The sequence below is a fragment of the Urocitellus parryii genome, chromosome Y (assembly GCF_045843805.1).
Source record: "Urocitellus parryii isolate mUroPar1 chromosome Y, mUroPar1.hap1, whole genome shotgun sequence".
Lineage (NCBI taxonomy): Eukaryota > Metazoa > Chordata > Mammalia > Rodentia > Sciuridae > Urocitellus > Urocitellus parryii.
The window spans coordinates 60,368,675-60,440,763 of NC_135548.1; positions in this window are offsets into that span (position 1 = coordinate 60,368,675).

Genomic DNA, 72,089 nt, shown 5'->3' on the forward strand with positions numbered 1-72,089 from the left:
GGAAATATCCCCAAATCCAAAGAGTGGATCTCCATTGTGATGCTACAAGTGGAAAATTCCACAGCTGACCTCATGGGATGGTTCACAGTCAAAAGACAGCTGCATGAAAAATATTACATGACCTTCCTGCTATGTGAAAAGTGGCATGTGAAGTACACATGCATGTCTTCCTCAGACATGGGTTCATTTGCAAGACACCTTGTGCAATTGAAAATACTCCAAAAGGGGAGAAATCAGAACCATGTCTCCAAAGTATTTCAGCAGAGACCAACTCCATCTGTCTATCTATCTCTCAGTGAGTGTGTGTGCTCTTGTGTGTGTTTGTGTGTCTTTGTTTGTGTTTGTACCATCATAGCTGATACTTCATTGCCCCCATTGGAAAACTGACTCAGATAATGCCATCTGCCAAACTCCTAAAAACCAAAGTTCTTGCTGATAGAATGAAACATTCCTTCCTGTTGGTTTGGATGTGTCCTTTAGGAATCACTGCTACATTTAGTATACTCAAATCATCACAGTAGATCAGGTAACAAAAACATATATATTTTAAAATAATAATATATTAATGGAAACAACAAATACAGGATAGAGTAACAACTGTGTTACTAAACAAGGTCAAGGACAATGGCAAACTATAGATTCAAACTTTGAAGAAAATAGTAATCAATGTAAATATTCCTGGGCTGCCTCAGCCCCGCCCAGGCACACAGCCCCAGAATGGTTTTGCAAGCATCCTCAGGAGGGCTGGAGCCTTCTTTCCAGGACGAGAGGAAGGTTGAGGCTGGATCCACCCATCATTCTTTTGGGAGAGGCTCCTTTTCCCCAGCACAAAGTTGGATTTTTTGTGAGGATTCTTGGCATAAAATACGTTGGCCTCTGCTGGAATCCTCAGCTCTGGGGAGAGAGGGGTGTACAAAAAGAAGGTGGCACTCAGGAGGTGCTCCCTAGGACACGCCAACATCTGAGAGCCTGTGCCAGAAAAGGCCAGAGCCACACACCTGAGAGCTCTCCAATTCAGCACCAATACCAACAAAGACAGCCTCCACAGTCCTCCCTGAGGAAGAACTAGGCAGAGCACTTCAACAGACCTAATGTCTGTTCCTACCGAAGGCTTTGGACTCCAGAATATCTCAGGTCCTCTTGCATCTGCCAAAGCACACCACTAGGGTTTGCATCTGAAATCTCCCACAAAAGGTTCCTGTGCCGAAGATTCAGTCCCCACATGAGCCATCTTCATAGGTGGGTTTGGAGGGAAGCACTGGATGGTGAGTGCTCTGATGTCAACATGAAATTCTCATTCAAGATGAATACACTACTGGGGGGTGGGAGGGACTGGAAGAAAGGTTGAGCATGGTTGGAGTAAGACCTAAACAGGGTTGTGCCCTGGGCAACAGTACCTTGTTCCTGTTGGCTCCACTGAATCCTCATTCTCCAAGGAGAGGTCCTCCCTCTCCATCTTTCTCTCTCTCCCTCTCTGCCAGCCTCGTTCTCTCTCTCCCAGTCTATGCCTTTGTGGCAAGGGCTGAGGAGCTCTCCACTGCCACACACTAGAGCTTTATGGACAGCCTCAGTGCACAACCATAGAGAAAGCTATGAAACCCAGAGAAAAAAGGCCTAGGATTCCTCCTCTGAGTTATTTTCCTCAAGTATGGCCACAGTGAGGACAGGCTGACCAGCACGGATACCACGTTAGAGCCATGCTTCTGCGTTGGTGGAGCCCGCCTCCATGTGAACCAGGCTTCTGAGAATGGAGGCCACATTCCAAATACTGCCCTACTGAGAACAATGGTTCCAAAGACCAGCAAAGGGACTGCTTACCTCCAACATGGCGTATGGCCCAGTGGTGCCATGACCCCGAGTGGGGGAATACAACAGCCGCTTCTCCTTCCTCTGAACATGTGTTTCCTGTCGCCCTCCTCTAACCTAGAGCCTGTTCTCCATCCCTTCTGGGTTGGATGTGGAGATCTCTGCTATGAATTTCTTAGGCTACCAAGGCCCCAGACAGACTTCCTCTTCCATAGACTCTACTAACCTAACAGTAGGTTAAGATAGGAGACAAGTGATCCTAGAACTCATAGGGATGGTGGTCTTCAGGGTACATAGGCTGGGATAATGGCTGCTGTGGTGTTTGGCTCACAAAAACCAACCAACCAACCAACGAAAAAGCGCTGGCATTATTATCAGATGAGCTCTGTGGCTACGTGCTCAGGAAGCCCTCATCTGACTTTAGTTAGGGATCACAACCTGGCTATTGTGATCACTCCTTGCCTAGTGGACTCAGGTGCGTAAGACCATGGAATTTATGCAAAAACAGATGATTCAGGCTGTCTCCCAGGCTGTGTTTTCTTCCCAATTTCATCCTGTTACTGCTTGCTAGAATCCTGGCAATGCTCTGCCCAGGCAGTGGTTTTTTGGTCACACAGAAGGCTTTCAATAGTACTGCTTCAGTCCACAAAATGCCAGTTCCCTCTTTAGCCCATGCATTCCCATGTTCCTTTGAAACCACTCCTATCCCAGACCATGAAAACATACTGCTCCTGGAGAGAGGCTTTCCTCCTCACTCCTCAAAGATGTCAGCTTTGGATGCCTGTTCATGTCCAGGGGAGGGCACCTGGTGGGGAGCCGCAATATCCACCGGGGTATACCATTGGACCTCAAGACCTTCCACCAGCAGAAGTGCAGTTGGCTTTGTGCACGAACCCAACACACCTGTTGGAGTGTTCTTGGGGGTCAGAGACTACTCTTTGTTGCTAAGAGTTGACCTGAGTCCACATCCTGACCCTTGCTCTCTGCTATCTGATTGTCTCACTTACTCTGACGGCGAGAGATGATTTGGCCCAGCTCATAATCCTCTGGATTCTCCTCAGTAAGGAAGTGTAGGTCGAGGGCGCTGCGGATGACGACAGGAGCCCTATCGTGGCAGGTCACCTGGAGCAGCATGGGAGACAGGCCTTCAGGAAATGGGCCTTGAAGTGACTACTCAAGGACAGTGGGCAGGGGCATTCTGGAGGCACCTCCACTCTAAATACAAGGGCAACATCCATGACCCTACTACCCGAGGCTGACCTCCTGCTCATCGTGTGGGCTCTTCCCACAGGCTACTAGCCCAATCCTTGTACATAGGACTTCCTGGGCCTGCCATTGCTCTTTGTGGAGCTGCACTCCTCTCGGAGTGAAAGGACCCCACTACCTGCATACAGATGCAATCTCATCCCACAAGTTGGGAGGAATGGGACAATAGCCTCCAAGATCCCAGGTCTGCCCGAGGATGCAGGCGGCATTGGGAATGGCCTAGGCACAAAACCTAGAGGCTTTGGTCTGGATTGCCAGGGCCAAAAACAGACCCAGGAACATGACCACACACAGGAGAGCTGAAAGATAGCCACGAGAGCTCCTGGCCTCCAGAGGCTCAGTGCTGGCTGGGATGTAGGAGGGCACCTCATCCGGCAAGGGTGGTCATTGGGTTACCTGGACATTTAGTGTGCTTGCTCCACATCCATATCGACTCTGCAGAGAGACTCTCTCAGCTCCTTGTTCAAGGAACATGGAGAACCTCACACTGCTGTCCTCCTCCATAGACGTCAGCATCCCATACAAGGGAACCTGCAACCTAGTTCCTGTCCTATTCTCATCTGTCACCCATACCTGTCCCTGCCCTTCTGGACTGCATGCTGCCACCTGACACACAGACTCCCTCAGACATGGCAGTGGACAAGCTGCTGCACTCGCTCATCTCAGCTCCAGCCCTTCACACTGACCTCTCCCTTCTTGATTCCCATCTATCCTCCTGATCATCCAGAAGCTCCAAATTCAAGAGGGCATGAGTAGTCCATGGTATTGGACCAGTGTCTGCTCCCCACCCAGGTGTAAGCACCACGGGACACCCGTGCTCCCAGGCTTACCAGAACACTCTTGGCCATCTCTGGACTTTGTGTTTCTAAGTGGACACGAATTAAGCAGGTGTCTCCCACCTACTTGTGGGAAAGCGGCCTGGAGGACTTGCAGGTTGATTCTGAGAACTGTGGGGGATGGAACATCAGCAAACCCAGAAACAGAAAGCCACCCCAGACTGTCAGTTGGCTCTATGGGCTTCCAGCAAATATGTCCAGGTGCTGAGGCTTCTTATTTCCTCAGGTCGGAGTGGAATGGCAGCACATGCACAGCTTGAATAAGGTAGGTGTTTACCTCCTTTCCCTTGACCTGGGGGCGTTTCCTCACCATGAAATATTGTATTCCCAGATTCATGGACAGACACACGAGTGAGTGGTCAGAGACCTTGATTTCTGCAGAGCGAAGTGGAGAGAATTGTTAGGTGGCACTCAAGGATTATACCACAAAACACCCACAACCCCTGAGAGTCTCCGCCAGGCCCATCACACTTTGGTATTTTGGGGCCAAGGCCCACTTTCTCTTGGCTGTCAGTTATCCTGAGCCCACTGTGGATCATGTCTCCCCACTGTCTGATTGTCCTACTTACTCTCATCCTCAGACATCATATACAGCAGCTCAAAGTTGTCCACATCCTCATGCTGCAACAAATTTTGGTCCAAGGCCCTGCGGATGAGGCTTGTCACCGTCTCCTGAAAGGTCACCTGGATCAGGGTGGGACAAATGTCATCAGAGAATGGCTTTTAGAAGAGCTACCCAGAAGACTGTGGTCAAACATTCAGGAGAAATCTCAGCTACATATACAAGGGCACAATCTTGTTATCCTGCTACCTGAGTGTGTCCTCCATATACCACCTGGGTTCTTGCAATGTGCTACTAGAACAATCCTGGTACAAATATCTGCCTGTACCTGCCATCTCCCCTCCCCCTGGGGAGCCACATTCCACTCATGTCAAAGGACCAAACTGCCTATGCACAGACACACTCTCATCTCACTGAGATGAGAGCAATGGGCCAGGGATCTGCGCACCAAGTGTGATCTGGGATGCAGGCTGCCTTTGTGGGTGGAAGAGGCAGATGCACTGAAAATTTGGGTCCTGACTGCCACGACACAAAACAGACTCAGATACAAGAGTGTGCACTTGAGTGCTTCATGATAGCTTTGAGAGGCCCTGGCCTCTGGAAGCTCGGTGCGGGTCTGGTTGTCATGATGTACTTGACTCAGCACTGGCAGTCACTGAACATGTCTCCTCTGCAGCTGGACACCTGCAGCATTAGCGTGTCTACTGCACATCCATAGAAATTCTGCCAAGAACCCCTTTAGCTCCGTATTTACATACATGCAAAGCCTAACATTCCGAAGCTTTGGCATGACCCCCCAGGTGATCCCGACCCCAAATTCCTACACCTAGTCATGCTAAGGAGGTTCTCTTCCCTGCCACCAGGAACACATCCCCTCCTACACATGTGACAAGTCACTGCCACCTCCTCTGCTCCAACTTCACTCATTGAGAATACCAAGTTCTAGGCACTGCAGCCTGCACCCTGGACATATCTCTGCCTTCATCTGTCCACAGCACTTCCGTCTGCACTTCTGGCCTGCAAAACCCACAATACACAGGCCCACTCACCACTGAAGCTGGGCATGCTGATGCTCTCCCTCCTCAGGTCAAGCCCTTAAGACGGACCTCTCTCTTCTTTATTTCCCACCATAGCCCTGGGGTTGGCTGTGTCTCCTGCCTTCCACTGTGTGGACACCCAGGAGGCAGCCCTGCTGTCGGGCTTACCGGGATGCGCTTTGTCTCCCTCAGGCTCTGTCCCTCTAGGAGGACGTGAACAACGCGGCTGTCTTCCACCTGCTCGCTGGAGTGAAGCAGTGAGGAGCTGCTACTCACAGCTGCTGGGGTCCTGGATGCCACTGCCACAGAAGGTTCCAAGAACTGTGGGGGATGACAACATCAGCAAAGCCCAGCAACTGCACCCCACCCAGCCTGGCAGTTGGCTCTGTGGGCATTCTACAACATCCATCCAGAACCTGAGGTTCTTGTCCCCTTGGAGGATGTGGAGTGGCACCAGGAGTAAAGACTGAAGAAGGTGGCTGTTTTGGGAACAAGAGATCCAGCACCTGCTGGGTGGGGATGAAATCCCAGGAGATTAACCCCATGTTGCTGCTGAAATGTAGGTTCCTCCCACAAATGACAGGCAGGAGCTCATTCCTAAGCTGGTCCTGCCTGTAAGGTTCAAGGCTCTGAACCCTGAAGGGCTCCTCCGTGTTCTGATCATTTTCACCCTGGGTTGGGACCAAGAATGGTGGGTTCAAAATGGAAATGGTGACAAACAGAAAAATGACTTGTGCCAATACACTAGAGTCAAAGCACAATGGGACAGTTCCCATCAGTACAAACACACACACACACACACACACACACACACACACACACACACAGAGTCAGAATAGGAGTCCTGGGCCATTCATCAGGGATCAGACTAGAGGGCCTGCTGGGCTCACCTGCCCTGTGCTACTCACTGTTACTCTTGAGCTCCTCTGTGACAATCGCCAGAGGCTCTGGCGTCTAAGATGAAGCCTCACCCAGTGTATCCACAAAAGGGCTAGTTGGCCCCCCTGAGATTCCTGGGAGCCTGAGGCTCGGCATTGTCTGCAACCACAGGAGAACATCCTTCTCCCTCCAGTGGCTCCAACCAAGTGAGCTCGGATGGCTTGGTCAGTGAAGTGGGTGCCTGGATACCAGGGTTCCATGTTCTGTTTGATCCATTGTCAAGGCAATGATGTCATTTCCTGTGCCCATACCTGAGCCTCTTTTCACATAAGACCACTTTCAACAGCCCTATGGGCTGCCGATTTCTCCTCCATGCCTACCCATCTCAGGTGCGCAGGTGTTCACCAACAACTACCCAAACATCCCCACCAGCATCTGCCCTGCTTGGTGCCACTAGAGTTCCAGCTTGGAGCCTTCAAAAATGCATTCACAACCAGTCCTTCCCTCTCAGCAGCTTTTGGACCCTGGTCCCATCATTGTGCAACTCATGGTGTGCCCAGTCTTTTCTGGAAAGTAGGGTAGCATCTAATCTCTAGGGTTTATTGTGTCTATTGGCCCATAACACCCTCTGTTCTCTCTGAAACCAGAGATGGGACTCACAGGTGGCTAAAGCACAAATGTAGAGATGGGATAATCACAAGAAAGGGAGAGACAAAGAATGCACCCTAACTCAATCAGGCCTGTGTCCCACACAGGGACATGGCCAATGTCCGTCCCATCGTGGCTGCAGTTCCCTCTCTACACCATGGCAAGTTGGAGGGGACTGAGATGCAGAGGCTGCTCCCCTCTGCCATACAACTTCCCAAGGCTTCTCCTAAGATTTCAAAAGGGCCAAGTGTGTCTAGTGTTGGGGTCTCACAGAGACTCCGAGGTACCACAGCATCCTGCTGCCCAGAACCGGTTCACCCCTCACCTCAAGGGGGCTCAGCCTCTGGATTCATGGGAATTGAAGTGGGTACAGGTGATGGGATATCACCTCCAAGACTGAGTTATGCCAAGTCCATGACCCCTGTCTGCATCCCTGTCTCCAGCACCACTCCCCCCTCTCTCTTTCCTCCTCAGAGCAAACAAATCCATTTAGCAAGTGTGTCCTGTGATAAAGACATGACGGTCACCCATCCTCTCATTACAAAAACACTGAGGCTCAGCCAACATGGATCCTACAGGGAACACAGGCATAAACTCAGACTCCGATCCTCCCAGCCGAGCCTCAGTGGAGCCTGGACTCCCAGCCTCCTGAGTCAAGGAAACAGAGGTTCCTAGCCGAGCCACCTTGGATGCAGCCGCACACAAACTGAACTCATCAATGCCCCTTGCTCTCAGTTGTGAGTAAGAGGGGAAGTGGTGTTTCACAACCCTGGACATCAAGTGCAGTCTCCAGGCGTTGGGGTGTGCCCTGGCCTCTGTCTATCTGCCCAGGCTCTCCAACCCACACTGGCCTCTTACCCAACCTCCTCCTAGGGCCAAACTCAATCCTGCCTCTCAATTTCTGCTGCCTTCCCCAACACACTGCTCCCCAAAATGAGCAGGGCTGGCTCTCGGTTATCATGCTGGTGCCAGCAGCAATGCCACCCCACTGACATAATTCTGAGTCCCAACCTAGGCACTCCAGCTGTCTTTGCCACACCTGGCCTGTTTGGGCTCTGGCTCTTGCTCTTTTCTTTCATGTGCATGTGTTTTGAGGTTTTGAGTTTCTCCCACTGCAGAACTGCAGCTGTGGCAGGGTAGAGCTCATGAGGGTGACATTCTGAGCCACATCCAATCCCATCAGGACTGTTCACTGGGGTGACTGCTGGAACACAGTGATGAGTGAACACATGGGAGGTGGTTGGACCCACCTTGCCTCTGAGTGGCTTCCTTTCAGGACAGGAATGTAGGCATGGGAGCCCCTGGCGTGGGATGCTTTGCACAAGGCGTGACCATGGGCTCTCTTTCCTGGCAAAAATGGCTCCACTCAGCATGGAGAGCACTGTCATTCCTGGTGGCTAACAACAGCCCTGGACCCCAGAAAGGAACCCACACTCAAGATTAACGTCTGAGTGTGCGTGTCCTCGAGGAAATGAGGTCTCCTGATCCCAGGTGCAAAGGGGTAAGTCCTCTAACTCCAGGGGCCATGAAGGGACATCTGAGTTTCCCTTGTCCTTCTTTCCCTCTCTAACTAACCACAGTTAGGACCCTGGCCTCATTCCCCAGTGAGGATCATTAGGCTCCATAAAGGACAGTCTCTAAGATGCTCAGTGGACCAACACCCTCTGCACAACCCATAACCCTATTCACCCAAGAGGCAAGAGGATTTCTATTCAGGAAAACCAGGAAAGGGAGAGCCTTTCTCAAGGACACAAGGACATTAGTGAGTGAGGGAGTGATTAATGGATGGAGAACTATTTCCAACACCAACTTCCAGGAGCATATATGGCCCCCTGGAGAATTCTGCAGTGTGTTGGTGATTAAGGAGAACGTGTGAATTCAGGGGTCACTAGGTCCTCTCAGCCATAAGGAGGGAAACTGCCATAAAGGAACTAGGACAAGGGTGCGAGGAATGCTCACTGGTGGGAGATCGGAAGGAAGGAAAGTGTACTCATTAGAAAAGTGTCACCTGAAAATTCTTAGTCAGCCAAAAGTCGTGCGAACTTGTGTGGGAAAAGAGTCTTTGCACAGTGATGAAGCTAAGAGCTCACATGATGGAACACAGCATCAACTGGGACCAAATCCAATATCTGATATTCTTGTAGGAAGAGGAGAGTCTGGACCCAGATACCAGGGAGACTGGGGGATACCGGATATGTGAGGTTGGAGCCAGGGCGGGATGCCCATATGGGAACCACAGATCGTGGGCAGCAATAGGAGAGTGGGCAAGGGCTGGGAGAGTTGGGGAGACAGTCCCCTTGAAACCTGGGAGGGGTTATGGCACTGGGACAGCCCAACACCTACTGTGTTGAGCCTCTGGAGCTCAACGGAAGACACTTCCTCTGTTGTCGGCCACCCAGTTAACAGAGTTTGGTTGCAGCAGCCTAGGACCCAGCTGAAGGTCTGAGCATGTTGGCCATGCAGGTTGGATCTGGACCACAGACACCCTCATCAGAGATTGTAGGGTCTCAGCCCTGAGGCAAGACAGGCACTAAGTCAGGCCAGGTGGGGAAACGGATAGGCACACACTCTGGGGGCTGGTGCCTGTGTTACTGGGAGCACTTCTGATCGCAATTCCCTGATCTGCTGCCAACACAGGCTACAGAGGAGGGTACAGAAACACAGACCACGGATCTGCCCCACTCAGTGGGCCCAGGCCAACACCACACCCAGCAGCCTCGTGCCATACCCAATGAGTCTCGAAGCGGCCCCCTCTTCCCATCCTGAGAGCTCTTCCCTTCCTCATGTGCCAATAGCTCCCTACTGTCACTGGCAATATCTACTCTGTGAGATGTCAACATCCGTGGGTACTGTTCTCTCATCCCAGGACAGTGTGGTCCCACACACCCTGGTGAAATGGGCCACCTGGAGGCTGGACCTGGAGGTTGTTGAGGCTGAATGGCAGCGGTGGTCCTCTGGCACTTAATATTATTTAAGTTAATAAAAAACAAAACAAAAACAAAAAACGGGTCTTGGTGCTCAAAAATGTTTGATTTGCATATTCTCATCCCCTAACCCCAATATTTTCATTATTTCCTCACATATGAAATCTTACTAGCATAAAGGTAATTTCGTATTAAACAAAGTGGATTGAAATGACATTGGTAAAAATAATCAATCACCATACTTTCAATTTTTGTTCTGCTTTCCTATTAGAAACCACTTGGATACAAGAGAACAGAGGACAGACTCATGGAAATGCTTGAAATGACAAGAAGCTCCCACTCAAGCTCAGCATTCAGTCCTGGACAAGGTAAGACCAGGCCACTTTGACATCTGTGCCAAAGAGTCTACCAGACAGAATCCTCTGACTGATCCCTGATTGAGCCATAGGAACTGGCTAGAAAAGCCTTCACATCCTCAATACATTCTTCACGTCAGAATACTTGACAACCATTGATATCCATCTCTCGTTAACTTGCTCCCCAGCCAACCATTCTTCAACAAATTCAAAGGAGTAACTCATGCAAGCACACAGAAAGGGGTGTTCACTACACACATCCATGTGCGAAAAAGACAACTGGTATTTCTTGTTTGGGCTATTTCAAATGAAATCCATTCTGCATGACCTCCACAAACCAAAGGAAAATATTTGTGAAATTCCCACGTAGAAGACAAGATACACTTGCCAAGGAGGCAGTGGCAAGAATTTTGACACTCCAAATGTAGAGTGTGTGTTTAGGAAGCAGTCACAGTTTCCATGAGAGAGTCCCATGAAATCAATTAGGAAGATCCATGCTCTAGCCCTACCATGCAAGTGATGTGACTTGAAAGAGTCACTTAGTCTTAGTAACCATCATCACTAACAACTAAGTCAATGAATAAAGGTCCTCAGGTGCCAAGCTACAAAATGTGGGATGAGCATGGATGAGGATGGGTGGGAGAAGTCTCCAACTCTAACACAATTAGGGAAGGATGTGCTGACCTCAAGTGGCTGGGGGGCTGGGATCCTGCCACAGAGGGGGATTCCAAACCTCACATCCCCTGACCCAGGCCAGAAGACCAGGTAGAGTCCAAGGACCCTGGGGTGGCCCAGTGGCAATAAAGGTCAAAAGGAATTAGGGATCTGCCTGGTCCCTCAATCCCCTACTCTGAGCAGGGCTGCATGACGAGGCCAGAGGCCATCCACAGCAATCTGCCTTTACAGGAAAACAGGGACTGCAGGCTGCCTCTGGCTCACTGAATCAGGGTGGTGTTTTCATAAAGCAAGACCACTTCCTCACATTTGACCAGCAGCTCATGTGTTGACAGCACAATGACTGACTTGACTCAGGCCCTGATGAATGAAATAGAAAATTCATAGCAAACCCATCTTTAGCTCTTCCACATCATCAGGGGCTCTGATTCAATTCCGTCCAGAAAGGTGTCTGAAATGATTTCTAAACATGCTGGGGACTCACCTCTGTGTGGAACTTTTCAGGAAAAAGGGGATCAAATCTCATGAAGCAACTCTTCTCTCTTCTAGCCCATGGGCAATGCAAGGAACCTGCATGATACCAGAGGCTCACTTCTCTCTTCTCATGTCTTCTGGAAAGGATTCGTTAATGCTTCCTGCAAGGTGAAGCAGAAGCCTGCATCCCCAGCTGCACAGAAGTGTTTTAGGGCAGTGTCTCCCTTAAAACCCAAAAATAAAAAAACAGGTCATTCAACAGGCACATGGATTCGAGTACATGTTCAATGATCCCTCCTCCCTGGAGCCTTCCACATGCCCATCTTCCACATTCACAGAGCAATGCTTGGCCATTCTCAAGACCAGGAGACCATGATGCTCATCACCAGGAAGTCAATAAGGAACATGAAGAGAGCAGCATGGATTGCAGAAGGTGGCACATCAAGGATCTTCAGCTCTGCTGCTAGAACACAAGAGCTTAACTTCAGTATTGACTTTTTGCCAGCTACCAAGTACGATAGCAGTGTCAAGCCCAATATGCAGATATGCAAGTAGTAGGTGACACCCCGCATCCATTCACAAAAGTGGGCAACATCTGCATCAGAACAAGGAAGTATCTTACCCTTACTCATAAAAATCATCAGAAACAAAATAAAATGGATGCAAGACTTCTCATTTCACTATTAGGTAGCTGTTGGAATTACCTATTAAATAATACCTCCTCCAAAATAAAAAGTATCTCAGACATGTGTCAACTATTCAATGGATGACATTTTAAAAACTATGGACTTTACTTAATATTTATGTATGCTATATCCCTGCCTAAGGCTCTATGAGAAAGGAGCACATAGAATTGGATCTTTGAAAATCTCACATTTGCTGATAAATATTACTGCTGATCTCAGGCATGGCGAAGTGAAAAGTGGGACTTTGGATATTCCAAGAATGCTATGTTGTGGGATTGGTGTCCCTGATTCATACATAGCATATGGTTTCTATGAAATCCAGTGAGGGAGCAGGAGTAACGAAGCTGATTGCACAGATGACCTCAGGGAATACTGACAGATAGGCCAAATGAAAAATATGTTCCAGCTAACCATTGGTATTTGGGCTTCTGATCCCAGTCCTGTTTTTAAAAAAGCTGCAGACAGGCAGTGTTCATTAAAAAATGTCTACCATGTAAAAGTGGGTAATTTAAATGGCATCTAGTTACACATCTGATAGAATGGTCTGGCAACATATGAATTTCATTCTAACAACAACAACAAAACATAGAAAATGAGACATAAAGATAAAACCTTGTCTTCACCAGGATGCCTAAAAATAGGTTTTATTTGGCTCATGCAAATAAATATCTTTCAATAGAATTTCTGATTTCTGAATGAATCCATTCAACTTCATACTGCACAGATCACAAGGTTTTCTTTACAGAATATTCTCTTCTTCTTCTTAAAGCCTCACATAGAAAATGTCTCACAGGACATAGGAGGGCTAAAGTTTGAAGGCATCTAATTGTACTCTAAAACAATTATGAACCTATTCGATCCATTATTAATAAATATCAACACTTTACCTCTTGAACCAAATCACAGAAAATTGGAAACAGATGATCATTGGCTTTGATACCTTTACTTCTGTTTCATTACTCAGAGTCGATCAACTCTATACTTCAAGTGACACAGATTTATTACAGAATGCCTAAGATCCGAAGGATCTATTTTAGCTCAGCCCATGGTATTGCTTCATTATTTTATTATTTTGTAAGTAATAAAATATAACTTCATGTTGGATGATATATTCAAGCCATGAATATATCATCCAACATTGTTCTTCCCAAAATATTAGCCCAATTTCTGCGCGCGCTCACTTACTGTTCAGGAATTTTACTAATTGTTTGAAGGTTCTAGAGGACCTGTTAGACTCCTAATGGACAAACCATACAACATAGTCCAGAGAACGGACGAGTGCCATAAGAAGAAAATAAGGTCAGCCTACAGCAATGGGCAGCTGCCTGCCCTCGGCTGGGAGGAGCCCTGGCCATGGCACCAGGGCTGCTGGGCAGCAGAAGCCTCCACAGCCCTGCAGGGAGCCTGGAGCACAGCTCTGCCTAACCATGCTCAGCCCTGGACAGATGCACATGAGTTCCCATCACAGGCTCGAGTGTGACAGTCCCAGGTGCATGCCTGTCATGCCAGCCACCAGGGAGGCTGAGGCAAGAGGAACGTTTGAGGTCAGCCTTGGCAACTTAGACCCCGAGGCAAAGGGGAAATACTTTTACAGGGGTCTCTGAGGGTGTAGCTCAGGTAGGTCACTTGCCTCACAGGCTCAAGGCCCTGGGTTCAATCCCCAGAACCCACGTACACACAAAAAGTGAACTTGGAATATTGTTTAAAATGATGGGTCAGGTACACACAAGGACTTCAATATGACCTCTCAGAGGAGCTCAATTTGAGATCAGACTGAACAAAAGACCACCTGGACCATTGAATCAGTGTCTGCAACCCTCTGTGAGTATGGGAAGCATTGCTGGCAAGACACCAGAGGGCCAAAGCACTTGTGCCCCCTGCAGGGGTGTCTCTTGTCTACCGCCAAAGACTGTTCCCCTCCTGGGGCAGCTGAGAGCAAGCTGGGCCTTGGAGCAAGGACTAGTGCTTTAGATATAGACTATGCAAGCAAGGGGCAATGTCTTTAATAAAACTAAAATTAAAAAGTCACATTGAAAAAATTTTAAAAAGAAGAAAATAAGGTCAAGTAGAGGAAGCCCATTTTCACAGGAAAAAATCCCCCAGTGAAAAGCATCAGAATAGATACCAAGAAAAATACCAACAAAAACAGTGTGCTCCCACTATGTATCTACTCAACCTGCAAAAGTTAGAAAGCTAGATAATACAATCCTGGCCACAGGTAGAGCTATGCAGAAGAGCCACCTGGCAGTGCTTAGTCAAAGAAGTAAACATGCACACTTTGACCTAGAAATTCCACCTGTGTGTAAACCAGGCGGTGCTTAAGCAGTTTCACAAGGGGACATGCACAGGGAAATTTATCCTCAGGTTCTTATAGAGTTGTCTGTGCTTACAGGGAGTTGATGGTTGTCAAGATGCCCACAGCTGCGAAAGTCAAAAGCTAAAAAAATAATAGACGCCAACCTGGATATATTAATAATCCCGTATCTATGATCACCTTCATAAGGTAGCTTCCCAACTTCTGTGTGGAAGTGTGTTTCTCCTTGGCCCTTACACTGTTGTGGAGACCACTAGGAGTTCAGCTTTGTGCAGGATCATCTGACCTGGACTTTTGGCAAGACCTGTACAGCCCTCACACATGCTCAGATGCTACAGGACTTTTCAGACCAGTCCAGACAACAGTAGGCATCCATTCATTGTCTGCACTCTACAGATTCCTAGATGCACGACATTCATTACCATCAAATGCAGAATTTTCATCAAAAACTAATATATATATCATTCCAATCTGAATCAAGAAAATCGGAAATATCCCCAAATCCAAAGAGTGGATCCCCATTGTGATGCTACAAGTTGAAAATTCCACAGCTGACCTCATGGGATGGTTCACAGTCAAAAGACAGCTGCATGAAAAATATTACATGACCTTCCTGCTATGTGAAAAGTGGCATGTGAAGTACACATGCATGCCTTCCTCAGACATGGGTTCATTTGCAAGACACCTTGTGCAATTGAAAATACTCCAAAAGGGGAGAAATCAGAACCATGTCTCCAAAGTATTTCAGCAGAGACCAACTCCATCTGTCTATCTATCTCTCAGTGAGTGTGTGTGCTCTTGTGTGTGTTTGTGTGTCTTTGTTTGTGTTTGTACCATCACAGCTGATACTTCATTGCCCCCATTGGAAAACTGACTCAGATAATGCCATCTGCCAAACTCCTAAAAACCAAAGTTCTTGCTGATAGAATGAAACATTCCTTCCTGTTGGTTTGGATGTGTCCTCTAGGAATCACTGCTACATTTAGTATACTCAAATCATCACAGCAGATCAGGTAACAAAAACATATATATTTTAAAATAATAATAATATATTAATGGAAACAACAAATACAGGATAGAGTAACAACTGTGTTACTAAACAAGGTCAAGGACAATGGCAAACTATAGATTCAAACTTTGAAGAAAATAGTAATCAATGTAAATATTCCTGGGCTGCCTCAGCCCCGCCCAGGCACACAGCCCCAGAATGGTTTTGCAAGCATCCTCAGGAGGGCTGGAGCCTTCTTTCCAGGACGAGAGGGAGGTTGAGGCTCGATCCACCCATCATTCTTTTGGGAGAGACTCCTTTTCCTCAGCACAAAGTTGGATTTTTTGTGAGGATTCTTGGCATAAAATACGTTGGCCTCTGCTGGAATCCTCAGCTCTGGGGAGAGAGGGGTGTACAAAAAGAAGGTGGCACTCAGGAGGTGCTCCCTAGGACACGCCAACATCTGAGAGCCTGTGCCAGAAAAGGCCAGAGCCACACACCTGAGAGCTCTCCAATTCAGCACCAATACCAACAAAGACAGCCTCCACAGTCCTCCCTGAGGAAGAACTAGGCAGAGCACTTCAACAGACCTAATGTCTGTTCCTACCGAAGGCTTTGGACTCCAGAATATCTCAGGTCCTCTTGCATCTGCCAAAGCACACCACTAGGGTTTGCATCTGAAATCTCCCACAAAAGGCTCCTGTGCCGAAGATTCAGTCCCCACATGAGCCATCTTCATAGGTGGGTTTGGAGGGAAGCACTGGATGGTGAGTGCTCTGATGTCAACATGAAATTCTCATTCAAGATGAATACACTACTGGGGGGTGGGAGGGACTGGAAGAAAGGTTGAGCATGGTTGGAGTAAGACCTAAACAGGGTTGTGCCATGGGCAACAGTACCTTGTTCCTGTTGGCTCCACTGAATCCTCATTCTCCAAGGAGAGGTCCTCCCTCTCCATCTTTCTCTCTCTCCCTCTCTGCCAGCCTCGTTCTCTCTCTCCCAGTCTATGCCTTTGTGGCAAGGGCTGAGGAGCTCTCCACTGCCACACACTAGAGCTTTATGGACAGCCTCAGTGCACAACCAAAGAGAAAGCTATGAAACCCAGAGAAAAAAGGCCTAGGATTCCTCCTCTGAGTTATTTTCCTCAAGTATGGCCACAGTGAGGACAGGCTGACCAGCACGGATACCACATTAGAGCCATGCTTCTGCGTTGGTGGAGCCCGCCTCCATGTGAACCAGGCTTCTGAGAATGGAGGCCACATTCCAAATACTGCCCTACTGAGAACAATGGTTCCAAAGACCAGCAAAGGGACTGCTTCCCTCCAACATGGTGTATGGCCCAGTGGTGCCATGACCCCGAGTGGGGGAATACAACAGCCGCTTCTCCTTCCTCTGAACATGTGTTTCCTGTCGCCCTCCTCTAACCTAGAGCCTGTTCTCCATCCCTTCTGGGTTGGATGTGGAGATCTCTGCTATGAATTTCTTAGGCTACCAAGGCCCCAGACAGACTTCCTCTTCCATAGACTCTACTAACCTAACAGTAGGTTAAGATAGGAGACAAGTGATCCTAGAACTCATAGGGATGGTGGTCTTCAGGGTACATAGGCTGGGATAATGGCTGCTGTGGTGTTTGGCTCACAAAAACCAACCAACCAACCAACGAAAAAGCGCTGGCATTATTATCAGATGAGCTCTGTGGCTACGTGCTCAGGAAGCCCTCATCTGACTTTAGTTAGGGATCACAACCTGGCTATTGTGATCACTCCTTGCCTAGTGGACTCAGGTGCGTAAGACCATGGAATTTATGCAAAAACAGATGATTCAGGCTGTCTCCCAGGCTGTGTTTTCTTCCCAATTTCATCCTGTTACTGCTTGCTAGAATCCTGGCAATGCTCTGCCCAGGCAGTGGTTTTTTGGTCACACAGAAGGCTTTCAATAGTACTGCTTCAGTCCACAAAATGCCAGTTCCCTCTTTAGCCCATGCATTCCCATGTTCCTTTGAAACCACTCCTATCCCAGACCATGAAAACATACTGCTCCTGGAGAGAGGCTTTCCTCCTCACTCCTCAAAGATGTCAGCTTTGGATGCCTGTTCATGTCCAGGGGAGGGCACCTGGTGGGGAGCCGCAATATCCACCGGGGTATACCATTGGACCTCAAGACCTTCCACCAGCAGAAGTGCAGTTGGCTTTGTGCACGAACCCAACACACCTGTTGGAGTGTTCTTGGGGGTCAGAGACTACTCTTTGTTGCTAAGAGTTGACCTGAGTCCACATCCTGACCCTTGCTCTCTGCTATCTGATTGTCTCACTTACTCTGACGGCGAGAGATGATTTGGCCCAGCTCATAATCCTCTGGATTCTCCTCAGTAAGGAAGTGTAGGTCGAGGGCGCTGCGGATGACGACAGGAGCCCTATCGTGGCAGGTCACCTGGAGCAGCATGGGAGACAGGCCTTCAGGAAATGGGCCTTGAAGTGACTACTCAAGGACAGTGGGCAGGGGCATTCTGGAGGCACCTCCACTCTAAATACAAGGGCAACATCCATGACCATACTACCCGAGGCTGACCTCCTGCTCATCGTGTGGGCTCTTCCCACAGGCTACTAGCCCAATCCTTGTACATAGGACTTCCTGGGCCTGCCATTGCTCTTTGTGGAGCTGCACTCCTCTCGGAGTGAAAGGACCCCACTACCTGCATACAGATGCAATCTCATCCCACAAGTTGGGAGGAATGGGACAATAGCCTCCAAGATCCCAGGTCTGCCCGAGGATGCAGGCGGCATTGGGAATGGCCTAGGCACAAAACCTAGAGGCTTTGGTCTGGATTGCCAGGGCCAAAAACAGACCCAGGAACATGACCACACACAGGAGAGCTGAAAGATAGCCACGAGAGCTCCTGGCCTCCAGAGGCTCAGTGCTGGCTGGGATGTAGGAGGCCACCTCATCCGGCAAGGGTGGTCATTGGGTTACCTGGACATTTAGTGTGCTTGCTCCACATCCATATCGACTCTGCAGAGAGACTCTCTCAGCTCCTTGTTCAAGGAACATGGAGAACCTCACACTGCTGTCCTCCTCCATAGACGTCAGCATCCCATACAAGGGAACCTGCAACCTAGTTCCTGTCCTATTCTCATCTGTCACCCATACCTGTCCCTGCCCTTCTGGACTGCATGCTGCCACCTGACACACAGACTCCCTCAGACATGGCAGTGGACAAGCTGCTGCACTCGCTCATCTCAGCTCCAGCCCTTCACACTGACCTCTCCCTTCTTGATTCCAATCTATCCTCCTGATCATCCAGAAGCTCCAAATTCAAGAGGGCATGAGTAGTCCATGGTATTGGACCAGTGTCTGCTCCCCACCCAGGTGTAAGCACCACGGGACACCCCTGCTCCCAGGCTTACCAGAACACTCTTGGCCATCTCTGGACTTTGTGTTTCTAAGTGGACACGAATTAAGCAGGTGTCTCCCACCTGCTTGTGGGAAAGCGGCCTGGAGGACTTGCAGGTTGATTCTGAGAACTGTGGGGGATGGAACATCAGCAAACCCAGAAACAGAAAGCCACCCGAGACTGTCAGTTGGCTCTATGGGCTTCCAGCAAATATGTCCAGGTGCTGAGGCTTCTTATTTCCTCAGGTCGGAGTGGAATGGCAGCACATGCACAGCTTGAATAAGGTAGGTGTTTACCTCCTTTCCCTTGACCTGGGGGCGTTTCCTCACCATGAAATATTGTATTCCCAGATTCATGGACAGACACACGAGTGAGTGGTCAGAGACCTTGATTTCTGCAGAGCGAAGTGGAGAGAATTGTTAGGTGGCACTCAAGGATTATACCACAAAACACCCACAACCCCTGAGAGTCTCCACCAGGCCCATCACACTTTGGTATTTTGGGGCCAAGGCCCACTTTCTCTTGGCTGTCAGTTATCCTGAGCCCACTGTGGATCATGTCTCCCCACTGTCTGATTGTCCTACTTACTCTCATCCTCAGACATCATATACAGCAGCTCAAAGTTGTCCACATCCTCATGCTGCAACAAATTTTGGTCCAAGGCCCTGCAGATGAGGCTTGTCACCGTCTCCTGAAAGGTCACCTGGATCAGGGTGGGACAAATGTCATCAGAGAATGGCTTTTAGAAGAGCTACCCAGAAGACTGTGGTCAAACATTCAGGAGAAATCTCAGCTACATATACAAGGGCACAATCTTGTTATCCTGCTACCTGAGTGTGTCCTCCATATACCACCTGGGTTCTTGCAATGTGCTACTAGAACAATCCTGGTACAAATATCTGCCTGTACCTGCCATCTCCCCTCCCCCTGGGGAGCCACATTCCACTCATGTCAAAGGACCAAACTGCCTATGCACAGACACACTCTCATCTCACTGAGATGAGAGCAATGGGCCAGGGATCTGCGCACCAAGTGTGATCTGGGATGCAGGCTGCCTTTGTGGGTGCAAGAGGCAGATGCACTGAAAATTTGGGTCCTGACTGCCACGACACAAAACAGACTCAGATACAAGAGTGTGCACTTGAGTGCTTCATGATAGCTTTGAGAGGCCCTGGCCTCTGGAAGCTCGGTGCGGGTCTGGTTGTAATGATGTACTTGACTCAGCACTGGCAGTCACTGAACATGTCTCCTCTGCAGCTGGACACCTGCAGCATTAGCGTGTCTACTGCACATCCATAGAAATTCTGCCAAGAACCCCTTTAGCTCCGTATTTACATACATGCAAAGCCTAACATTCCGAAGCTTTGGCATGACCCCCCAGGTGATCCCGACCCCAAATTCCTACACCTAGTCATGCTAAGGAGGTTCTCTTCCCTGCCACCAGGAACACATCCCCTCCTACACATGTGACAAGTCACTGCCACCTCCTCTGCTCCAACTTCACTCATTGAGAATACCAAGTTCTAGGCACTGCAGCCTGCACCCTGGACATATCTCTGCCTTCATCTGTCCACAGCACTTCCGTCTGCACTTCTGGCCTGCAAAACCCACAATACACAGGCCCACTCACCACTGAAGCTGGGCATGCTGATGCTCTCCCTCCTCAGGTCAAGCCCTTAAGACGGACCTCTCTCTTCTTTATTTCCCACCATAGCCCTGGGGTTGGCTGTGTCTCCTGCCTTCCACTGTGTGGACACCCAGGAGGCAGCCCTGCTGTCGGGCTTACCGGGATGCGCTTTGTCTCCCTCAGGCTCTGTCCCTCTAGGAGGACGTGAACAACGCGGCTGTCTTCCACCTGCTCGCTGGAGTGAAGCAGTGAGGAGCTGCTACTCACAGCTGCTGGGGTCCTGGATGCCACTGCCACAGAAGGTTCCAAGAACTGTGGGGGATGACAACATCAGCAAAGCCCAGCAACTGCACCCCACCCAGCCTGGCAGTTGGCTCTGTGGGCATTCTACAACATCCATCCAGAACCTGAGGTTCTTGTCCCCTTGGAGGATGTGGAGTGGCACCAGGAGTAAAGACTGAAGAAGGTGGCTGTTTTGGGAACAAGAGATCCAGCACCTGCTGGGTGGGGATGAAATCCCAGGAGATTAACCCCATGTTGCTGCTGAAATGTAGGTTCCTCCCACAAATGACAGGCAGGAGCTCATTCCTAAGCTGGTCCTGCCTGTAAGGTTCAAGGCTCTGAACCCTGAAGGGCTCCTCCGTGTTCTGATCATTTTCACCCTGGGTTGGGACCAAGAATGGTGGGTTCAAAATGGAAATGGTGACAAACAGAAAAATGACTTGTGCCAATACACTAGAGTCAAAGCACAATGGGACAGTTCCCATCAGTACAAACACACACACACACACACACACACACACACACACACACAGAGTCAGAATAGGAGTCCTGGGCCATTCATCAGGGATCAGACTAGAGGGCCTGCTGGGCTCACCTGCCCTGTGCTACTCACTGTTACTCTTGAGCTCCTCTGTGACAATCGCCAGAGGCTCTGGCGTCTAAGATGAAGCCTCACCCAGTGTATCCACAAAAGGGCTAGTTGGCCCCCCTGAGATTCCTGGGAGCCTGAGGCTCGGCATTGTCTGCAACCACAGGAGAACATCCTTCTCCCTCCAGTGGCTCCAACCAAGTGAGCTCGGATGGCTTGGTCAGTGAAGTGGGTGCCTTGATACCAGGGTTCCATGTTCTGTTTGATCCATTGTCAAGGCAATGATGTCATTTCCTGTGCCCATACCTGAGCCTCTTTTCACATAAGACCACTTTCAACAGCCCTATGGGCTGCCGATTTCTCCTCCATGCCTACCCATCTCAGGTGCGCAGGTGTTCACCAACAACTACCCAAACATCCCCACCAGCATCTGCCCTGCTTGGTGCCACTAGAGTTCCAGCTTGGAGCCTTCAAAAATGCATTCACAACCAGTCCTTCCCTCTCAGCAGCTTTTGGACCCTGGTCCCATCATTGTGCAACTCATGGTGTGCCCAGTCTTTTCTGGAAAGTAGGGTAGCATCTAATCTCTAGGGTTTATTGTGTCTATTGGCCCATAACACCCTCTGTTCTCTCTGAAACCAGAGATGGGACTCACAGGTGGCTAAAGCACAAATGTAGAGATGGGATAATCACAAGAAAGGGAGAGACAAAGAATGCACCCTAACTCAATCAGGCCTGTGTCCCACACAGGGACATGGCCAATGTCCGTCCCATCGTGGCTGCAGTTCCCTCTCTACACCATGGCAAGTTGGAGGGGACTGAGATGCAGAGGCTGCTCCCCTCTGCCATACAACTTCCCAAGGCTTCTCCTAAGATTTCAAAAGGGCCAAGTGTGTCTAGTGTTGGGGTCTCACAGAGACTCCGAGGTACCACAGCATCCTGCTGCCCAGAACCGGTTCACCCCTCACCTCAAGGGGGCTCAGCCTCTGGATTCATGGGAATTGAAGTGGGTACAGGTGATGGGATATCACCTCCAAGACTGAGTTATGCCAAGTCCATGACCCCTGTCTGCATCCCTGTCTCCAGCACCACTCCCCCCTCTCTCTTTCCTCCTCAGAGCAAACAAATCCATTTAGCAAGTGTGTCCTGTGATAAAGACATGACGGTCACCCATCCTCTCATTACAAAAACACTGAGGCTCAGCCAACATGGATCCTACAGGGAACACAGGCATAAACTCAGACTCCGATCCTCCCAGCCGAGCCTCAGTGGAGCCTGGACTCCCAGCCTCCTGAGTCAAGGAAACAGAGGTTCCTAGCCGAGCCACCTTGGATGCAGCCGCACACAAACTGAACTCATCAATGCCCCTTGCTCTCAGTTGTGAGTAAGAGGGGAAGTGGTGTTTCACAACCCTGGACATCAAGTGCAGTCTCCAGGCTTTGGGGTGTGCCCTGGCCTCTGTCTATCTGCCCAGGCTCTCCAACCCACACTGGCCTCTTACCCAACCTCCTCCTAGGGCCAAACTCAATCCTGCCTCTCAATTTCTGCTGCCTTCCCCAACACACTGCTCCCCAAAATGAGCAGGGCTGGCTCTCGGTTATCATGCCGGTGCCAGCAGCAATGCCACCCCACTGACATAATTCTGAGTCCCAACCTAGGCACTCCAGCTGTCTTTGCCACACCTGGCCTGTTTGGGCTCTGGCTCTTGCTCTTTTCTTTCATGTGCATGTGTTTTGAGGTTTTGAGTTTCTCCCACTGCAGAACTGCAGCTGTGGCAGGGTAGAGCTCATGAGGGTGACATTCTGAGCCACATCCAATCCCATCAGGACTGTTCACTGGGGTGACTGCTGGAACACAGTGATGAGTGAACACATGGGAGGTGGTTGGACCCACCTTGCCTCTGAGTGGCTTCCTTTCAGGACAGGAATCTAGGCATGGGAGCCCCTGGCGTGGGATGCTTGGCACAAGGCGTGACCATGGGCTCTCTTTCCTGGCAAAAATGGCTCCACTCAGCATGGAGAGCACTGTCATTCCTGGTGGCTAACAACAGCCCTGGACCCCAGAAAGGAACCCACACTCAAGATTAACGTCTGAGTGTGCGTGTCCTCGAGGAAATGAGGTCTCCTGATCCCAGGTGCAAAGGGGTAAGTCCTCTAACTCCAGGGGCCATGAAGGGACATCTGAGTTTCCCTCGTCCTTCTTTCCCTCTCTAACTAACCACAGTTAGGACCCTGGCCTCATTCCCCAGTGAGGATCATTAGGCTCCATAAAGGACAGTCTCTAAGATGCTCAGTGGACCAACACCCTCTGCACAACCCATAACCCTATTCACCCAAGAGGCAAGAGGATTTCTATTCAGGAAAACCAGGAAAGGGAGAGCCTTTCTCAAGGACACAAGGACATTAGTGAGTGAGGGAGTGATTAATGGATGGAGAACTATTTCCAACACCAACTTCCAGGAGCATATATGGCCCCCTGGAGAATTCTGCAGTGTGTTGGTGATTAAGGAGAACGTGTGAATTCAGGGGTCACTAGGTCCTCTCAGCCATAAGGAGGGAAACTGCCATAAAGGAACTAGGACAAGGGTGCGAGGAATGCTCACTGGTGGGAGATCGGAAGGAAGGAAAGTGTACTCATTAGAAAAGTGTCGCCTGAAAATTCTTAGCCAGCCAAAAGTCGTGCGAACTTGTGTGGGAAAAGAGTCTTTGCACAGTGATGAAGCTAAGAGCTCACATGATGGAACACAGCATCAACTGGGACCAAATCCAATATCTGATATTCTTGTAGGAAGAGGAGAGTCTGGACCCAGATACCAGGGAGACTGGGGGATACCGGATATGTGAGGTTGGAGCCAGGGCGGGATGCCCATATGGGAACCACAGATCGTGGGCAGCAATAGGAGAGTGGGCAAGGGCTGGGAGAGTTGGGGAGACAGTCCCCTTGAAACCTGGGAGGGGTTATGGCACTGGGACAGCCCAACACCTACTGTGTTGAGCCTCTGGAGCTCAACGGAAGACACTCCCTCTGTTGTCGGCCACCCAGTTAACAGAGTTTGGTTGCAGCAGCCTAGGACCCAGCTGAAGGTCTGAGCATGTTGGCCATGCAGGTTGGATCTGGACCACAGACACCCTCATCAGAGATTGTAGGGTCTCAGCCCTGAGGCAAGACAGGCACTAAGTCAGGCCAGGTGGGGAAACGGATAGGCACACACTCTGGGGGCTGGTGCCTGTGTTACTGGGAGCACTTCTGATCGCAATTCCCTGATCTGCTGCCAACACAGGCTACAGAGGAGGGTACAGAAACACAGACCACGGATCTGCCCCACTCAGTGGGCCCAGGCCAACACCACACCCAGCAGCCTCGTGCCATACCCAATGAGTCTCGAAGCGGCCCCCTCTTGCCATCCTGAGAGCTCTTCCCTTCCTCATGTGCCAATAGCTCCCTACTGTCACTGGCAATATCTACTCTGTGAGATGTCAACATCCGTGGGTACTGTTCTCTCATCCCAGGACAGTGTGGTCCCACACACCCTGGTGAAATGGGCCACCTGGAGGCTGGACCTGGAGGTTGTTGAGGCTGAATGGCAGCGGTGGTCCTCTGGCACTTAATATTATTTAAGTTAAAAAAAAAACAAAAACAAAAACAAAAAACGGGTCTTGGTGCTCAAAAATGTTTGATTTGCATATTCTCATCCCCTAACCCCAATATTTTCATTATTTCCTCACATATGAAATCTTACTAGCATAAAGGTAATTTCGTATTAAACAAAGTGGATTGAAATAACATTGGTAAAAATAATCAATCACCATACTTTCAATTTTTGTTCTGCTTTCCTATTAGAAACCACTTGGATACAAGAGAACAGAGGACAGACTCATGGAAATGCTTGAAATGACAAGAAGCTTCCACTCAAGCTCAGCATTCAGTCCTGGACAGGGTAAGACCAGGCCACTTTGACATCTGTGCCAAAGAGTCTACCAGACAGAATCCTCTGACTGATCCCTGACTGAGCCATAGGAACTGGCTAGAAAAGCCTTCACATCCTCAATACATTCTTCACGTCAGAATACTTGACAACCATTGATATCCATCTCTCGTTAACTTGCTCCCCAGCCAACCATTCTTCAACAAATTCAAAGGAGTAACTCATGCAAGCACACAGAAAGGGGTGTTCACTACACACATCCATGTGCGAAAAAGACAACTGGTATTTCTTGTTTGGGCTATTTCAAATGAAATCCCTTCTGCATGACCTCCACAAACCAAAGGAAAATATTTGTGAAATTCCCACGTAGAAGACAAGATACACTTGCCAAGGAGGCAGTGGCAAGAATTTTGACACTCCAAATGTAGAGTGTGTGTTTAGGAAGCAGTCACAGTTTCCATGAGAGAGTCCCATGAAATCAATTAGGAAGATCCATGCTCTAGCCCTACCATGCAAGTGATGTGACTTGAAAGAGTCACTTAGTCTTAGTAACCATCATCACTAACAAGTAAGTCAATGAATAAAGGTCCTCAGGTGCCAAGCTACAAAATGTGGGATGAGCATGGATGAGGATGGGTGGGAGAAGTCTCCAACTCTAACACAATTAGGGAAGGATGTGCTGACCTCAAGTGGCTGGGGGGCTGGGATCCTGCCACAGAGGGGGATTCCAAACCTCACATCCCCTGACCCAGGCCAGAAGACCAGGTAGAGTCCAAGGACCCTGGGGTGGCCCAATGGCAATAAAGGTCAAAAGGAACTAGGGATCTGCCTGGTCCCTCAATCCCCTACTCTGAGCAGGGCTGCATGACGAGGCCAGAGGCCATCCACAGCAATCTGCCTTTACAGGAAAACAGGGACTGCAGGCTGCCTCTGGCTCACTGAATCAGGGTGGTGTTTTCATAAAGCAAGACCACTTCCTCACATTTGACCAGCAGCTCATGTGTTGACAGCACAATGACTGACTTGACTCAGGCCCTGATGAATGAAATAGAAAATTCATAGCAAACCCATCTTTAGCTCTTCCACATCATCAGGGGCTCTGATTCAATTCCGTCCAGAAAGGTGTCTGAAATGATTTCTAAACATGCTGGGGACTCACCTCTGTGTGGAACTTTTCAGGAAAAAGGGGATCAAATCTCATGAAGCAACTCTTCTCTCTTCTAGCCCATGGGCAATGCAAGGAACCTGCATGATACCAGAGGCTCACTTCTCTCTTCTCGTGTCTTCTGGAAAGGATTCGTTAATGCTTCCTGCAAGGTGAAGCAGAAGCCTGCATCCCCAGCTGCACAGAAGTGTTTTAGGGCAGTGTCTCCCTTAAAACCCAAAAATAAAAAAACAGGTCATTCAACAGGCACATGGATTCGAGTACATGTTCAATGATCCCTCCTCCCTGGAGCCTTCCACATGCCCATCTTCCACATTCACAGAGCAATGCTTGGCCATTCTCAAGACCAGGAGACCATGATGCTCATCACCAGGAAGTCAATAAGGAACATGAAGAGAGCAGCATGGATTGCAGAAGGTGGCACATCAAGGATCTTCAGCTCTGCTGCTAGAACACAAGAGCTTAACTTCAGTATTGACTTTTTGCCAACTACCAAGTACGATAGCAGTGTCAAGCCCAATATGCAGATATGCAAGTAGTAGGTGACACCCCGCATCCATTCACAAAAGTGGGCAACATCTGCATCAGAACAAGGAAGTATCTTACCCTTACTCATAAAAATCATCAGAAACAAAATAAAATGGATGCAAGACTTCTCATTTCACTATTAGGTAGCTGTTGGAATTCCCTATTAAATAATACCTCCTCCAAAATAAAAAGTATCTCAGACATGTGTCAACTATTCAATGGATGACATTTTAAAAACTATGGACTTTACTTAATATTTATGTATGCTATATCCCTGCCTAAGGCTCTATGAGAAAGGAGCACATAGAATTGGATCTTTGAAAATCTCACATTTGCTGATAAATATTACTGCTGATCTCAGGCATGGCGAAGTGAAAAGTGGGACTTTGGATATTCCAAGAATGCTATGTTGTGGGATTGGTGTCCCTGATTCATACATAGCATATGGTTTCTATGAAATCCAGTGAGGGAGCAGGAGTAACGAAGCTGATTGCACAGATGACCTCAGGGAATACTGACAGATAGGCCAAATGAAAAATATGCTCCAGCTAACCATTGGTATTTGGGCTTCTGATCCCAGTCCTGTTTTTAAAAAAGGTGCAGACAGGCAGTGTTCATTAAAAACTGTCTACCATGTAAAAGTGGGTAATTTAAATGGCATCTAGTTACACATCTGATAGAATGGTCTGGCAACATATGAATTTCATTCTAACAACAACAACAACAACAAAACATAGAAAATGAGACATAAAGATAAAACCTTGTCTTCACCAGGATGCCTAAAAATAGGTTTTATTTGGCTCATGCCAATAAATATCTTTCAATAGAATTTCTGATTTCTGAATGAATCCATTCAACTTCATACTGCACAGATCACAAGGTTTTCTTTACAGAATATTCTCTTCTTCTTCTTAAAGCCTCACATAGAAAATGTCTCACAGGACATAGGAGGGGAATGACCCAAAGGATGAGAGAATGGCTGGAACCGTTCTCAAATGTGCCCATGTAGCCTAAAGTTTGAAGGCATCTAATTGTACTCTAAAACAATTATGAACCTATTCGATCCATTATTAATAAATATCACCACTTTACCACTTGAACCAAATCACAGAAAATTGGAAACAGATGATCATTGGCTTTGATACCTTTACTTCTGTTTCATTACTCAGAGTCGATCAACTCTATACTTCAAGTGACACAGATTTATTACAGAATGCCTAAGATCCTAAGGATCTATTTTAGCTCAGCCCATGGTATTGCTTCATTATTTTATTATTTTGTAAGTAATAAAATATAACTTCATGTTGGATGATATATTCAAGCCATGAATATATCATCCAACATTGTTCTTCCCAAAATATTAGCCCAATTTCTGCGCGCGCTCACTTACTGTTCAGGAATTTTACTAATTGTTTGAAGGTTCTAGAGGACCTGTTAGACTCCTAATGGACAAACCATACAACATACTCCAGAGAACGGACGAGTGCCATAAGAAGAAAATAAGGTCAGCCTACAGCAATGGGCAGCTGCCTGCCCTCGGCTGGGAGGAGCCCTGGCCATGGCACCAGGGCTGCTGGGCAGCAGAAGCCTCCACAGCCCTGCAGGGAGCCTGGAGCACAGCTCTGCCTAACCATGCTCAGCCCTGGACAGATGCACATGAGTTTCCATCACAGGCTCGAGTGTGACAGTCCCAGGTGCATGCCTGTCATGCCAGCCACCAGGGAGGCTGAGGCAAGAGGAACGTTTGAGGTCAGCCTTGGCAACTTAGACCCCGAGGCAAAGGGGAATACTTTTACAGGGGTCTCTGAGGGTGTAGCTCAGGTAGGTCACTTGCCTCACAGGCTCAAGGCCCTGGGTTCTATCCCTAGAACCCACGTACACACAAAACGTGAACTTGGAATATTGTTTAAAATGATGGATCAGGTACACACAAGGACTTCAATATGACCTCTCAGAGGAGCTCAATTTGAGATCAGACTGAACAAAAGACCACCTGGACCATTGACTCAGTGTCTGAAACCCTCTGTGAGCATGGGAAGCACTGCTGGCAAGACACCAGAGGGCCAAAGCACTTGTGCCCCCTGCAGGGGTGTCTCTTGTCTACCGCCAAAGACTGTTCCCCTCCTGGGGCAGCTGAGAGCAAGCTGGGCCTTGGAGCAAGGACTAGTGCTTTAGATATAGACTATGCAAGCAAGGGGCAATGTCTTTAATAAAACTAAAATTAAAAAGTCACATTGAAAAAATTTTAAAAAGAAGAAAATAAGGTCATTAGAGGAAGCCCATTTTCACAGGAAAAAATCCCCCAGTGAAAAGCATCAGAATAGATACCAAGAAAAATACCAACAAAAACAGTGTGCTCCCACTATGTATCTACTCAACCTGCAAAAGTTAGAAAGCTAGATAATACAATCCTGGCCACAGGTAGAGCTATGCAGAAGAGCTACCTGGCAGTGCTTAGTCAAAGAAGTAAACATGCACACTTTGACCTAGAAATTCCACCTGTGTGTAAACCAGGCGGTGCTTAAGCAGTTTCACAAGGGGACATGCACAGGGAAATTTATCCTCAGGTTCTTATAGAGTTGTCTGTGCTTACAGGGAGTTGATGGTGGTCAAGATGCCCACAGCTGCGAAAGTCAAAAGCTAAAAAAATAATAGATGCCAACCTGGATATATAAATAATCCCGTATCTATGATCACCTTCATAAGGTAGCTTCCCAACTTCTGTGTGGAAGTGAGTTTCTCCCTGGCCCTTACACTGTTGTGGAGACCACTAGGAGTTCAGCTTTGTGCAGGATCATCTGACCTGGACTTTTGGCAAGACCTGTACAGCCCTCACACATGCTCAGATGCTACAGGACTTTTCAGACCAGTCCAGACAACAGTAGGCATCCATTCATTGTCTGCACTCTACAGATTCCTAGATGCACGACATTCATTACCATCAAATGCAGAATTTTCATCAAAAACTAATATATATATCATTCCAATCTGAATCAAGAAAATCGGAAATATCCCCAAATCCAAAGAGTGGATCCCCATTGTGATGCTACAAGTTGAAAATTCCACAGCTGACCTCATGGGATGGTTCACAGTCAAAAGACAGCTGCATGAAAAATATTGCATGACCTTCCTGCTATTTGAAAAGTGGCATGTGAAGTACACATGCATGTCTTCCTCAGACATGGGTTCATTTTCAAGACACCTTGTGCAATTGAAAATACTCCAAAAGGGGAGAAATCAGAACCATGTCTCCAAAGTATTTCAGCAGAGACCAACTCCATCTGTCTATCTATCTCTCAGTGAGTGTGTGTGCTCTTGTGTGTGTTTGTGTGTCTTTGTTTGTGTTTGTACCATCATAGCTGATACTTCATTGCCCCCATTGGAAAACTGACTCAGATAATGCCATCTGCCAAACTCCTAAAAACCAAAGTTCTTGCTGATAGAATGAAACATTCCTTCCTGTTGGTTTGGATGTGTCCTTTAGGAATCACTGCTACATTTAGTATACTCAAATCATCACAGTAGATCAGGTAACAAAAACATATATATTTTAAAATAATAATAATATATTAATGGAAACAACAAATACAGGATAGAGTAACAACTGTGTTACTAAACAAGGTCAAGGACAATGGCAAACTATAGATTCAAACTTTGAAGAAAATAGTAATCAATGTAAATATTCCTGGGCTGCCTCAGCCCCGCCCAGGCACACAGCAACAGAATGGTTTTGCAAGCATCCTCAGGAGTGCAGGAGCCTTCTTTGCAGGACGAGAGGGAGGTTGAGGCTCGATCCACCCATCATTCTTTTGGGAGAGGCTCCTTTTCCTCAGCACAAAGTTGGATTTTTTGTGAGGATTCTTGGCATAAAATACGTTGGCCTCTGCTGGAATCCTCAGCTCTGGGGAGAGAGGGGTGTACAAAAAGAAGGTGGCACTCAGGAGGTGCTCCCTAGGACACGCCAACATCTGAGAGCCTGTGCCAGAAAAGGCCAGAGCCACACACCTGAGAGCTCTCCAATTCAGCACCAATACCAACAAAGACAGCCTCCACAGTCCTCCCTGAGGAAGAACTAGGCAGAGCACTTCAACAGACCTAATGTCTGTTCCTACCGAAGGCTTTGGACTCCAGAATATCTCAGGTCCTCTTGCATCTGCCAAAGCACACCACTAGGGTTTGCATCTGAAATCTCCCACAAAAGGCTCCTGTGCCGAAGATTCAGTCCCCACATGAGCCATCTTCATAGGTGGGTTTGGAGGGAAGCATTGGATGGTGAGTGCTCTGATGTCAACATGAAATTCTCATTCAAGATGAATACACTACTGGGGGGTGGGAGGGACTGGAAGAAAGGTTGAGCATGGTTGGAGTAAGACCTAAACAGGGTTGTGCCCTGGGCAACAGTACCTTGTTCCTGTTGGCTCCACTGAATCCTCATTCTCCAAGGAGAGGTCCTCCCTCTCCATCTTTCTCTCTCTCCCTCTCTGCCAGCCTCGTTCTCTCTCTCCCAGTCTATGCCTTTGTGGCAAGGGCTGAGGAGCTCTCCACTGCCACACACTAGAGCTTTATGGACAGCCTCAGTGCACAACCAAAGAGAAAGCTATGAAACCCAGAGAAAAAAGGCCTAGGATTCCTCCTCTGAGTTATTTTCCTCAAGTATGGCCACAGTGAGGACAGGCTGACCAGCACGGATACCACGTTAGAGCCATGCTTCTGCGTTGGTGGAGCCCGCCTCCATGTGAACCAGGCTTCTGAGAATGGAGGCCACATTCCAAATACTGCCCTACTGAGAACAATGGTTCCAAAGACCAGCAAAGGGACTGCTTCCCTCCAACATGGCGTATGGCCCAGTGGTGCCATGACCCCGAGTGGGGGAATACAACAGCCGCTTCTCCTTCCTCTGAACATGTGTTTCCTGTCGCCCTCCTCTAACCTAGAGCCTGTTCTCCATCCCTTCTGGGTTGGATGTGGAGATCTCTGCTATGAATTTCTTAGGCTACCAAGGCCCCAGACAGACTTCCTCTTCCATAGACTCTACTAACCTAACAGTAGGTTAAGATAGGAGACAAGTGATCCTAGAACTCATAGGGATGGTGGTCTTCAGGGTACATAGGCTGGGATAATGGCTGCTGTGGTGTTTGGCTCACAAAAACCAACCAACCAACCAACGAAAAAGCGCTGGCATTATTATCAGATGAGCTCTGTGGCTACGTGCTCAGGAAGCCCTCATCTGACTTTAGTTAGGGATCACAACCTGGCTATTGTGATCACTCCTTGCCTAGTGGACTCAGGTGCGTAAGACCATGGAATTTATGCAAAAACAGATGATTCAGGCTGTCTCCCAGGCTGTGTTTTCTTCCCAATTTCATCCTGTTACTGCTTGCTAGAATCCTGGCAATGCTCTGCCCAGGCAGTGGTTTTTTGGTCACACAGAAGGCTTTCAATAGTACTGCTTCAGTCCACAAAATGCCAGTTCCCTCTTTAGCCCATGCATTCCCATGTTCCTTTGAAACCACTCCTATCCCAGACCATGAAAACATACTGCTCCTGGAGAGAGGCTTTCCTCCTCACTCCTCAAAGATGTCAGCTTTGGATGCCTGTTCATGTCCAGGGGAGGGCACCTGGTGGGGAGCCGCAATATCCACCGGGGTATACCATTGGACCTCAAGACCTTCCACCAGCAGAAGTGCAGTTGGCTTTGTGCACGAACCCAACACACCTGTTGGAGTGTTCTTGGGGGTCAGAGACTACTCTTTGTTGCTAAGAGTTGACCTGAGTCCACATCCTGACCCTTGCTCTCTGCTATCTGATTGTCTCACTTACTCTGACGGCGAGAGATGATTTGGCCCAGCTCATAATCCTCTGGAGTCTCCTCAGTAAGGAAGTGTAGGTCGAGGGCGCTGCGGATGACGACAGGAGCCCTATCGTGGCAGGTCACCTGGAGCAGCATGGGAGACAGGCCTTCAGGAAATGGGCCTTGAAGTGACTACTCAAGGACAGTGGGCAGGGGCATTCTGGAGGCACCTCCACTCTAAATACAAGGGCAACATCCATGACCCTACTACCCGAGGCTGACCTCCTGCTCATCGTGTGGGCTCTTCCCACAGGCTACTAGCCCAATCCTTGTACATAGGACTTCCTGGGCCTGCCATTGCTCTTTGTGGAGCTGCACTCCTCTCGGAGTGAAAGGACCCCACTACCTGCATACAGATGCAATCTCATCCCACAAGTTGGGAGGAATGGGACAATAGCCTCCAAGATCCCAGGTCTGCCCGAGGATGCAGGCGGCATTGGGAATGGCCTAGGCACAAAACCTAGAGGCTTTGGTCTGGATTGCCAGGGCCAAAAACAGACCCAGGAACATGACCACACACAGGAGAGCTGAAAGATAGCCACGAGAGCTCCTGGCCTCCAGAGGCTCAGTGCTGGCTGGGATGTAGGAGGCCACCTCATCCGGCAAGGGTGGTCATTGGGTTACCTGGACATTTAGTGTGCTTGCTCCACATCCATATCGACTCTGCAGAGAGACTCTCTCAGCTCCTTGTTCAAGGAACATGGAGAACCTCACACTGCTGTCCTCCTCCATAGACGTCAGCATCCCATACAAGGGAACCTGCAACCTAGTTCCTGTCCTATTCTCATCTGTCACCCATACCTGTCCCTGCCCTTCTGGACTGCATGCTGCCACCTGACACACAGACTCCCTCAGACATGGCAGTGGACAAGCTGCTGCACTCGCTCATCTCAGCTCCAGCCCTTCACACTGACCTCTCCCTTCTTGATTCCCATCTATCCTCCTGATCATTCAGAAGCTCCAAATTCAAGAGGGCATGAGTAGTCCATGGTATTGGACCAGTGTCTGCTCCCCACCCAGGTGTAAGCACCACGGGACACCCCTGCTCCCAGGCTTACCAGAACACTCTTGGCCATCTCTGGACTTTGTGTTTCTAAGTGGACACGAATTAAGCAGGTGTCTCCCACCTGCTTGTGGGAAAGCGGCCTGGAGGACTTGCAGGTTGATTCTGAGAACTGTGGGGGATGGAACATCAGCAAACCCAGAAACAGAAAGCCACCCGAGACTGTCAGTTGGCTCTATGGGCTTCCAGCAAATATGTCCAGGTGCTGAGGCTTCTTATTTCCTCAGGTCGGAGTGGAATGGCAGCACATGCACAGCTTGAATAAGGTAGGTGTTTACCTCCTTTCCCTTGACCTGGGGGCGTTTCCTCACCATGAAATATTGTATTCCCAGATTCATGGACAGACACACGAGTGAGTGGTCAGAGACCTTGATTTCTGCAGAGCGAAGTGGAGAGAATTGTTAGGTGGCACTCAAGGATTATACCACAAAACACCCACAACCCCTGAGAGTCTCCACCAGGCCCATCACACTTTGGTATTTTGGGGCCAAGGCCCACTTTCTCTTGGCTGTCAGTTATCCTGAGCCCACTGTGGATCATGTCTCCCCACTGTCTGATTGTCCTACTTACTCTCATCCTCAGACATCATATACAGCAGCTCAAAGTTGTCCACATCCTCATGCTGCAACAAATTTTGGTCCAAGGCCCTGCAGATGAGGCTTGTCACCGTCTCCTGAAAGGTCACCTGGATCAGGGTGGGACAAATGTCATCAGAGAATGGCTTTTAGAAGAGCTACCCAGAAGACTGTGGTCAAACATTCAGGAGAAATCTCAGCTACATATACAAGGGCACAATCTTGTTATCCTGCTACCTGAGTGTGTCCTCCATATACCACCTGGGTTCTTGCAATGTGCTACTAGAACAATCCTGGTACAAATATCTGCCTGTACCTGCCATCTCCCCTCCCCCTGGGGAGCCACATTCCACTCATGTCAAAGGACCAAACTGCCTATGCACAGACACACTCTCATCTCACTGAGATGAGAGCAATGGGCCAGGGATCTGCGCACCAAGTGTGATCTGGGATGCAGGCTGCCTTTGTGGGTGCAAGAGGCAGATGCACTGAAAATTTGGGTCCTGACTGCCACGACACAAAACAGACTCAGATACAAGAGTGTGCACTTGAGTGCTTCATGATAGCTTTGAGAGGCCCTGGCCTCTGGAAGCTCGGTGCGGGTCTGGTTGTAATGATGTACTTGACTCAGCACTGGCAGTCACTGAACATGTCTCCTCTGCAGCTGGACACCTGCAGCATTAGCGTGTCTACTGCACATCCATAGAAATTCTGCCAAGAACCCCTTTAGCTCCGTATTTACATACATGCAAAGCCTAACATTCCAAAGCTTTGGCATGACCCCCCAGGTGATCCCGACCCCAAATTCCTACACCTAGTCATGCTAAGGAGGTTCTCTTCCCTGCCACCAGGAACACATCCCCTCCTACACATGTGACAAGTCACTGCCACCTCCTCTGCTCCAACTTCACTCATTGAGAATACCAAGTTCTAGGCACTGCAGCCTGCACCCTGGACATATCTCTGCCTTCATCTGTCCACAGCACTTCCGTCTGCACTTCTGGCCTGCAAAACCCACAATACACAGGCCCACTCACCACTGAAGCTGGGCATGCTGATGCTCTCCCTCCTCAGGTCAAGCCCTTAAGACGGACCTCTCTCTTCTTTATTTCCCACCATAGCCCTGGGGTTGGCTGTGTCTCCTGCCTTCCACTGTGTGGACACCCAGGTGGCAGCCCTGCTGTCGGGCTTACTGGGATGCGCTTTGTCTCCCTCAGGCTCTGTCCCTCTAGGAGGACGTGAACAACGCGGCTGTCTTCCACCTGCTCGCTGGAGTGAAGCAGTGAGGAGCTGCTACTCACAGCTGCTGGGGTCCTGGATGCCACTGCCACAGAAGGTTCCAAGAACTGTGGGGGATGACAACATCAGCAAAGCCCAGCAACTGCACCCCACCCAGCCTGGCAGTTGGCTCTGTGGGCATTCTACAACATCCATCCAGAACCTGAGGTTCTTGTCCCCTTGGAGGATGTGGAGTGGCACCAGGAGTAAAGACTGAAGAAGGTGGCTGTTTTGGGAACAAGAGATCCAGCACCTGCTGGGTGGGGATGAAATCCCAGGAGATTAACCCCATGTTGCTGCTGAAATGTAGGTTCCTCCCACAAATGACAGGCAGGAGCTCATTCCTAAGCTGGTCCTGCCTGTAAGGTTCAAGGCTCTGAACCCTGAAGGGCTCCTCCGTGTTCTGATCATTTTCACCCTGGGTTGGGACCAAGAATGGTGGGTTCAAAATGGAAATGGTGACAAACAGAAAAATGACTTGTGCCAATACACTAGAGTCAAAGCACAATGGGACAGTTCCCATCAGTACAAACACACACACACACACACACACACACTCACACACACACACACACAGAGTCAGAATAGGAGTCCTGGGCCATTCATCAGGGATCAGACTAGAGGGCCTGCTGGGCTCACCTGCCCTGTGCTACTCACTGTTACTCTTGAGCTCCTCTGCGACAATCGCCAGAGGCTCTGGCGTCTAAGATGAAGCCTCACCCAGTGTATCCACAAAAGGGCTAGTTGGCCCCCCTGAGATTCCTGGGAGCCTGAGGCTCGGCATTGTCTGCAACCACAGGAGAACATCCTTCTCCCTCCAGTGGCTCCAACCAAGTGAGCTCGGATGGCTTGGTCAGTGAAGTGGGTGCCTGGATACCAGGGTTCCATGTTCTGTTTGATCCATTGTCAAGGCAATGATGTCATTTCCTGTGCCCATACCTGAGCCTCTTTTCACATAAGACCACTTTCAACAGCCCTATGGGCTGCCGATTTCTCCTCCATGCCTACCCATCTCAGGTGCGCAGGTGTTCACCAACAACTACCCAAACATCCCCACCAGCATCTGCCCTGCTTGGTGCCACTAGAGTTCCAGCTTGGAGCCTTCAAAAATGCATTCACAACCAGTCCTTCCCTCTCAGCAGCTTTTGGACCCTGGTCCCATCATTGTGCAACTCATGGTGTGCCCAGTCTTTTCTGGAAAGTAGGGTAGCATCTAATCTCTAGGGTTTATTGTGTCTATTGGCCCATAACACCCTCTGTTCTCTCTGAAACCAGAGATGGGACTCACAGGTGGCTAAAGCACAAATGTAGAGATGGGATAATCACAAGAAAGGGAGAGACAAAGAATGCACCCTAACTCAATCAGGCCTGTGTCCCACACAGGGACATGGCCAATGTCCGTCCCATCGTGGCTGCAGTTCCCTCTCTACACCATGGCAAGTTGGAGGGGACTGAGATGCAGAGGCTGCTCCCCTCTGCCATACAACTTCCCAAGGCTTCTCCTAAGATTTCAAAAGGGCCAAGTGTGTCTAGTGTTGGGGTCTCACAGAGACTCCGAGGTACCACAGCATCCTGCTGCCCAGAACCGGTTCACCCCTCACCTCAAGGGGGCTCAGCCTCTGGATTCATGGGAATTGAAGTGGGTACAGGTGATGGGATATCACCTCCAAGACTGAGTTATGCCAAGTCCATGACCCCTGTCTGCATCCCTGTCTCCAGCACCACTCCCCCCTCTCTCTTTCCTCCTCAGAGCAAACAAATCCATTTAGCAAGTGTGTCCTGTGATAAAGACATGACGGTCACCCATCCTCTCATTACAAAAACACTGAGGCTCAGCCAACATGGATCCTACAGGGAACACAGGCATAAACTCAGACTCCGATCCTCCCAGCCGAGCCTCAGTGGAGCCTGGACTCCCAGCCTCCTGAGTCAAGGAAACAGAGGTTCCTAGCCGAGCCACCTTGGATGCAGCCGCACACAAACTGAACTCATCAATGCCCCTTGCTCTCAGTTGTGAGTAAGAGGGGAAGTGGTGTTTCACAACCCTGGACATCAAGTGCAGTCTCCAGGCTTTGGGGTGTGCCCTGGCCTCTGTCTATCTGCCCAGGCTCTCCAACCCACACTGGCCTCTTACCCAACCTCCTCCTAGGGCCAAACTCAATCCTGCCTCTCAATTTCTGCTGCCTTCCCCAACACACTGCTCCCCAAAATGAGCAGGGCGGGCTCTCGGTTATCATGCTGGTGCCAGCAGCAATGCCACCCCACTGACATAATTCTGAGTCCCAACCTAGGCACTCCAGCTGTCTTTGCCACACCTGGCCTGTTTGGGCTCTGGCTCTTGCTCTTTTCTTTCATGTGCATGTGTTTTGAGGTTTTGAGTTTCTCCCACTGCAGAACTGCAGCTGTGGCAGGGTAGAGCTCATGAGGGTGACATTCTGAGCCACATCCAATCCCATCAGGACTGTTCACTGGGGTGACTGCTGGAACACAGTGATGAGTGAACACATGGGAGGTGGTTGGACCCACCTTGCCTCTGAGTGGCTTCCTTTCAGGACAGGAATCTAGGCATGGGAGCCCCTGGCATGGGATGCTTGGCACAAGGCGTGACCATGGGCTCTCTTTCCTGGCAAAAATGGCTCCACTCAGCATGGAGAGCACTGTCATTCCTGGTGGCTAACAACAGCCCTGGACCCCAGAAAGGAACCCACACTCAAGATTAACGTCTGAGTGTGCGTGTCCTCGAGGAAATGAGGTCTCCTGATCCCAGGTGCAAAGGGGTAAGTCCTCTAACTCCAGGGGCCATGAAGGGACATCTGAGTTTCCCTTGTCCTTCTTTCCCTCTCTAACTAACCACAGTTAGGACCCTGGCCTCATTCCCCAGTGAGGATCATTAGGCTCCATAAAGGACAGTCTCTAAGATGCTCAGTGGACCAACACCCTCTGCACAACCCATAACCCTATTCACCCAAGAGGCAAGAGGATTTCTATTCAGGAAAACCAGGAAAGGGAGAGCCTTTCTCAAGGACACAAGGACATTAGTGAGTGAGGGAGTGATTAATGGATGGAGAACTATTTCCAACACCAACTTCCAGGAGCATATATGGCCCCCTGGAGAATTCTGCAGTGTGTTGGTGATTAAGGAGAACGTGTGAATTCAGGGGTCACTAGGTCCTCTCAGCCATAAGGAGGGAAACTGCCATAAAGGAACTAGGACAAGGGTGCGAGGAATGCTCACTGGTGGGAGATCGGAAGGAAGGAAAGTGTACTCATTAGAAAAGTGTCGCCTGAAAATTCTTAGCCAGCCAAAAGTCGTGCGAACTTGTGTGGGAAAAGAGTCTTTGCACAGTGATGAAGCTAAGAGCTCACATGATGGAACACAGCATCAACTGGGACCAAATCCAATATCTGATATTCTTGTAGGAAGAGGAGAGTCTGGACCCAGATACCAGGGAGACTGGGGGATACCGGATATGTGAGGTTGGAGCCAGGGCGGGATGCCCATATGGGAACCACAGATCGTGGGCAGCAATAGGAGAGTGGGCAAGGGCTGGGAGAGTTGGGGAGACAGTCCCCTTGAAACCTGGGAGGGGTTATGGCACTGGGACAGCCCAACACCTACTGTGTTGAGCCTCTGGAGCTCAACGGAAGACACTTCCTCTGTTGTCGGCCACCCAGTTAACAGAGTTTGGTTGCAGCAGCCTAGGACCCAGCTGAAGGTCTGAGCATGTTGGCCATGCAGGTTGGATCTGGACCACAGACACCCTCATCAGAGATTGTAGGGTCTCAGCCCTGAGGCAAGACAGGCACTAAGTCAGGCCAGGTGGGGAAACGGATAGGCACACACTCTGGGGGCTGGTGCCTGTGTTACTGGGAGCACTTCTGATCGCAATTCCCTGATCTGCTGCCAACACAGGCTACAGAAAAGGGTACAGAAACACAGACCACGGATCTGCCCCACTCAGTGGGCCCAGGCCAACACCACACCCAGCAGCCTCGTGCCATACCCAATGAGTCTCGAAGCGGCCCCCTCTTCCCATCCTGAGAGCTCTTCCCTTCCTCATGTGCCAATAGCTCCCTACTGTCACTGGCAATATCTACTCTGTGAGATGTCAACATCCGTGGGTACTGTTCTCTCATCCCAGGACAGTGTGGTCCCACACACCCTGGTGAAATGGGCCACCTGGAGGCTGGACCTGGAGGTTGTTGAGGCTGAATGGCAGCGGTGGTCCTCTGGCACTTAATATTATTTAAGTTAAAAAAAAAACAAAAACAAAAACAAAAAACGGGTCTTGGTGCTCAAAAATGTTTGATTTGCATATTCTCATCCCCTAACCCCAATATTTTCATTATTTCCTCACATATGAAATCTTACTAGCATAAAGGTAATTTCGTATTAAACAAAGTGGATTGAAATAACATTGGTAAAAATAATCAATCACCATACTTTCAATTTTTGTTCTGCTTTCCTATTAGAATAGAAACCACTTGGATACAAGAGAACAGAGGACAGACTCATGGAAATGCTTGAAATGACAAGAAGCTCCCACTCAAGCTCAGCATTCAGTCCTGGACAGGGTAAGACCAGGCCACTTTGACATCTGTGCCAAAGAGTCTACCAGACAGAATCCTCTGACTGATCCCTGACTGAGCCATAGGAACTGGCTAGAAAAGCCTCCACATCCTCAATACATTCTTCATGTCAGAATACTTGACAACCATTGATATCCATCTCTCGTTAACTTGCTCCCCAGCCAACCATTCTTCAACAAATTCAAAGAAGTAACTCATGCAAGCACACAGAAAGGGGTGTTCACTACACACATCCATGTGCGAAAAAGACAACTGGTATTTCTTGTTTGGGCTATTTCAAATGAAATCCCTTCTGCATGACCTCCACAAACCAAAGGAAAATATTTGTGAAATTCCCACGTAGAAGACAAGATACACTTGCCAAGGAGGCAGTGGCAAGAATTTTGACACTCCAAATGTAGAGTGTGTGTTTAGGAAGCAGTCACAGTTTCCATGAGAGAGTCCCATGAAATCAATTAGGAAGATCCATGCTCTAGCCCTACCATGCAAGTGATGTGACTTGAAAGAGTCACTTAGTCTTAGTAACCATCATCACTAACAAGTAAGTCAATGAATAAAGGTCCTCAGGTGCCAAGCTACAAAATGTGGGATGAGCATGGATGAGGATGGGTGGGAGAAGTCTCCAACTCTAACACAATTAGGGAAGGATGTGCTGACCTCAAGTGGCTGGGGGGGCTGGGATCCTGCCACAGAGGGGGATTCCAAACCTCACATCCCCTGACCCAGACCAGACGACCAGGTAGAGTCCAAGGACCCTGGGGTGGCCCAATGGCAATAAAGGTCAAAAGGAACTAGGGATCTGCCTGGTCCCTCAATCCCCTACTCTGAGCAGGGCTGCATGACGAGGCCAGAGGCCATCCACAGCAATCTGCCTTTACAGGAAAACAGGGACTGCAGGCTGCCTCTGGCTCACTGAATCAGGGTGGTGTTTTCATAAAGCAAGACCACTTCCTCACATTTGACCAGCAGCTCATGTGTTGACAGCACAATGACTGACTTGACTCAGGCCCTGATGAATGAAATAGAAAATTCATAGCAAACCCATCTTTAGCTCTTCCACATCATCAGGGGCTCTGATTCAATTCCGTCCAGAAAGGTGTCTGAAATGATTTCTAAACATGCTGGGGACTCACCTCTGTGTGGAACTTTTCAGGAAAAAGGGGATCAAATCTCATGAAGCAACTCTTCTCTCTTCTAGCCCATGGGCAATGCAAGGAACCTGCATGATACCAGAGGCTCACTTCTCTCTTCTCGTGTCTTCTGGAAAGGATTCGTTAATGCTTCCTGCAAGGTGAAGCAGAAGCCTGCATCCCCAGCTGCACAGAAGTGTTTTAGGGCAGTGTCTCCCTTAAAACCCAAAAATAAAAAAACAGGTCATTCAACAGGCACATGGATTCGAGTACATGTTCAATGATCCCTCCTCCCTGGAGCCTTCCACATGCCCATCTTCCACATTCACAGAGCAATGCTTGGCCATTCTCAAGACCAGGAGACCATGATGCTCCTCACCAGGAAGTCAATAAGGAACATGAAGAGAGCAGCATGGATTGCAGAAGGTGGCACATCAAGGATCTTCAGCTCTGCTGCTAGAACACAAGAGCTTAACTTCAGTATTGACTTTTTGCCAACTACCAAGTACGATAGCAGTGTCAAGCCCAATATGCAGATATGCAAGTAGTAGGTGACACCCCGCATCCATTCACAAAAGTGGGCAACATCTGCATCAGAACAAGGAAGTATCTTACCCTTACTCATAAAAATCATCAGAAACAAAATAAAATGGATGCAAGACTTCTCATTTCACTATTAGGTAGCTGTTGGAATTCCCTATTAAATAATACCTCCTCCAAAATAAAAAGTATCTCAGACATGTGTCAACTATTCAATGGATGACATTTTAAAAACTATGGACTTTACTTAATATTTATGTATGCTATATCCCTGCCTAAGGCTCTATGAGAAAGGAGCACATAGAATTGGATCTTTGAAAATCTCACATTTGCTGATAAATATTACTGCTGATCTCAGGCATGGCGAAGTGAAAAGTGGGACTTTGGATATTCCAAGAATGCTATGTTGTGGGATTGGTGTCCCTGATTCATACATAGCATATGGTTTCTATGAAATCCAGTGAGGGAGCAGGAGTAACGAAGCTGATTGCACAGATGACCTCAGGGAATACTGACAGATAGGCCAAATGAAAAATATGCTCCAGCTAACCATTGGTATTTGGGCTTCTGATCCCAGTCCTGTTTTTAAAAAAGGTGCAGACAGGCAGTGTTCATTAAAAACTGTCTACCATGTAAAAGTGGGTAATTTAAATGGCATCTAGTTACACATCTGATAGAATGGTCTGGCAACATATGAATTTCATTCTAACAACAACAACAACAACAAAACATAGAAAATGAGACATAAAGATAAAACCTTGTCTTCACCAGGATGCCTAAAAATAGGTTTTATTTGGCTCATGCCAATAAATATCTTTCAATAGAATTTCTGATTTCTGAATGAATCCATTCAACTTCATACTGCACAGATCACAAGGTTTTCTTTACAGAATATTCTCTTCTTCTTCTTAAAGCCTCACATAGAAAATGTCTCACAGGACATAGGAGGGAAATGACCCAAAGGATGAGAGAATGGCTGGAACCGTTCCCAAATGTGCCCATGTAGCCTAAAGTTTGAAGGCATCTAATTGTACTCTAAAACAATTATGAACCTATTCGATCCGTTATTAATAAATATCACCACTTTACCACTTGAACCAAATCACAGAAAATTGGAAACAGATGATCATTGGCTTTGATACCTTTACTTCTGTTTCATTACTCAGAGTCGATCAACTCTATACTTCAAGTGACACAGATTTATTACAGAATGCCTAAGATCCTAAGGATCTATTTTAGCTCAGCCCATGGTATTGCTACATTATTTTATTATTTTGTAAGTAATAAAATATAACTTCATGTTGGATGATATATTCAAGCCATGAATATATCATCCAACATTGTTCTTCCCAAAATACTAGCCCAATTTCTGCGTGTGCTCACTTACTGTTCAGGAATTTTACTAATTGTTTGAAGGTTCTAGAGGACCTGTTAGACTCCTAATGGACAAACCATACAACATACTCCAGAGAACGGACGAGTACCATAAGAAGAAAATAAGGTCAGCCTACAGCAATGGGCAGCTGCCTGCCCTCGGCTGGGAGGAGCCCTGGCCATGGCACCAGGGCTGCTGGGCAGCAGAAGCCTCCACAGCCCTGCAGGGAGCCTGGAGCACAGCTCTGCCTAACCATGCTCAGCCCTGGACAGATGCACATGAGTTCCCATCACAGGCTCGAGTGTGACAGTCCCAGGTGCATGCCTGTCATGCCAGCCACCAGGGAGGCTGAGGCAAGAGGAACGTTTGAGGTCAGCCTTGGCAACTTAGACCCCGAGGCAAAGGGGAAATACTTTTACAGGGGTCTCTGAGGGTGTAGCTCAGGTAGGTCACTTGCCTCACAGGCTCAAGGCCCTGGGTTCAATCCCCAGAACCCACGTACACACAAAAAGTGAACTTGGAATATTGTTTAAAATGATGGATCAGGTACACACAAGGACTTCAATATGACCTCTCAGAGGAGCTCAATTTGAGATCAGACTGAACAAAAGACCACCTGGACCATTGACTCAGTGTCTGAAACCCTCTGTGAGCATGGGAAGCACTGCTGGCAAGACACCAGAGGGCCAAAGCACTTGTGCCCCCTGCAGGGGTGTCTCTTGTCTACCGCCAAAGACTGTTCCCCTCCTGGGGCAGCTGAGAGCAAGCTGGGCCTTGGAGCAAGGACTAGTGCTTTAGATATAGACTATGCAAGCAAGGGGCAATGTCTTTAATAAAACTAAAATTAAAAAGTCACATTGAAAAAATTTTAAAAAGAAGAAAATAAGGTCAAGTAGAGGAAGCCCATTTTCACAGGAAAAAATCCCCCAGTGAAAAGCATCAGAATAGATACCAAGAAAAATACCAACAAAAACAGTGTGCTCCCACTATGTATCTACTCAACATGCAAAAGTTAGAAAGCTAGATAATACAATCCTGGCCACAGGTAGAGCTATGCAGAAAAGCCACCTGGCAGTGCTTAGTCAAAGAAGTAAACATGCACACTTTGACCTAGAAATTCCACCTGTGTGTAAACCAGGCGGTGCTTAAGCAGTTTCACAAGGGGACATGCACAGGGAAATTTATCCTCAGGTTCTTATAGAGTTGTCTGTGCTTACAGGGAGTTGATGGTTGTCAAGATGCCCACAGCTGCGAAAGTCAAAAGCTAAAAATATAATAGATGCCAACCTGGATATATTAATAATCCCGTATCTATGATCACCTTCATAAGGTAGCTTCCCAACTTCTGTGTGGAAGTGAGTTCCTCCTTGGCCCTTACACTGTTGTGGAGACCACTAGGAGTTCAGCTTTGGGCAGGATCGTCTGACCTGGATTTTGGCAAGACCTGTACAGCCCTCACACATGCTCAGATGCTACAGGACTTTTCAGACCAGTCCAGACAACAGTAGGCATCCATTCATTGTCTGCACTCTACAGATTCCTAGATGCACGACATTCATTACCATCAAATGCAGAATTTTCATCAAAAACTAATATATATATCATTCCAATCTGAATCAAGAAAATCGGAAATATCCCCAAATCCAAAGAGTGGATCCCCATTGTGATGCTACAAGTTGAAAATTCCACAGCTGACCTCATGGGATGGTTCACAGTCAAAAGACAGCTGCATGAAAAATATTACATGACCTTCCTGCTATGTGAAAAGTGGCATGTGAAGTACACATGCATGTCTTCCTCAGACATGGGTTCATTTGCAAGACACCTTGTGCAATTGAAAATACTCCAAAAGGGGAGAAATCAGAACCATGTCTCCAAAGTATTTCAGCAGAGACCAACTCCATCTGTCTATCTATCTCTCAGTGAGTGTGTGTGCTCTTGTGTGTGTTTGTGTGTCTTTGTTTGTGTTTGTACCATCATAGCTGATACTTCATTGCCCCCATTGGAAAACTGACTCAGATAATGCCATCTGCCAAACTCCTAAAAACCAAAGTTCTTGCTGATAGAATGAAGCATTCCTTCCTGTTGGTTTGGATGTGTCCTTTAGGAATCACTGCTACATTTAGTATACTCAAATCATCACAGTAGATCAGGTAACAAAAACATATATATTTTAAAATAATAATAATATATTAATGGAAACAACAAATACAGGATAGAGTAACAACTGTGTTACTAAACAAGGTCAAGGACAATGGCAAACTATAGATTCAAACTTTGAAGAAAATAGTAATCAATGTAAATATTCCTGGGCTGCCTCAGCCCCGCCCAGGCACACAGCAACAGAATGGTTTTGCAAGCATCCTCAGGAGGGCAGGAGCCTTCTTTGCAGGACGAGAGGGAGGTTGAGGCTCGATCCACCCATCATTCTTTTGGGAGAGGCTCCTTTTCCTCAGCACAAAGTTGGATTTTTTTGTGAGGATTCTTGGCATAAAATACATTGGCCTCTGCTGGAATCCTCAGCTCTGGGGAGAGAGGGGTGTACAAAAAGAAGGTGGCACTCAGGAGGTGCTCCCTAGGACATGCCAACATCTGAGAGCCTGTGCCAGAAAAGGCCAGAGCCACACACCTGAGAGCTCTCCAATTCAGCACCAATACCAACAAAGACAGCCTCCACAGTCCTCCCTGAGGAAGAACTAGGCAGAGCACTTCAACAGACCTAATGTCTGTTCCTACCGAAGGCTTTGGACTCCAGAATATCTCAGGTCCTCTTGCATCTGCCAAAGCACACCACTAGGGTTTGCATCTGAAATCTCCCACAAAAGGCTCCTGTGCGGAAGATTCAGTCCCCACATGAGCCATCTTCATAGGTGGGTTTGGAGGGAAGCATTGGATGGTGAGTGCTCTGATGTCAACATGAAATTCTCATTCAAGATGAATACACTACTGGGGGGTGGGAGGGACTGGAAGAAATGTTGAGCATGGTTGGAGTAAGACCTAAACAGGGTTGTGCCCTGGGCAACAGTACCTTGTTCCTGTTGGCTCCACTGAATCCTCATTCTCCAAGGAGAGGTCCTCCCTCTCCATCTTTCTCTCTCTCCCTCTCTGCCAGCCTCGTTCTCTCTCTCCCAGTCTATGCCTTTGTGGCAAGGGCTGAGGAGCTCTCCACTGCCACACACTAGAGCTTTATGGACAGCCTCAGTGCACAACCAAAGAGAAAGCTATGAAACCCAGAGAAAAAAGGCCTAGGATTCCTCCTCTGAGTTATTTTCCTCAAGTATGGCCACAGTGAGGACAGGCTGACCAGCGCGGATACCACGTTAGAGCCATGCTTCTGCGTTGGTGGAGCCCGCCTCCATGTGAACCAGGCTTCTGAGAATGGAGGCCACATTCCAAATACTGCCCTACTGAGAACAATGGTTCCAAAGACCAGCAAAGGGACTGCTTCCCTCCAACATGGTGTATGGCCCAGTGGTGCCATGACCCCGAGTGGGGGAATACAACAGCCGCTTCTCCTTCCTCTGAACATGTGTTTCCTGTCGCCCTCCTCTAACCTAGAGCCTGTTCTCCATCCCTTCTGGGTTGGATGTGGAGATCTCTGCTATGAATTTCTTAGGCTACCAAGGCCCCAGACAGACTTCCTCTTCCATAGACTCTACTAACCTAACAGTAGGTTAAGATAGGAGACAAGTGATCCTAGAACTCATAGGGATGGTGGTCTTCAGGGTACATAGGCTGGGATAATGGCTGCTGTGGTGTTTGGCTCACAAAAACCAACCAACCAACCAACGAAAAAGCGCTGGCATTATTATCAGATGAGCTCTGTGGCTACGTGCTCAGGAAGCCCTCATCTGACTTTAGTTAGGGATCACAACCTGGCTATTGTGATCACTCCTTGCCTAGTGGACTCAGGTGCGTAAGACCATGGAATTTATGCAAAAACAGATGATTCAGGCTGTCTCCCAGGCTGTGTTTTCTTCCCAATTTCATCCTGTTACTGCTTGCTAGAATCCTGGCAATGCTCTGCCCAGGCAGTGGTTTTTTGGTCACACAGAAGGCTTCCAATAGTACTGCTTCAGTCCACAAAATGCCAGTTCCCTCTTTAGCCCATGCATTCCCATGTTCCTTTGAAACCACTCCTATCCCAGACCATGAAAACATACTGCTCCTGGAGAGAGGCTTTCCTCCTCACTCCTCAAAGATGTCAGCTTTGGATGCCTGTTCATGTCCAGGGGAGGGCACCTGGTGGGGAGCCGCAATATCCACCGGGGTATACCATTGGACCTCAAGACCTTCCACCAGCAGAAGTGCAGTTGGCTTTGTGCACGAACCCAACACACCTGTTGGAGTGTTCTTGGGGGTCAGAGACTACTCTTTGTTGCTAAGAGTTGACCTGAGTCCACATCCTGACCCTTGCTCTCTGCTATCTGATTGTCTCACTTACTCTGACGGCGAGAGATGATTTGGCCCAGCTCATAATCCTCTGGAGTCTCCTCAGTAAGGAAGTGTAGGTCGAGGGCGCTGCGGATGACGACAGGAGCCCTATCGTGGCAGGTCACCTGGAGCAGCATGGGAGACAGGCCTTCAGGAAATGGGCCTTGAAGTGACTACTCAAGGACAGTGGGCAGGGGCATTCTGGAGGCACCTCCACTCTAAATACAAGGGCAACATCCATGACCCTACTACCCGAGGCTGACCTCCTGCTCATCATGTGGGCTCTTCCCACAGGCTACTAGCCCAATCCTTGTACATAGGACTTCCTGGGCCTGCCATTGCTCTTTGAGGAGCTGCACTCCTCTCGGAGTGAAAGGACCCCACTACCTGCATACAGATGCAATCTCATCCCACAAGTTGGGAGGAATGGGACAATAGCCTCCAAGATCCCAGGTCTGCCCGAGGATGCAGGCGGCATTGGGAATGGCCTAGGCACAAAACCTAGAGGCTTTGGTCTGGATTGCCAGGGCCAAAAACAGACCCAGGAACATGACCACACACAGGAGAGCTGAAAGATAGCCACGAGAGCTCCTGGCCTCCAGAGGCTCAGTGCTGGCTGGGATGTAGGAGGGCACCTCATCCGGCAAGGGTGGTCATTGGGTTACCTGGACATTTAGTGTGCTTGCTCCACATCCATATCGACTCTGCAGAGAGACTCTCTCAGCTCCTTGTTCAAGGAACATGGAGAACCTCACACTGCTGTCCTCCTCCATAGACGTCAGCATCCCATACAAGGGAACCTGCAACCTAGTTCCTGTCCTATTCTCATCTGTCACCCATACCTGTCCCTGCCCTTCTGGACTGCATGCTGCCACCTGACACACAGACTCCCTCAGACATGGCAGTGGACAAGCTGCTGCACTCGCTCATCTCAGCTCCAGCCCTTCACACTGACCTCTCCCTTCTTGATTCCCATCTATCCTCCTGATCATCCAGAAGCTCCAAATTCAAGAGGGCATGAGTAGTCCATGGTATTGGACCAGTGTCTGCTCCCCACCCAGGTGTAAGCACCACGGGACACCCCTGCTCCCAGGCTTACCAGAACACTCTTGGCCATCTCTGGACTTTGTGTTTCTAAGTGGACACGAATGAAGCAGGTGTCTCCCACCTGCTTGTGGGAAAGCGGCCTGGAGGACTTGCAGGTTGATTCTGAGAACTGTGGGGGATGGAACATCAGCAAACCCAGAAACAGAAAGCCACCCGAGACTGTCAGTTGGCTCTATGGGCTTCCAGCAAATATGTCCAGGTGCTGAGGCTTCTTATTTCCTCAGGTCGGAGTGGAATGGCAGCACATGCACAGCTTGAATAAGGTAGGTGTTTACCTCCTTTCCCTTGACCTGGGGGCGTTTCCTCACCATGAAATATTGTATTCCCAGATTCATGGACAGACACACGAGTGAGTGGTCAGAGACCTTGATTTCTGCAGAGCGAAGTGGAGAGAATTGTTAGGTGGCACTCAAGGATTATACCACAAAACACCCACAACCCCTGAGAGTCTCCGCCAGGCCCATCACACTTTGGTATTTTGGGGCCAAGGCCCACTTTCTCTTGGCTGTCAGTTATCCTGAGCCCACTGTGGATCATGTCTCCCCACTGTCTGATTGTCCTACTTACTCTCATCCTCAGACATCATATACAGCAGCTCAAAGTTGTCCACATCCTCATGCTGCAACAAATTTTGGTCCTAGGCCCTGCAGATGAGGCTAGTCACCGTCTCCTGAAAGGTCACCTGGATCAGGGTGGGACAAATGTCATCAGAGAATGGCTTTTAGAAGAGCTACCCAGAAGACTGTGGTCAAACATTCAGGAGAAATCTCAGCTACATATACAAGGGCACAATCTTGTTATCCTGCTACCTGAGTGTGTCCTCCATATACCACCTGGGTTCTTGCAATGTGCTACTAAAACAATCCTGGTACAAATATCTGCCTGTACCTGCCATCTCCCCTCCCCCTGGGGAGCCACATTCCACTCATGTCAAAGGACCAAACTGCCTATGCACAGACACACTCTCATCTCACTGAGATGAGAGCAATGGGCCAGGGATCTGCGCACCAAGTGTGATCTGGGATGCAGGCTGCCTTTGTGGGTGCAAGAGGCAGATGCACTGAAAATTTGGGTCCTGACTGCCACGACACAAAACAGACTCAGATACAAGAGTGTGCACTTGAGTGCTTCATGATAGCTTTGAGAGGCCCTGGCCTCTGGAAGCTCGGTGCGGGTCTGGTTGTAATGATGTACTTGACTCAGCACTGGCAGTCACTGAACATGTCTCCTCTGCAGCTGGACACCTGCAGCATTAGCGTGTCTACTGCACATCCATAGAAATTCTGCCAAGAACCCCTTTAGCTCCGTATTTACATACATGCAAAGCCTAACATTCCGAAGCTTTGGCATGACCCCCCAGGTGATCCCGACCCCAAATTCCTACACCTAGTCATGCTAAGGAGGATCTCTTCCCTGCCACCAGGAACACATCCCCTCCTACACATGTGACAAGTCACTGCCACCTCCTCTGCTCCAACTTCACTCATTGAGAATACCAAGTTCTAGGCACTGCAGCCTGCACCCTGGACATATCTCTGCCTTCATCTGTCCACAGCACTTCCGTCTGCACTTCTGGCCTGCAAAACCCACAATACACAGGCCCACTCACCACTGAAGCTGGGCATGCTGATGCTCTCCCTCCTCAGGTCAAGCCCTTAAGACGGACCTCTCTCTTCTTTATTTCCCACCATAGCCCTGGGGTTGGCTGTGTCTCCTGCCTTCCACTGTGTGGACACCCAGGAGGCAGCCCTGCTGTCGGGCTTACCGGGATGCGCTTTGTCTCCCTCAGGCTCTGTCCCTCTAGGAGGACGTGAACAACGCGGCTGTCTTCCACCTGCTCGCTGGAGTGAAGCAGTGAGGAGCTGCTACTCACAGCTGCTGGGGTCCTGGATGCCACTGCCACAGAAGGTTCCAAGAACTGTGGGGGATGACAACATCAGCAAAGCCCAGCAACTGCACCCCACCCAGCCTGGCAGTTGGCTCTGTGGGCATTCTACAACATCCATCCAGAACCTGAGGTTCTTGTCCCCTTGGAGGATGTGGAGTGGCACCAGGAGTAAAGACTGAAGAAGGTGGCTGTTTTGGGAACAAGAGATCCAGCACCTGCTGGGTGGGGATGAAATCCCAGGAGATTAACCCCATGTTGCTGCTGAAATGTAGGCTCCTCCCACAAATGACAGGCAGGAGCTCATTCCTAAGCTGGTCCTGCCTGTAAGGTTCAAGGCTCTGAACCCTGAAGGGCTCCTCCGTGTTCTGATCATTTTCACCCTGGGTTGGGACCAAGAATGGTGGGTTCAAAATGGAAATGGTGACAAACAGAAAAATGACTTGTGCCAATACACTAGAGTCAAAGCACAATGGGACAGTTCCCATCAGTACAAACACACACACACACACACACACACACACACACACAGAGTCAGAATAGGAGTCCTGGGCCATTCATCAGGGATCAGACTAGAGGGCCTGCTGGGCTCACCTGCCCTGTGCTACTCACTGTTACTCTTGAGCTCCTCTGCGACAATCGCCAGAGGCTCTGGCGTCTAAGATGAAGCCTCACCCAGTGTATCCACAAAAGGGCTAGTTGCCCCCCCTGAGATTCCTGGGAGCCTGAGGCTCGGCATTGTCTGCAACCACAGGAGAACATCCTTCTCCCTCCAGTGGCTCCAACCAAGTGAGCTCGGATGGCTTGGTCAGTGAAGTGGGTGCCTGGATACCAGGGTTCCATGTTCTGTTTGATCCATTGTCAAGGCAATGATGTCATTTCCTGTGCCCATACCTGAGCCTCTTTTCACATAAGACCACTTTCAACAGCCCTATGGGCTGCCGATTTCTCCTCCATGCCTACCCATCTCAGGTGCGCAGGTGTTCACCAACAACTACCCAAACATCCCCACCAGCATCTGCCCTGCTTGGTGCCACTAGAGTTCCAGCTTGGAGCCTTCAAAAATGCATTCACAACCAGTCCTTCCCTCTCAGCAGCTTTTGGACCCTGGTCCCATCATTGTGCAACTCATGGTGTGCCCAGTCTTTTCTGGAAAGTAGGGTAGCATCTAATCTCTAGGGTTTATTGTGTCTATTGGCCCATAACACCCTCTGTTCTCTCTGAAACCAGAGATGGGACTCACAGGTGGCTAAAGCACAAATGTAGAGATGGGATAATCACAAGAAAGGGAGAGACAAAGAATGCACCCTAACTCAATCAGGCCTGTGTCCCACACAGGGACATGGCCAATGTCCGTCCCATCGTGGCTGCAGTTCCCTCTCTACACCATGGCAAGTTGGAGGGGACTGAGATGCAGAGGCTGCTCCCCTCTGCCATACAACTTCCCAAGGCTTCTCCTAAGATTTCAAAAGGGCCAAGTGTGTCTAGTGTTGGGGTCTCACAGAGACTCCGAGGTACCACAGCATCCTGCTGCCCAGAACCGGTTCACCCCTCACCTCAAGGGGGCTCAGCCTCTGGATTCATGGGAATTGAAGTGGGTACACTTCAATTGTGATGGTGATGGGATATCACCTCCAAGACTGAGTTATGCCAAGTCCATGACCCCTGTCTGCATCCCTGTCTCCAGCACCACTCCCCCCTCTCTCTTTCCTCCTCAGAGCAAACAAATCCATTTAGCAAGTGTGTCCTGTGATAAAGACATGACGGTCACCCATCCTCTCATTACAAAAACACTGAGGCTCAGCCAACATGGATCCTACAGGGAACACAGGCATAAACTCAGACTCCGATCCTCCCAGCCGAGCCTCAGTGGAGCCTGGACTCCCAGCCTCCTGAGTCAAGGAAACAGAGGTTCCTAGCCGAGCCACCTTGGATGCAGCCACACACAAACTGAACTCATCAATGCCCCTTGCTCTCAGTTGTGAGTAAGAGGGGAAGTGGTGTTTCACAACCCTGGACATCAAGTGCAGTCTCCAGGCTTTGGGGTGTGCCCTGGCCTCTGTCTATCTGCCCAGGCTCTCCAACCCACACTGGCCTCTTACCCAACCTCCTCCTAGGGCCAAACTCAATCCTGCCTCTCAATTTCTGCTGCCTTCCCCAACACACTGCTCCCCAAAATGAGCAGGGCTTGCTCTCGGTTATCATGCTGGTGCCAGCAGCAATGCCACCCCACTGACATAATTCTGAGTCCCAACCTAGGCACTCCAGCTGTCTTTGCCACACCTGGCCTGTTTGGGCTCTGGCTCTTGCTCTTTTCTTTCATGTGCATGTGTTTTGAGGTTTTGAGTTTCTCCCACTGCAGAACTGCAGCTGTGGCAGGGTAGAGCTCATGAGGGTGACATTCTGAGCCACATCCAATCCCATCAGGACTGTTCACTGGGGTGACTGCTGGAACACAGTGATGAGTGAACACATGGGAGGTGGTTGGACCCACCTTGCCTCTGAGTGGCTTCCTTTCAGGACAGGAATGTAGGCATGGGAGCCCCTGGCGTGGGATGCTTTGCACAAGGCGTGACCATGGGCTCTCTTTCCTGGCAAAAATGGCTCCACTCAGCATGGAGAGCACTGTCATTCCTGGTGGCTAACAACAGCCCTGGACCCCAGAAAGGAACCCACACTCAAGATTAACGTCTGAGTGTGCGTGTCCTCGAGGAAATGAGGTCTCCTGATCCCAGGTGCAAAGGGGTAAGTCCTCTAACTCCAGGGGCCATGAAGGGACATCTGAGTTTCCCTTGTCCTTCTTTCCCTCTCTAACTAACCACAGTTAGGACCCTGGCCTCATTCCCCAGTGAGGATCATTAGGCTCCATAAAGGACAGTCTCTAAGATGCTCAGTGGACCAACACCCTCTGCACAACCCATAACCCTATTCACCCAAGAGGCAAGAGGATTTCTATTCAGGAAAACCAGGAAAGGGAGAGCCTTTCTCAAGGACACAAGGACATTAGTGAGTGAGGGAGTGATTAATGGATGGAGAACTATTTCCAACACCAACTTCCAGGAGCATATATGGCCCCCTGGAGAATTCTGCAGTGTGTTGGTGATTAAGGAGAACGTGTGAATTCAGGGGTCACTAGGTCCTCTCAGCCATAAGGAGGGAAACTGCCATAAAGGAACTAGGACAAGGGTGCGAGGAATGCTCACTGGTGGGAGATCGGAAGGAAGGAAAGTGTACTCATTAGAAAAGTGTCGCCTGAAAATTCTTAGCCAGCCAAAAGTCGTGCGAACTTGTGTGGGAAAAGAGTCTTTGCACAGTGATGAAGCTAAGAGCTCACATGATGGAACACAGCATCAACTGGGACCAAATCCAATATCTGATATTCTTGTAGGAAGAGGAGAGTCTGGACCCAGATACCAGGGAGACTGGGGGATACCGGATATGTGAGGTTGGAGCCAGGGCGGGATGCCCATATGGGAACCACAGATCGTGGGCAGCAATAGGAGAGTGGGCAAGGGCTGGGAGAGTTGGGGAGACAGTCCCCTTGAAACCTGGGAGGGGTTATGGCACTGGGACAGCCCAACACCTACTGTGTTGAGCCTCTGGAGCTCAACGGAAGACACTTCCTCTGTTGTCGGCCACCCAGTTAACAGAGTTTGGTTGCAGCAGCCTAGGACCCAGCTGAAGGTCTGAGCATGTTGGCCATGCAGGTTGGATCTGGACCACAGACACCCTCATCAGAGATTGTAGGGTCTCAGCCCTGAGGCAAGACAGGCACTAAGTCAGGCCAGGTGGGGAAACGGATAGGCACACACTCTGGGGGCTGGTGCCTGTGTTACTGGGAGCACTTCTGATCGCAATTCCCTGATCTGCTGCCAACACAGGCTACAGAGGAGGGTACAGAAACACAGACCACGGATCTGCCCCACTCAGTGGGCCCAGGCCAACACCACACCCAGCAGCCTCGTGCCATACCCAATGAGTCTCGAAGCGGCCCCCTCTTCCCATCCTGAGAGCTCTTCCCTTCCTCATGTGCCAATAGCTCCCTACTGTCACTGGCAATATCTACTCTGTGAGATGTCAACATCCGTGGGTACTGTTCTCTCATCCCAGGACAGTGTGGTCCCACACACCCTGGTGAAATGGGCAACCTGGATGCTGGACCTGGAGGTTGTTGAGGCTGAATGGCAGCGGTGGTCCTCTGGCACTTAATATTATTTAAGTTAAAAAAAAAAACAAAAAACAAAAACAAAAACAAAAAACGGGTCTTGGTGCTCAAAAATGTTTGATTTGCATATTCTCATCCCCTAACCCCAATATTTTCATTATTTCCTCACATATGAAATCTTACTAGCATAAAGGTAATTTCGTATTAAACAAAGTGGATTGAAATAACATTGGTAAAAATAATCAATCACCATACTTTCAATTTTTGTTCTGCTTTCCTATTAGAAACCACTTGGATACAAGAGAACAGAGGACAGACTCATGGAAATGCTTGAAATGACAAGAAGCTCCCACTCAAGCTCAGCATTCAGTCCTGGACAGGGTAAGACCAGGCCACTTTGACATCTGTGCCAAAGAGTCTACCAGACAGAATCCTCTGACTGATCCCTGACTGAGCCATAGGAACTGGCTAGAAAAGCCTTCACATCCTCAATACATTCTTCACGTCAGAATACTTGACAACCATTGATATCCATCTCTCGTTAACTTGCTCCCCAGCCAACCATTCTTTAACAAATTCAAAGGAGTAACTCATGCAAGCACACAGAAAGGGTGTTCACTACACACATCCATGTGCGAAAAAGACAACTGGTATTTCTTGTTTGGGCTATTTCAAATGAAATCCCTTCTGCATGACCTCCACAAACCAAAGGAAAATATTTGTGAAATTCCCACGTAGAAGACAAGATACACTTGCCAAGGAGGCAGTGGCAAGAATTTTGACACTCCAAATGTAGAGTGTGTGTTTAGGAAGCAGTCACAGTTTCCATGAGAGAGTCCCATGAAATCAATTAGGAAGATCCATGCTCTAGCCCTACCATGCAAGTGATGTGACTTGAAAGAGTCACTTAGTCTTAGTAACCATCATCACTAACAAGTAAGTCAATGAATAAAGGTCCTCAGGTGCCAAGCTACAAAATGTGGGATGAGCATGGATGAGGATGGGTGGGAGAAGTCTCCAACTCTAACACAATTAGGGAAGGATGTGCTGACCTCAAGTGGCTGGGGGGCTGGGATCCTGCCACAGAGGGGGATTCCAAACCTCACATCCCCTGACCCAGGCCAGAAGACCAGGTAGAGTCCAAGGACCCTGGGGTGGCCCAATGGCAATAAAGGTCAAAAGGAACTAGGGATCTGCCTGGTCCCTCAATCCCCTACTCTGAGCAGGGCTGCATGACGAGGCCAGAGGCCATCCACAGCAATCTGCCTTTACAGGAAAACAGGGACTGCAGGCTGCCTCTGGCTCACTGAATCAGGGTGGTGTTTTCATAAAGCAAGACCACTTCCTCACATTTGACCAGCAGCTCATGTGTTGACAGCACAATGACTGACTTGACTCAGGCCCTGATGAATGAAATAGAAAATTCATAGCAAACCCATCTTTAGCTCTTCCACATCATCAGGGGCTCTGATTCAATTCCGTCCAGAAAGGTGTCTGAAATGATTTCTAAACATGCTGGGGACTCACCTCTGTGTGGAACTTTTCAGGAAAAAGGGGATCAAATCTCATGAAGCAACTCTTCTCTCTTCTAGCCCATGGGCAATGCAAGGAACCTGCATGATACCAGAGGCTCACTTCTCTCTTCTCATGTCTTCTGGAAAGGATTCGTTAATGCTTCCTGCAAGGTGAAGCAGAAGCCTGCATCCCCAGCTGCACAGAAGTGTTTTAGGGCAGTGTCTCCCTTAAAACCCAAAAATAAAAAAAAAAAACAGGTCATTCAACAGGCACATGGATTCGAGTACATGTTCAATGATCCCTCCTCCCTGGAGCCTTCCACATGCCCATCTTCCACATTCACAGAGCAATGCTTGGCCATTCTCAAGACCAGGAGACCATGATGCTCCTCACCAGGAAGTCAATAAGGAACATGAAGAGAGCAGCATGGATTGCAGAAGGTGGCACATCAAGGATCTTCAGCTCTGCTGCTAGAACACAAGAGCTTAACTTCAGTATTGACTTTTTGCCAACTACCAAGTACGATAGCAGTGTCAAGCCCAATATGCAGATATGCAAGTAGTAGGTGACACCCCGCATCCATTCACAAAAGTGGGCAACATCTGCATCAGAACAAGGAAGTATCTTACCCTTACTCATAAAAATCATCAGAAACAAAATAAAATGGATGCAAGACTTCTCATTTCACTATTAGGTAGCTGTTGGAATTCCCTATTAAATAATACCTCCTCCAAAATAAAAAGTATCTCAGACATCTGTCAACTATTCAATGGATGAATTTTTAAAAACTATGGACTTTACTTAATATTTATGTATGCTATATCCCTGCCTAAGGCTCTATGAGAAAGGAGCACATAGAATTGGATCTTTGAAAATCTCACATTTGCTGATAAATATTACTGCTGATCTCAGGCATGGCGAAGTGAAAAGTGGGACTTTGGATATTCCAAGAATGCTATGTTGTGGGATTGGTGTCCCTGATTCATACATAGCATATGGTTTCTATGAAATCCAGTGAGGGAGCAGGAGTAACGAAGCTGATTGCACAGATGACCTCAGGGAATACTGACAGATAGGCCAAATGAAAAATATGCTCCAGCTAACCATTGGTATTTGGGCTTCTGATCCCAGTCCTGTTTTTAAAAAAGGTGCAGACAGGCAGTGTTCATTAAAAACTGTCTACCATGTAAAAGTGGGTAATTTAAATGGCATCTAGTTACACATCTGATAGAATGGTCTGGCAACATATGAATTTCATTCTAACAACAACAACAACAACAAAACATAGAAAATGAGACATAAAGATAAAACCTTGTCTTCACCAGGATGCCTAAAAATAGGTTTTATTTGGCTCATGCCAATAAATATCTTTCAATAGAATTTCTGATTTCTGAATGAATCCATTCAACTTCATACTGCACAGATCACAAGGTTTTCTTTACAGAATATTCTCTTCTTCTTCTTAAAGCCTCACATAGAAAATGTCTCACAGGACATAGGAGGGGAATGACCCAAAGGATGAGAGAATGGCTGGAACCGTTCTCAAATGTGCCCATGTAGCCTAAAGTTTGAAGGCATCTAATTGTACTCTAAAACAATTATGAACCTATTCGATCCATTATTAATAAATATCACCACTTTACCACTTGAACCAAATCACAGAAAATTGGAAACAGATGATCATTGGCTTTGATACCTTTACTTCTGTTTCATTACTCAGAGTCGATCAACTCTATACTTCAAGTGACACAGATTTATTACAGAATGCCTAAGATCCTAAGGATCTATTTTAGCTCAGCCCATGGTATTGCTTCATTATTTTATTATTTTGTAAGTAATAAAATATAACTTCATGTTGGATGATATATTCAAGCCATGAATATATCATCCAACATTGTTCTTCCCAAAATATTAGCCCAATTTCTGCGCGCGCTCACTTACTGTTCAGGAATTTTACTAATTGTTTGAAGGTTCTAGAGGACCTGTTAGACTCCTAATGGACAAACCATACAACATACTCCAGAGAACGGACGAGTGCCATAAGAAGAAAATAAGGTCAGCCTACAGCAATGGGCAGCTGCCTGCCCTCGGCTGGGAGGAGCCCTGGCCATGGCACCAGGGCTGCTGGGCAGCAGAAGCCTCCACAGCCCTGCAGGGAGCCTGGAGCACAGCTCTGCCTAACCATGCTCAGCCCTGGACAGATGCACATGAGTTCCCATCACAGGCTCGAGTGTGACAGTCCCAGGTGCATGCCTGTCATGCCAGCCACCAGGGAGGCTGAGGCAAGAGGAACGTTTGAGGTCAGCCTTGGCAACTTAGACCCCGAGGCAAAGGGGAAATACTTTTACAGGGGTCTCTGAGGGTGTAGCTCAGGTAGGTCACTTGCCTCACAGGCTCAAGGCCCTGGGTTCAATCCCCAGAACCCACGTACACACAAAAAGTGAACTTGGAATATTGTTTAAAATGATGGGTCAGGTACACACAAGGACTTCAATATGACCTCTCAGAGGAGCTCAATTTGAGATCAGACTGAACAAAAGACCACCTGGACCATTGACTCAGTGTCTGAAACCCTCTGTGAGCATGGGAAGCACTGCTGGCAAGACACCAGAGGGCCAAAGCACTTGTGCCCCCTGCAGGGGTGTCTCTTGTCTACCGCCAAAGACTGTTCCCCTCCTGGGGCTGCTGAGAGCAAGCTGGGCCTTGGTGCAAGGACTAGTGCTTTAGATATAGACTATGCAAGCAAGGGGCAATGTCTTTAATAAAACTAAAATTAAAAAGTCACATTGAAAAAATTTTAAAAAGAAGAAAATAAGGTCAAGTAGAGGAAGCCCATTTTCACAGGAAAAAATCCCCCAGTGAAAAGCATCAGAATAGATACCAAGAAAAATACCAACAAAAACAGTGTGCTCCCACTATGTATCTACTCAACCTGCAAAAGTTAGAAAGCTAGATAATACAATCCTGGCCACAGGTAGAGCTATGCAGAAGAGCCACCTGGCAGTGCTTAGTCAAAGAAGTAAACATGCACACTTTGACCTAGAAATTCCACCTGTGTGTAAACCAGGCGGTGCTTAAGCAGTTTCACAAGGGGACATGCACAGGGAAATTTATCCTCAGGTTCTTATAGAGTTGTCTGTGCTTACAGGGAGTTGATGGTTGTCAAGATGCCCACAGCTGCGAAAGTCAAAAGCTAAAAAAATAATAGATGCCAACCTGGATATATTAATAATCCCGTATCTATGATCACCTTCATAAGGTAGCTTCCCAACTTCTGTGTGGAAGTGTGTTTCTCCTTGGCCCTTACACTGTTGTGGAGACCACTAGGAGTTCAGCTTTGTGCAGGATCATCTGACCTGGGCTTTTGGCAAGACCTGTACAGCCCTCACACATGCTCAGATGCTACAGGACTTTTCAGACCAGTCCAGACAACAGTAGGCATCCATTCATTGTCTGCACTCTACAGATTCCTAGATGCACGACATTCATTACCATCAAATGCAGAATTTTCATCAAAAACTAATATATATATCATTCCAATCTGAATCAAGAAAATCGGAAATATCCCCAAATCCAAAGAGTGGATCCCCATTGTGATGCTACAAGTTGAAAATTCCACAGCTGACCTCATGGGATGGTTCACAGTCAAAAGACAGCTGCATGAAAAATATTACATGACCTTCCTGCTATGTGAAAAGTGGCATGTGAAGTACACATGCATGTCTTCCTCAGACATGGGTTCATTTGCAAGACACCTTGTGCAATTGAAAATACTCCAAAAGGGGAGAAATCAGAACCATGTCTCCAAAGTATTTCAGCAGAGACCAACTCCATCTGTCTATCTATCTCTCAGTGAGTGTGTGTGCTCTTGTGTGTGTTTGTGTGTCTTTGTTTGTGTTTGTACCATCATAGCTGATACTTCATTGCCCCCATTGGAAAACTGACTCAGATAATGCCATCTGCCAAACTCCTAAAAACCAAAGTTCTTGCTGATAGAATGAAACATTCCTTCCTGTTGGTTTGGATGTGTCCTTTAGGAATCACTGCTACATTTAGTATACTCAAATCATCACAGTAGATCAGGTAACAAAAACATATATATTTTAAAATAATAATAATATATTAATGGAAACAACAAATACAGGATAGAGTAACAACTGTGTTACTAAACAAGGTCAAGGACAATGGCAAACTATAGATTCAAACTTTGAAGAAAATAGTAATCAATGTAAATATTCCTGGGCTGCCTCAGCCCCGCCCAGGCAAACAGCAACAGAATGGTTTTGCAAGCATCCTCAGGAGGGCAGGAGCCTTCTTTGCAGGACGAGAGGGAGGTTGAGGCTCGATCCACCCATCATTCTTTTGGGAGAGGCTCCTTTTCCTCAGCACAAAGTTGGATTTTTTTGTGAGGATTCTTGGCATAAAATACATTGGCCTCTGCTGGAATCCTCAGCTCTGGGGAGAGAGGGGTGTACAAAAAGAAGGTGGCACTCAGGAGGTGCTCCCTAGGACATGCCAACATCTGAGAGCCTGTGCCAGAAAAGGCCAGAGCCACACACCTGAGAGCTCTCCAATTCAGCACCAATACCAACAAAGACAGCCTCCACAGTCCTCCCTGAGGAAGAACTAGGCAGAGCACTTCAACAGACCTAATGTCTGTTCCTACCGAAGGCTTTGGACTCCAGAATATCTCAGGTCCTCTTGCATCTGCCAAAGCACACCACTAGGGTTTGCATCTGAAATCTCCCACAAAAGGCTCCTGTGCGGAAGATTCAGTCCCCACATGAGCCATCTTCATAGGTGGGTTTGGAGGGAAGCATTGGATGGTGAGTGCTCTGATGTCAACATGAAATTCTCATTCAAGATGAATACACTACTGGGGGGTGGGAGGGACTGGAAGAAAGGTTGAGCATGGTTGGAGTAAGACCTAAACAGGGTTGTGCCCTGGGCAACATTACCTTGTTCCTGTTGGCTCCACTGAATCCTCATTCTCCAAGGAGAGGTCCTCCCTCTCCATCTTTCTCTCTCTCCCTCTCTGCCAGCCTCGTTCTCTCTCTCCCAGTCTATGCCTTTGTGGCAAGGGCTGAGGAGCTCTCCACTTCCACACACTAGAGCTTTATGGACAGCCTCAGTGCACAACCAAAGAGAAAGCTATGAAACCCAGAGAAAAAAGGCCTAGGATTCCTCCTCTGAGTTATTTTCCTCAAGTATGGCCACAGTGAGGACAGGCTGACCAGCGCGGATACCACGTTAGAGCCATGCTTCTGCGTTGGTGGAGCCCGCCTCCATGTGAACCAGGCTTCTGAGAATGGAGGCCACATTCCAAATACTGCCCTACTGAGAACAATGGTTCCAAAGAGCAGCAAAGGGACTGCTTCCCTCCAACATGGTGTATGGCCCAGTGGTGCCATGACCCCGAGTGGGGGAATACAACAGCCGCTTCTCCTTCCTCTGAACATGTGTTTCCTGTCGCCCTCCTCTAACCTAGAGCCTGTTCTCCATCCCTTCTGGGTTGGATGTGGAGATCTCTGCTATGAATTTCTTAGGCTACCAAGGCCCCAGACAGACTTCCTCTTCCATAGACTCTACTAACCTAACAGTAGGTTAAGATAGGAGACAAGTGATCCTAGAACTCATAGGGATGGTGGTCTTCAGGGTACATAGGCTGGGATAATGGCTGCTGTGGTGTTTGGCTCACAAAAACCAACCAACCAACCAACGAAAAAGCGCTGGCATTATTATCAGATGAGCTCTGTGGCTACGTGCTCAGGAAGCCCTCATCTGACTTTAGTTAGGGATCACAACCTGGCTATTGTGATCACTCCTTGCCTAGTGGACTCAGGTGCGTAAGACCATGGAATTTATGCAAAAACAGATGATTCAGGCTGTCTCCCAGGCTGTGTTTTCTTCCCAATTTCATCCTGTTACTGCTTGCTAGAATCCTGGCAATGCTCTGCCCAGGCAGTGGTTTTTTGGTCACACAGAAGGCTTTCAATAGTACTGCTTCAGTCCACAAAATGCCAGTTCCCTCTTTAGCCCATGCATTCCCATGTTCCTTTGAAACCACTCCTATCCCAGACCATGAAAACATACTGCTCATGGAGAGAGGCTTTCCTCCTCACTCCTCAAAGATGTCAGCTTTGGATGCCTGTTCATGTCCAGGGGAGGGCACCTGGTGGGGAGCCGCAATATCCACTGGGGTATACCATTGGACCTCAAGACCTTCCACCAGCAGAAGTGCAGTTGGCTTTGTGCACGAACCCAACACACCTGTTGGAGTGTTCTTGGGGGTCAGAGACTACTCTTTGTTGCTAAGAGTTGACCTGAGTCCACATCCTGACCCTTGCTCTCTGCTATCTGATTGTCTCACTTACTCTGACGGCGAGAGATGATTTGGCCCAGCTCATAATCCTCTGGAGTCTCCTCAGTAAGGAAGTGTAGGTCGAGGGCGCTGCGGATGACGACAGGAGCCCTATCGTGGCAGGTCACCTGGAGCAGCATGGGAGACAGGCCTTCAGGAAATGGGCCTTGAAGTGACTACTCAAGGACAGTGGGCAGGGGCATTCTGGAGGCACCTCCACTCTAAATACAAGGGCAACATCCATGACCCTACTACCCGAGGCTGACCTCCTGCTCATCATGTGGGCTCTTCCCACAGGCTACTAGCCCAATCCTTGTACATAGGACTTCCTGGGCCTGCCATTGCTCTTTGTGGAGCTGCACTCCTCTCGGAGTGAAAGGACCCCACTACCTGCATACAGATGCAATCTCATCCCACAAGTTGGGAGGAATGGGACAATAGCCTCCAAGATCCCAGGTCTGCCCGAGGATGCAGGCGGCATTGGGAATGGCCTAGGCACAAAACCTAGAGGCTTTGGTCTGGATTGCCAGGGCCAAAAACAGACCCAGGAACATGACCACACACAGGAGAGCTGAAAGATAGCCACGAGAGCTCCTGGCCTCCAGAGGCTCAGTGCTGCCTGGGATGTAGGAGGGCACCTCATCCGGCAAGGGTGGTCATTGGGTTACCTGGACATTTAGTGTGCTTGCTCCACATCCATATCGACTCTGCAGAGAGACTCTCTCAGCTCCTTGTTCAAGGAACATGGAGAACCTCACACTGCTGTCCTCCTCCATAGACGTCAGCATCCCATACAAGGGAACCTGCAACCTAGTTCCTGTCCTATTCTCATCTGTCACCCATACCTGTCCCTGCCCTTCTGGACTGCATGCTGCCACCTGACACACAGACTCCCTCAGACATGGCAGTGGACAAGCTGCTGCACTCGCTCATCTCAGCTCCAGCCCTTCACACTGACCTCTCCCTTCTTGATTCCCATCTATCCTCCTGATCATCCAGAAGCTCCAAATTCAAGAGGGCATGAGTAGTCCATGGTATTGGACCAGTGTCTGCTCCCCACCCAGGTGTAAGCACCACGGGACACCCCTGCTCCCAGGCTTACCAGAACACTCTTGGCCATCTCTGGACTTTGTGTTTCTAAGTGGACACGAATTAAGCAGGTGTCTCCCACCTGCTTGTGGGAAAGCGGCCTGGAGGACTTGAAGGTTGATTCTGAGAACTGTGGGGGATGGAACATCAGCAAACCCAGAAACAGAAAGCCACCCCAGACTTTCAGTTGGCTCTATGGGCTTCCAGCAAATATGTCCAGGTGATGAGGCTTCTTATTTCCTCAGGTCGGAGTGGAATGGCAGCACATGCACAGCTTGAATAAGGTAGGTGTTTACCTCCTTTCCCTTGACCTGGGGGCGTTTCCTCACCATGAAAGATTGTATTCCCAGATTCATGGACAGACACACGAGTGAGTGGTCAGAGACCTTGATTTCTGCAGAGCGAAGTGGAGAGAATTGTTAGGTGGCACTCAAGGATTATACCACAAAACACCCACAACCCCTGAGAGTCTCCGCCAGGCCCATCACACTTTGGTATTTTGGGGCCAAGGCCCACTTTCTCTTGGCTGTCAGTTATCCTGAGCCCACTGTGGATCATGTCTCCCCACTGTCTGATTGTCCTACTTACTCTCATCCTCAGACATCATATACAGCAGCTCAAAGTTGTCCACATCCTCATGCTGCAACAAATTTTGGTCCTAGGCCCTGCAGATGAGGCTAGTCACCGTCTCCTGAAAGGTCACCTGGATCAGGGTGGGACAAATGTCATCAGAGAATGGCTTTTAGAAGAGCTACACAGAAGACTGTGGTCAAACATTCAGGAGAAATCTCAGCTACATATACAAGGGCACAATCTTGTTATCCTGCTACCTGAGTGTGTACTCCATATACCACCTGGGTTCTTGCAATGTGCTACTAAAACAATCCTGGTACAAATATCTGCCTGTACCTGCCATCTCCCCTCCCCCTGGGGAGCCACATTCCACTCATGTCAAAGGACCAAACTGCCTATGTACAGACACACTCTCATCTCACTGAGATGAGAGCAATGGGCCAGGGATCTGCGCACCAAGTGTGATCTGGGATGCAGGCTGCCTTTGTGGGTGCAAGAGGCAGATGCACTGAAAATTTGGGTCCTGACTGCCACGACACAAAACAGACTCAGATACAAGAGTGTGCACTTCAGTGCTTCATGATAGCTTTGAGAGGCCCTGGCCTCTGGAAGCTCGGTGCGGGTCTGGTTGTAATGATGTACTTGACTCAGCACTGGCAGTCACTGAACATGTCTCCTCTGCAGCTGGACACCTGCAGCATTAGCGTGTCTACTGCACATCCATAGAAATTCTGCCAAGAACCCCTTTAGCTCCGTATTTACATACATGCAAAGCCTAACATTCCGAAGCTTTGGCATGACCCCCCAGGTGATCCCTACCCCAAATTCCTACACCTAGTCATGCTAAGGAGGATCTCTTCTCTGCCACCAGGAACACATCCCCTCCTACACATGTGACAAGTCACTGCCACCTCCTCTGCTCCAACTTCACTCATTGAGAATACCAAGTTCTAGGCACTGCAGCCTGCACCCTGGACATATCTCTGCCTTCATCTGTCCACAGCACTTCCGTCTGCACTTCTGGCCTGCAAAACCCACAATACACAGGCCCACTCACCACTGAAGCTGGGCATGCTGATGCTCTCCCTCCTCAGGTCAAGCCCTTAAGACGGACCTCTCTCTTCTTTATTTCCCACCATAGCCCTGGGGTTGGCTGTGTCTCCTGCCTTCCACTGTGTGGACACCCAGGAGGCAGCCCTGCTGTCGGGCTTACCGGGATGCGCTTTGTCTCCCTCAGGCTCTGTCCCTCTAGGAGGACGTGAACAACGCGGCTGTCTTCCACCTGCTCGCTGGAGTGAAGCAGTGAGGAGCTGCTACTCACAGCTGCTGGGGTCCTGGATGCCACTGCCACAGAAGGTTCCAAGAACTGTGGGGGATGACAACATCAGCAAAGCCCAGCAACTGCACCCCACCCAGCCTGGCAGTTGGCTCTGTGGGCATTCTACAACATCCATCCAGAACCTGAGGTTCTTGTCCCCTTGGAGGATGTGGAGTGGCACCAGGAGTAAAGACTGAAGAAGGTGGCTGTTTTGGGAACAAGAGATCCAGCACCTGCTGGGTGGGGATGAAATCCCAGGAGATTAACCCCATGTTGCTGCTGAAATGTAGGCTCCTCCCACAAATGACAGGCAGGAGCTCATTCCTAAGCTGGTCCTGCCTGTAAGGTTCAAGGCTCTGAACCCTGAAGGGCTCCTCCGTGTTCTGATCATTTTCACCCTGGGTTGGGACCAAGAATGGTGGGTTCAAAATGGAAATGGTGACAAACAGAAAAATGACTTGTGCCAATACACTAGAGTCAAAGCACAATGGGACAGTTCCCATCAGTACAAACACACACACACACACACACACACACACACACAGAGTCAGAATAGGAGTCCTGGGCCATTCATCAGGGATCAGACTAGAGGGCCTGCTGGGCTCACCTGCCCTGTGCTACTCACTGTTACTCTTGAGCTCCTCTGCGACAATCGCCAGAGGCTCTGGCGTCTAAGATGAAGCCTCACCCAGTGTATCCACAAAAGGGCTAGTTGGCCCCCCTGAGATTCCTGGGAGCCTGAGGCTCGGCATTGTCTGCAACCACAGGAGAACATCCTTCTCCCTCCACTGGCTCCAACCAAGTGAGCTCGGATGGCTTGGTCAGTGAAGTGGGTGCCTGGATACCAGGGTTCCATGTTCTGTTTGATCCATTGTCAAGGCAATGATGTCATTTCCTGTGCCCATACCTGAGCCTCTTTTCACATAAGACCACTTTCAACAGCCCTATGGGCTGCCGATTTCTCCTCCATGCCTACCCATCTCAGGTGCGCAGGTGTTCACCAACAACTACCCAAACATCCCCACCAGCATCTGCCCTGCTTGGTGCCACTAGAGTTCCAGCTTGGAGCCTTCAAAAATGCATTCACAACCAGTCCTTCCCTCTCAGCAGCTTTTGGACCCTGGTCCCATCATTGTGCAACTCATGGTGTGCCCAGTCTTTTCTGGAAAGTAGGGTAGCATCTAATCTCTAGGGTTTATTGTGTCTATTGGCCCATAACACCCTCTGTTCTCTCTGAAACCAGAGATGGGACTCACAGGTGGCTAAAGCACAAATGTAGAGATGGGATAATCACAAGAAAGGGAGAGACAAAGAATGCACCCTAACTCAATCAGGCCTGTGTCCCACACAGGGACATGGCCAATGTCCGTCCCATCGTGGCTGCAGTTCCCTCTCTACACCATGGCAAGTTGGAGGGGACTGAGATGCAGAGGCTGCTCCCCTCTGCCATACAACTTCCCAAGGCTTCTCCTAAGATTTCAAAAGGGCCAAGTGTGTCTAGTGTTGGGGTCTCACAGAGACTCCGAGGTACCACAGCATCCTGCTGCCCAGAACCGGTTCACCCCTCACCTCAAGGGGGCTCAGCCTCTGGATTCATGGGAATTGAAGTGGGTACAGGTGATGGGATATCACCTCCAAGACTGAGTTATGCCAAGTCCATGACCCCTGTCTGCATCCCTGTCTCCAGCACCACTCCCCCCTCTCTCTTTCCTCCTCAGAGCAAACAAATCCATTTAGCAAGTGTGTCCTGTGATAAAGACATGACGGTCACCCATCCTCTCATTACAAAAACACTGAGGCTCAGCCAACATGGATCCTACAGGGAACACAGGCATAAACTCAGACTCCGATCCTCCCAGCCGAGCCTCAGTGGAGCCTGGACTCCCAGCCTCCTGAGTCAAGGAAACAGAGGTTCCTAGCCGAGCCACCTTGGATGCAGCCGCACACAAACTGAACTCATCAATGCCCCTTGCTCTCAGTTGTGAGTAAGAGGGGAAGTGGTGTTTCACAACCCTGGACATCAAGTGCAGTCTCCAGGCTTTGGGGTGTGCCCTGGCCTCTGTCTATCTGCCCAGGCTCTCCAACCCACACTGGCCTCTTACCCAACCTCCTCCTAGGGCCAAACTCAATCCTGCCTCTCAATTTCTGCTGCCTTCCCCAACACACTGCTCCCCAAAATGAGCAGGGCTGGCTCTCGGTTATCATGCTGGTGCCAGCAGCAATGCCACCCCACTGACATAATTCTGAGTCCCAACCTAGGCACTCCAGCTGTCTTTGCCACACCTGGCCTGTTTGGGCTCTGGCTCTTGCTCTTTTCTTTCATGTGCATGTGTTTTGAGGTTTTGAGTTTCTCCCACTGCAGAACTGCAGCTGTGGCAGGGTAGAGCTCATGAGGGTGACATTCTGAGCCACATCCAATCCCATCAGGACTGTTCACTGGGGTGACTGCTGGAACACAGTGATGAGTGAACACATGGGAGGTGGTTGGACCCACCTTGCCTCTGAGTGGCTTCCTTTCAGGACAGGAATGTAGGCATGGGAGCCCCTGGCGTGGGATGCTTTGCACAAGGCGTGACCATGGGCTCTCTTTCCTGGCAAAAATGGCTCCACTCAGCATGGAGAGCACTGTCATTCCTGGTGGCTTACAACAGCCCTGGACCCCAGAAAGGAACCCACACTCAAGATTAACGTCTGAGTGTGCGTGTCCTCGAGGAAATGAGGTCTCCTGATCCCAGGTGCAAAGGGGTAAGTCCTCTAACTCCAGGGGCCATGAAGGGACATCTGAGTTTCCCTCGTCCTTCTTTCCCTCTCTAACTAACCACAGTTAGGACCCTGGCCTCATTCCCCAGTGAGGATCATTAGGCTCCATAAAGGAGAGTCTCTAAGATGCTCAGTGGACCAACACCCTCTGCACAACCCATAACCCTATTCACCCAAGAGGCAAGAGGATTTCTATTCAGGAAAACCAGGAAAGGGAGAGCCTTTCTCAAGGACACAAGGACATTAGTGAGTGAGGGAGTGATTAATGGATGGAGAACTATTTCCAACACCAACTTCCAGGAGCATATATGGCCCCCTGGAGAATTCTGCAGTGTGTTGGTGATTAAGGAGAACGTGTGAATTCAGGGGTCACTAGGTCCTCTCAGCCATAAGGAGGGAAACTGCCATAAAGGAACTAGGACAAGGGTGCGAGGAATGCTCACTGGTGGGAGATCGGAAGGAAGGAAAGTGTACTCATTAGAAAAGTGTCGCCTGAAAATTCTTAGCCAGCCAAAAGTCGTGCGAACTTGTGTGGGAAAAGAGTCTTTGCACAGTGATGAAGCTAAGAGCTCACATGATGGAACACAGCATCAACTGGGACCAAATCCAATATCTGATATTCTTGTAGGAAGAGGAGAGTCTGGACCCAGATACCAGGGAGACTGGGGGATACCGGATATGTGAGGTTGGAGCCAGGGCGGGATGCCCATATGGGAACCACAGATCGTGGGCAGCAATAGGAGAGTGGGCAAGGGCTGGGAGAGTTGGGGAGACAGTCCCCTTGAAACCTGGGAGGGGTTATGGCACTGGGACAGCCCAACACCTACTGTGTTGAGCCTCTGGAGCTCAACGGAAGACACTTCCTCTGTTGTCGGCCACCCAGTTAACAGAGTTTGGTTGCAGCAGCCTAGGACCCAGCTGAAGGTCTGAGCATGTTGGCCATGCAGGTTGGATCTGGACCACAGACACCCTCATCAGAGATTGTAGGGTCTCAGCCCTGAGGCAAGACAGGCACTAAGTCAGGCCAGGTGGGGAAACGGATAGGCACACACTCTGGGGGCTGGTGCCTGTGTTACTGGGAGCACTTCTGATCGCAATTCCCTGATCTGCTGCCAACACAGGCTACAGAGGAGGGTACAGAAACACAGACCACGGATCTGCCCCACTCAGTGGGCCCAGGCCAACACCACACCCAGCAGCCTCGTGCCATACCCAATGAGTCTCGAAGCGGCCCCCTCTTCCCATCCTGAGAGCTCTTCCCTTCCTCATGTGCCAATAGCTCCCTACTGTCACTGGCAATATCTACTCTGTGAGATGTCAACATCCGTGGGTACTGTTCTCTCATCCCAGGACAGTGTGGTCCCACACACCCTGGTGAAATGGGCCACCTGGAGGCTGGACCTGGAGGTTGTTGAGGCTGAATGGCAGCGGTGGTCCTCTGGCACTTAATATTATTTAAGTTAAAAAAAAAAAAAACAAAAACAAAAACAAAAAACAGGTCTTGGTGCTCAAAAATGTTTGATTTGCATATTCTCATCCCCTAACCCCAATATTTTCATTATTTCCTCACATATGAAATCTTACTAGCATAAAGGTAATTTCGTATTAAACAAAGTGGATTGAAATAACATTGGTAAAAATAATCAATCACCATACTTTCAATTTTTGCTCTGCTTTCCTATTAGAAACCACTTGGATACAAGAGAACAGAGGACAGACTCATGGAAATGCTTGAAATGACAAGAAGCTCCCACTCAAGCTCAGCATTCAGTCCTGGACAGGGTAAGACCAGGCCACTTTGACATCTGTGCCAAAGAGTCTACCAGACAGAATCCTCTGACTGATCCCTGACTGAGCCATAGGAACTGGCTAGAAAAGCCTTCACATCCTCAATACATTCTTCACGTCAGAATACTTGACAACCATTGATATCCATCTCTCGTTAACTTGCTCCCCAGCCAACCATTCTTTAACAAATTCAAAGGAGTAACTCATGCAAGCACACAGAAAGGGGTGTTCACTACACACATCCATGTGCGAAAAAGACAACTGGTATTTCTTGTTTGGGCTATTTCAAATGAAATCCCTTCTGCATGACCTCCACAAACCAAAGGAAAATATTTGTGAAATTCCCACGTAGAAGACAAGATACACTTGCCAAGGAGGCAGTGGCAAGAATTTTGACACTCCAAATGTAGAGTGTGTGTTTAGGAAGCAGTCACAGTTTCCATGAGAGAGTCCCATGAAATCAATTAGGAAGATCCATGCTCTAGCCCTACCATGCAAGTGATGTGACTTGAAAGAGTCACTTAGTCTTAGTAACCATCATCACTAACAAGTAAGTCAATGAATAAAGGTCCTCAGGTGCCAAGCTACAAAATGTGGGATGAGCATGGATGAGGATGGGTGGGAGAAGTCTCCAACTCTAACACAATTAGGGAAGGATGTGCTGACCTCAAGTGGCTGGGGGGCTGGGATCCTGCCACAGAGGGGGATTCCAAACCTCACATCCCCTGACCCAGGCCAGAAGACCAGGTAGAGTCCAAGGACCCTGGGGTGGCCCAATGGCAATAAAGGTCAAAAGGAACTAGGGATCTGCCTGGTCCCTCAATCCCCTACTCTGAGCAGGGCTGCATGACGAGGCCAGAGGCCATCCACAGCAATCTGCCTTTACAGGAAAACAGGGACTGCAGGCTGCCTCTGGCTCACTGAATCAGGGTGGTGTTTTCATAAAGCAAGACCACTTCCTCACATTTGACCAGCAGCTCATGTGTTGACAGCACAATGACTGACTTGACTCAGGCCCTGATGAATGAAATAGAAAATTCATAGCAAACCCATCTTTAGCTCTTCCACATCATCAGGGGCTCTGATTCAATTCCGTCCAGAAAGGTGTCTGAAATGATTTCTAAACATGCTGGGGACTCACCTCTGTGTGGAACTTTTCAGGAAAAAGGGGATCAAATCTCATGAAGCAACTCTTCTCTCTTCTAGCCCATGGGCAATGCAAGGAACCTGCATGATACCAGAGGCTCACTTCTCTCTTCTCATGTCTTCTGGAAAGGATTCGTTAATGCTTCCTGCAAGATGAAGCAGAAGCCTGCATCCCCAGCTGCACAGAAGTGTTTTAGGGCAGTGTCTCCCTTAAAACCCAAAAATAAAAAAAAACAGGTCATTCAACAGGCACATGGATTCGAGTACATGTTCAATGATCCCTCCTCCCTGGAGCCTTCCACATGCCCATCTTCCACATTCACAGAGCAATGCTTGGCCATTCTCAAGACCAGGAGACCATGATGCTCATCACCAAGAAGTCAATAAGGAACATGAAGAGAGCAGCATGGATTGCAGAAGGTGGCACATCAAGGATCTTCAGCTCTGCTGCTAGAACACAAGAGCTTAACTTCAGTATTGACTTTTTGCCAACTACCAAGTACGATAGCAGTGTCAAGCCCAATATGCAGATATGCAAGTAGTAGGTGACACCCCGCATCCATTCACAAAAGTGGGCAACATCTGCAT